The sequence below is a fragment of the Podarcis tiliguerta genome (assembly GCF_965153285.1).
Source record: "Podarcis tiliguerta genome assembly, chromosome: 9".
In the NCBI taxonomy this organism is placed as follows: domain Eukaryota; kingdom Metazoa; phylum Chordata; class Lepidosauria; order Squamata; family Lacertidae; genus Podarcis; species Podarcis tiliguerta.
This window is the reverse complement of record NC_139542.1, coordinates 39,964,604-40,021,778: the sequence shown is the minus strand read 5'-3', so window position 1 is coordinate 40,021,778 and position 57,175 is coordinate 39,964,604. Positions and strand designations below refer to the sequence as shown.

The 57,175-nt window shown below is 40.6% G+C and overlaps 1 protein-coding gene across 1 annotated transcript; it reads right to left on the bottom strand.

Moving 5' to 3' along the window:
- Positions 1–6,750: 6,750 nt before the first annotated feature.
- Positions 6,751–55,157, bottom strand: GUCY1B1 (guanylate cyclase 1 soluble subunit beta 1). Its single transcript, XM_083457339.1, has 14 exons — positions 55,003–55,157; positions 54,338–54,411; positions 34,126–34,226; positions 33,624–33,742; positions 30,249–30,446; positions 24,195–24,425; positions 23,457–23,573; positions 23,086–23,219; positions 21,268–21,465; positions 19,067–19,304; positions 17,678–17,818; positions 11,011–11,165; positions 10,199–10,325; positions 6,751–8,715 (listed from the first exon to the last, which is right to left on the bottom strand). The coding sequence occupies exons 1-14, from the start codon at positions 55,003–55,005 to the stop codon at positions 8,692–8,694; spliced, it is 1,860 nt and encodes a 619-aa protein (XP_083313465.1). The 5' UTR covers positions 55,006–55,157; the 3' UTR covers positions 6,751–8,691.
- Positions 55,158–57,175: the final 2,018 nt, after the last annotated feature.

Below are 57,175 nucleotides of genomic sequence, written 5' to 3'. Positions count from 1 at the left end.
GCGCCCTGCCCGCCGGGTGGCAGGCTGCTATCCGCAGCGTGGGGAGCCCTGCGGGGAACTCCCACAGGGCTGCCTAGGCTACGGATGTGTTCCCAAAGCGCCGGGCACTCTGCTTTCAGGGCGCTCCCGCAGGGCTGCCTAGGCTGCGATGTCTTCCTGAAGCCTGGAGAGCGAGAGGGGTCGGTGCGCACCGACCCCTCTCGCTCTCCAAGCTTCAGCGAAAGCCTGCATTCGCCCCATAGGACGCACCCAGATTTCCCCTTCATTTTTGGAGGGGAAAAAGTGCGTCCTGTAGGGCAAAAAATACGGTACATATCTACACCTTTCTTTGTGTATCCTCCCCATTTGATGTACATCTTGCTAATTCTGAACATCTTTCCTGCCGTGATATTTGTCTGAAATACTGAAGTTTCAAAATACTTCCATGATTCAGGTTTCACTGGAACTCTTTTTAAGAGTGTTAGGTAATACTCACAGGAACACATTTTCTTGAGAGCGGTTGACATTTTTAATTGCTTGGATTTGGTTCCTAATTTTTATTATCTGTTTAGAATACCAACTGTTATATCACATTCCTTGCTGGAAACCACATACACACAAAGGCTGGGTGGAGGGGGAAGAAAGAAACAGCTGTTTCCCCAAACTTACAGATATGTAAAACATGATGTCTTTTATTGATATCACAACCATCAGTCCTCTTCATTTTGATCTGTGTTGATGAGTATTTACCAAAATGCATGCAGCTGCTAAAGGGAGCTGTTTTAAAGCAACATTTCTTCAGTCTCAATAATACCATGACACATTAAATTTAAGAAGGCATTTCTTTAAAAAGTTAAAGCCTGGGTTATTAATGCTGTGTAAATATTGTTGCAGCTGTAGACATATTGGCTTCAGCAGTGGAAGCAACTACTGAAAACCTTATATTTGTTTGCACAATTTGTCCAGCCTAGTGGCCCTAACTACCTCTTTCCTTTAAGAAAACCATTTTTATACAGAATTCCAAAATCATTGGGCAACAAAAGAGGCCCAAGACACGAGACTATCTTGTGATTAATTTCAAGAAGCATAAGGACTTTGTTCAATACCACCGACCGTACAAGGGACTCTGGAGATGGCACCATTTCTCAAAGTGAACATGGTCCATTTGCTGTACCTAGGTACCATTTTTGCTGTGATCTTCCCAAATACAGTGGTACCTCGAGTTAGGTACTTAATTCGTTCCGGAAGTCCGTTCTTAACCTGAAGCAGACTTTAGCTAATGGGGCCTCCTGCTGCCGCCGCGCCGCCAGAGCACAATTTCTGTTCTCATCCTGAAGCAAAGTTCTTAACCTGAGGGACTATTTCTGGGTTAGCGGAGTCTGTAACCTGAAGCGTATGTAACCCGAGGTACCACTGTAGATATTTCCTTGTACCCTGCTGTTTCTCCATGGACCTCTGCGATGTTTCCAGGTGCATGCAAGCCTGTCAAACCCACATAGCTTCAAAGGCAGAATTTAATCAAGAACATACAAGTCTATCTTATTTTGGTCTAGCTAACTCTACACCGTGATAAGCCACCCCAATCTCTGAGTGGTGCAAGATTCCAGGAGTTGCAGATGCACTTCAACCCAGGGTCTGTGTTTCCTTTTGGACAATGAGGCACAGTGGAGACTGTGGTGTCTTTATGATTTATTTACACATATACACAACCTAAGTCTACCATGGAGGGATGTCCAGCATTACATTCCAAGAGACTTTGGCTTCTCCCACAGCCATAGCATTGGATCAGCATCCTACTTTTTGACTTTCTCTCCAGCCCCTGCTTAGTAACTCTGTCGCCATTCTGAACTCTAATGTTTCTCAAAACACTGGCATTGTCTTTTAAACTAAAACCTCAAGTTGAGGGAGGGACAAAACCCACTCATTTGCAAATGAGACTTGCTTTTGATCCTTTGAGTCGCCTAAACAGCTCATCCCCAGGATATCACCTCAAAATAAAATTATTTTACTTAATTAGCTTTTGCACTTGGCTCAGTTAAAGGATTAACAAGGTCTAGCACAGGCTTAGATACACCATGGCTCTGGCTTAAATACACACGAGTCTAGGTATCACCTCCAAGCAAATTAGCTTTCACACCCCAAACCTTAATTAAATTCTAGCACCCGTAAGGCTATAACTATGCTGACTGGAAGTAGCCTTCCAGGGTTTCATGAATGAGCCTTTCCCACTCCTGCCATAAATTACCAGACACGGAACTAAACCTGTATGCAAAGCAGCTACATCCCCTTCAAGAGGATTAGGTAAAGGTGAAGGACCCTGGTTGGTTAAGTCCAGTCAAAAGCAGCTATGGGGTGCGGCACTTGTCTCGCTTTTCAGGCCAAGGGAGCCGGCGTTTGTCCACAGACAGCTTTCCAGGTCATGTGGCTAGCATGACTAAACCATTACCGGTGCACGGAGAAGAAGAAGAAGAGAAGAAGAGTTTGGATTTGGTATCCCGCTTTATCGCTACCCGAAGGAGTCTCAAAGCGGCTAACATTCTCCTTTCCCTTCCTCCCCCACAACAAACACTCTGTGAGGCAAGTGAGACTGAGAGACTTCAGAGAAGTGTCATTAGCCAAAAGTCACCCAGCAGCTGCATGTGGAGGAGCAGAGACGCGAACCCGGTTCCCCAGATTACGAGACTACCGCTCTTAACCACTAACCACTACACCACACTGGAGGACAGTGACAAGTGCCAGAGCACACAGAAACACCATTTACCTTCCCGCCACAGCGGTACCTATCTACTCACACAGGTATGCTTTTGAACTGCTAGGTTGGCAGAAGCTGGGACAGAGCAACAGGAATTCACCCTGTCGTGAGGATTTGAACCACTGACCTTGCCATCGGCAAGCCTAAGAGACTCAGTGGTTTGGACCACAGTGCCACCCACTTATTTGAGGATTATTATTATTCCGTCCATATATTTTCCATTACTTTCTCCTTAAGGAGTACAACATAATGATGGCATGTAGGATGTGTGACTTATTTTAAACTAGTAAGTGGACTGGCTTTGCTATTTTTCAGCTGAACAATTAGTTCTTTGAAATCCTTAAGGACCAAAGGGAAACATCATGACAGCCTACACCACTTGTACAACAGTTGGCCTGTGGAGGACACTGCCACCTCTTGAAATGTAACAGCACGGTCTGTGACTTTCTGCCATAGTTTAGCTAACTCAAAAAGTCATACAAACATAACCAGTGATCAATGGAGCTTACTGTTTACTGATCAGTTAAAATAAACAGATTGGGATCCAAAGGCCAGGTTTCCCACAGAAGCTATTTACATACCCTGAAATGTTGCTCCTGAAAGTCAGGGTAACTCCAAGAGTGGCATCAAGTGCAAGTCAGAAACAAAGATCAAAAAAGTCACTGTATGCATGCAGATGCTATAGGTGCACACAGGGGCTGTTGGGAAATATGCACGAAGGCTTCAGTCTAGTAAAGGTGAAGGGACCCCTGACCATTAGGTCAAATTGTGACCGACTCTGGTGTTGCGGCGCTCATCTCGCTTTATTGGCCGAGGTTGCCAGTGTACAGCTTCCGAGTCATGTGGCCAGCATGACTAAGCCGCTTCTGGCGAACCAGAGCAGCGCCGTTTACCTTCCTGCCTGAGCGGTACCTATTTATCTACTTGCACTTTGACATGCTTTCGAACTGCTAGGTTGGCAGGAGCAGGGACCGAGCAATGGGAGCTCACCCCGTCGCGGGGACTCGAACTGCTGACCTTCTGATCGGCAAGTCCTAGGCTCTATGGTTTAACCCACAGCGGAAGGCTTCAGTCTAGTAGATCATCCATTTATTTAAATACTTTCAGGTTTTAAACAAGCCAGTGCACAGTTCTGATTATATGGAGAATTGTCTTTATGACAGTTTGTAATATCAGCACCAAAATCTGAATCACCAGTAAACACCTCACCACTTCAAAATAGTTTAAATTATGTCATGCCAATTTTGAGGTACAAACATTGTACAGCAGAATTGATTATGCAGCAAGAGCACACAGCAGAAGGACACATCAACTAATGGTTAAATACCATAATGACAACTCAAACAGGCCAGCTGAATAAGAGAGAACATGACTTTTACAATAGGTATTGATTCTAGCCGGTCCTCCATTCTAAAATGCCAATATGCTTTGAATAGATTGTCTGCTGGGTCTTTTACTGACTTTTTAAAATCCCGTTAATTATACAATATTATGGCTTCAGGACAATAATATATCCTTCCTTATTTAGAAATGAAACTGAGTTTTTTGTTTTTTTTGTTTTTGTTTTGGCTTAGCAACCATCTTCATTGCAACTGCCTGATCTCACCTCAGAGTGTGAACTCTGGAACATATGTCTGCATGTGGTTTTTCACAGAACTTCTCGAAAACAGTGAGGAAATGACCTTTCAAAAAATTCAAATATGTTGTGAATTGATATCAGCTATTCTCAGTATCAGGCTTCCCCATACCTCTAAACTTAACTTGCATTTTCATAGTAAGAACCTAATTACTACTGGAAAGTTAGATATGCTCAAATTTTTTAAAAAAGTGTTCACAAGTATGCACAAGCTCTCCCCATTTGCTATCATGCATATCCTTTTCTTCCATTCTGTGAAGTGTATTGTTTTAGCTCAGCACAAAGTCTGTGTAATCCCAGTATCTTGACATGACATCTATTTAAACCCTGTATGCTAGTTATTGTTTTATTTCTAACTTTACAACCCACTCACATTCAGCATTTTCACGTTGGCTATTAATTTATAGACAAGTGGCCACCTGTGAATTTTTACAGAAATGAGGGAAAGAGCCATTTCAGTTTTTATAGTGCAAACAACTCAGCCAACTGTACCATTAGGCAGAGTGAGGCAGATTTTTGGGGGTTGAAGGCAGTGGCAGCTTTCCCCTGGCTGGTCCTCCTGAGGTCATCCTCTAGCAACTCTTGTGCTTGTGGACTAGTGTCCTGGTAGCAGCAATTCTTACTTGTTGCTGGCCGGAACTGGCTGGCTATCTCACTCAATTGCCTGCTGAAGAACAAGTCATCAAGCAGTGATGAGTTAGTGGTGGTCTTAAGAGGACAGAACTGAGTGTGCAACATGGGCAGCAGCACTGCACAACCTAAGCTACTTGGCTGCCCTTGGATGTGGAGGAGGACGATGTCCCAGCACCACTGTTGAAGATTTAACTGCCACCCTGGGTAGCTTCTATTCCTGGAATGTGGGGGAGGGAGCACAATCTTTTCTTTCTTCAGGAAATGTTCTTGGGGTGCCCCTGCATAAGGCACATACCTTAAACATATCAGTGGTTGTTTTCTTTATGTGGCAAGGGCAGCATGATTGGTATAAATTGAACTGAGCAGCTCTTATGGGACACCTGACAGTACTGCCATTTATGCCATGCTACAATGAATCTGATTAACAGTGCATTTCTATATACACGTAGTTCAGAGTTGGCCCCATTGCACTCAAAATGATTTATTTTTAAGCGACTATTCATAGGATTGTACTGTTAGCTCTATCGATGGCATGGTTCAGACTCTTGCAAACAGGAATTTAAAATGAGAGCGCCGAGCATCTTTTTTTCAAAAGCAATTTAGTGCCCCCAGAAGCATGGTTATAATTAAGAAGTGTGTAATAGATTTGCACCAATGTTAAAGGAACGATGGTGCTGGAAACCTTAAGGCTCTTCGTATCTTGTACCCACCATGATTTGTCTCATGATTTGTCTTCCTGTCATTTTAAAGGCTTTGAACTGTTGTTGATAGCAGCTGTTTCTGGCATTAATCAGCTCTGCAGTTCTGATGCAGTATTATAGATTGCAATGCTGGAAGAAAATAAAATATACTGAGCTGGTTTAACTTTTATGGAAACTAACCTTATGTGAGTTTCTTTTTTGTTTGCTTGTTTTGCAGGTGTGGAAAATTCTAGTATTTGGTTCTAATAAGGTTTTCCTTTGGAACATAAAGTACAATGAAAATATGGACCTCAGCCAACATAGCACACAAATGTGAACACTCAGGCGTCAGTCCCCTAAGTAAGTGTGTTTGGGGCTGGAACCTAAATGAATAATGCAAAATGAAAAGATGTGTGCTATTACAGTACAAGTTTAAGCTCTATTATAAACAGGCTGGCTTTGAAGATTCTACTAAAGTAGCGAGGAGGGAAACCTCCCCTTCCTAGGAGATGCAAAAGTGGTGACAGAGAAAGCAGGGCTCACATACACTTTCTTCTCGCTTAGCAGAGCATCCAAATAGACCCTAAAGCAAATGCAGCATGACATACACTAGCAGGCCCAATCTGGCCTATAAAAGTCTTGAGATTTTTTGGGTGCGTGGTTCATAGATTTCTGGAAATCAACCATCAAAATCTCAGCTCTATGGTTTGCAATGGAATGCAGCCTACGGATTCAGTGAGTCTGCGATCAAGCCATGGGCTACAACAAGGGTGAATATAACCTTCTTCAGCCTGAGGGCCACATTCACTTCTGTCCAATCTTCTATGCATCATGTGCCAATGGTTGGTGGGGGCAGAGGCAAAAGTGGGAGGAGCAACACATGTAAACATTCACCTTTCTACAGCAGGCTAGCTTCTATGCAAACTCACAAACGCCATCCGAACAAGCAAGAGGCATCACTCAAGGACACATTCCGGCCAGGCAAAAACTCTTCATATGTGAGGCAGGGCCTAAGACTCCCCACCCTTGGATTATGATCTACTTAAATAAGGGAGACTTAATTCAGAAGATAGGGGATAAATTGTATTTATTATACCATTTCCAATATTAACATATGGTTTTCCACAGGGAGAAACCCTTTCAGTGAGAAAAAGCCCATAATTTAAAGACCTTCCTTATACACCTTAACATAAAACATTTATACATATATTTTATGTTGGTTAGATATATATATGTATATAAACTAGAGACTGACAAATTTTATACATTACATTCATATTTATGTATATATACATATATGTACATGTTCATATCTTATAAAGGCATCATCAAAAAATATGAAATGAATTAGGAGTCATTGTATTATTCCTACAATATATCTAAACTGAGCTCATTAGTTCTGACAGGTTTGGAATACAAGATAATCAGAAGTTCATAAAAATACAAGTGCAGCTCACATTTACACGGGTCTATGTAGGCACACATATGATGAACCTGGATAATGAAGGTTCTTTATATAATAATGGACATACTTTTTTTTCAAGCAATAAAACAAGGCTTGGTAACTATATCCAAAACATATCTTTCACTTATTGGGAAATACTATAAAATAATACCGTTGCCTCAATTTCACCCAAGAGAGCATTCTAACCAGATCCTGGGGAAAGCAAATTTCAAAGGGAATCTTCAAGAATGCGCAGCGGGTTTTGCCACCATGCTAGTTGTGGAAATAGGCTTCTTGCATAGTGCACATCTGATCATTCCTGGTGCTCTGCCCAGAGGGACAGGGCAACAGAAAAGACTGTATGGTAGAAGCCTAATGTTTTAAAATTCCTAGTGCCTTTGGAGAGTGACTTCTTCCTTTAAAAAGTACAAAGCATGGCATTTTCTTCAATAACAATCTTACTTGTATTCTTGGATACTTTTGTGGGGAGGAACAGCTATTTGCCTAATCCATGCTTTGTAGCCTAACCATTCAGGGTCATTTTGCACATGCCTATACTGTATATGTCACATGGGACACTCTTTGCCAATGCCTCTGTATGGGCCTTGCAAGAAGCAGAATGACAGAGACCTGTGACTTATTATAGGTCTCCTAATTTCAGAATAAACTTCTGAATTTCAGAATAAAGCCCCCCAAATTCTTCATTATTATGGACCTCAAGGTTGGGTATCCATTTTTTTCTGTGAAATGTCCCCTGGTCTAAAAAGTAATAATATCATTATGCATTATATTAAAAGTTGTCCAACAACCTATTATGCAAGTATGCATGAATCATCTTTACCCCCAGAATTCAGTAGGAGAAACAGGAGAGAACACAATTAGATTTAGAACAGAAATTGACTCACATTTCCTACTATAACATAATATTAAACAACCTACCCTTCTCTTCCATGTACAAAATGCGTATGTTGCATCAGCAGACAGTTAATACATAGTAAAAGAGCAACCACCAGCGTACTGAAGCTACCTTCTAGAACAAACTGCAATATTTCACAATAGCAGATTGGAGGAAAGCAGATGGATTAGTATAAACTTTACAACAAAATGCCAAATCACGGCTATAAAAATATCCATTCTCTGAGCTCATGATGCTTGCTATCAATTGGAATTTTTTCCCTCCCAGAAACAGTTTGAGTTACAGCATCATAAAGATCGTGGTGATTAGTCACTAAAGATGTAGATGAGAAGCATATGTGTGAAGCACTATATCCCTTATGGCATGTGAAAAAGTTTGTGTTAGATAAAAGAATGGGAGACCAAAGACATTGAGATACACAGACCCACAGAAGACCTACTACAATATCAAAAGGGGAGTGACCAAAGAGCAGCACGGTGGGAGGGGGGCGGAGGAGCTTGGTGAAAATGTTATTGTTTGGCACAGTTCGGATGAACAAACAGAAGAGACACAAATGTAGCAACAGCAGTCACATCTAATTACAAACAGGCTGTATTAGTGGCAGGACACAGTGTTCCACTCTGTTCTTTGTCCTCTTGCATTTCGCCTGGCTCAGTTAGCATCATGCGTTACATCCTTGAAGGCATGCGAGAAAAGTTTGAAAAGGAAACAGTTGAGCTTGTGGTAATAATGTGTGATAAGATATATTCTCACATGGGTGCAACAAATTAAAACGGTATTTGAGGAAGCACATACTTTATGTATCTTGGGAGTGACACTAACCCATATTTAACCATGGGAGTTACTCTCAAGTGCACTTGATAGTTTAAATTCCTCTAAAATAAGAAAATACCTCCTCACGGACGTCTCCAATTGCCTTGTGGAATCTGGAACATTCCACAATATTGATGTTTGAGAAAATTCCCATTTTAAAACAGGACTCTGCTGCTGTCATATGCCAGCAGTAGGGCAGCAATAGGCCCAATTCAGGCAGGTTCTCTGAGAGGGACATTTTATTCCTGCCACCCCCTTATTTTGCCTTGGATGGCATGAGCACTAGGGATGGAGCACTGGCTGTGCAGCTTCTTCAAGCCCCATCCCAGCAAGCCAGGGGTTAGGACTGCGCACTAAAGCAATTAGTTAGTTACTTCTGCTAGCAGTTCACAATCTGTTAGAATATAAATCTATTGCTCTATAGTAAAGCCTGCTCATTAGGATGCCATAATTACTATGCACTTCACCACTTTAAAGCAATTTATTTGGAGTGAAGAGTTTTCAACTTTAGAGCTTCAGCAAATAGTGGCTTTCAATTTTACGTAAGGCTAAATTGCAAATATGTTTTGGTAAAATCAATCCGTTTCTGAAAACAAATACAGTGGTGCCTCGCAAGACGAAAAGAATCCGTTCCGTGAGTCTCTTCGTCTAGCGGTTTTTTCGTCTTGCGAAGCAAGCCCATTAGCGGATTAGCACTATTAGCGGTTTAGCGGCTATTAAAGCCTTAAGGGATTAGCGGATTAGCTGCTAAAAGGCTATTAGCATCTTAGTGCCTTAGAAAAAGGGGGTGGGGAGCGGAAAAAAACCCCAGGAATCGCAAGACATTTTCGTCTTGCGAAGCAAGCCCATAGCAAATTCGTCCTGCGAAGCACCTCCAAAACGGAAAACCCTTTCGTCTAGCGGGTTTTCCGTCTTGCGAGGCATTCGTCTTGCGGGGCACCACTGTACTAAGGGGATGTTGTGTGCATATTACAGGTGACTGACAGCAATATAATTTTAAATGAAGAGAAGCAAGGTGAGAAATTTCTGCTACTCCTAGGCACAGACATTGCATAATACCAGTTGCAGCAAAGTAGGACATAGAAAGTGTGTGAGGTTAAAATTTAAAGACTTAGCACTCTCTCGTTGACTTTTTGAAGCAGAAAGCCTGATTTCTAACAAATCCATAAACACCAGGGACAAATTAATATATTGTCAAGAAATATATTAATGGGTTTAAAAAAGAAGGTTAATTTCTTCGAGGGAACATTGAATTTTGCAAGAAAAACAATGTCTGTCATGAGTCTGACTGTTCATACATATTCTGTGCATCTTCTTTTTAAAAGCACTTTTTGATTAGTCATACCTCTGTCTCTGTGCACTTTCTGGACAAAAACCAAACTTGCATTGGTTCTTTTTTACCCTTCATGGAAACGGGACCTCTGTGTTCCAGATGGAATTGTGGGTCTGAATTTTCAGGAGCCATTAGACACCTGCAAATAAAAAGAGATATAACTAAATGATTAATTGCAAAATACACTTTCATGAAGTGCTTTCAGGCCAAGACTTGCAATACACTAAAGATGTCAGAATACGTTTTAAAGAGACTATAACACCCAGAGTATCTGAAGGTGATTGTCTTTATCCATATGGAATAATTCTTCGCAACTGTAACCCCCTGATCTTTGCAGCTGGAGGGTTTTAGGATTTGGAAGAGTTGACCTTCTTATGATCTCTGATGACAGGGAAGAGCTCCATCACTACGGAGGGCCTCATTGTACCCAGTCAGACAGGAAGCCTCCAGCAGCATTTTTCCTGCTTGTGGTAGCCTTTGGGAAGGCCCAAATTGCCAGTAATTTTGTATCTGCCTGATCCAAAGTCTTATGGATCTCCCAAAGGTCACAATCTATGTACCTCTCAATCATGGCAGCCTAGAGTTGGTACTCCAAAAAAGAAAAATCTCCCAGCCTGTCAGATATACTCTCTCCACTCTGTCTGACTGTTCCCCAGCCAGGGGTTATAATTGCTCTGTGATGCAGGTAAGTATTGGCAGTGTGCCCCCCCCTAAAAAACCAGCTGATATAAGGTGGTTATGAAAAATGAAAAAGTAAGCCCATTGTTCTAAGAAAGCTGTTTTATGGATATTGCTATAAGCCATCTGTACACTCAATTTCTCACCTGTAAGTATATTCAGAGACATTGATTCTTCCTTTCTCTCCAGTGGTTTCTGTTCTGCTTGTTAGATTAACAGTGTTTCCAAAAAGACAGTAACGGGGCATCCTTTGGCCAATTACACCTGTGACTACTTCTCCTGTGTGGATGCCTATTGTTATCTTTTAAAATGAACAAAAATATAGATGAACAGAAACAATAATAAAAAGATGTTACCAAGTTGTTTGAAGTGAAATGCATACAGCATTGCAATTTTGCATTTGCACAATAAACAATTACATAAGTAGTGGGTAGACGGCTTAGCATTTGTGGGGAGATAAATGTAACCATTGCACAACTACTTCTAAATTGTTTTCCTGGTAATTTTAATATTTCTGTAAACAACTTAGAAGCTTCACTACAACAAAGGGATATATACAACTTTGTTAAAAAAAATAAAACAAGCGAAGCCACTACCTGAGTGCTTGTTAAGCAAAAGAGCTTCCAAAAGACAGAGTTATCCTACAAGAGGATGGAACAATGTTGCTGTATTATCTCAACCCACATTCTCCTAATGTCCCCTTCATCTGTCCCAAGCACCAGTCTTGAGGGAAGGAACAACCTAACAACCTCAACATGATCCAGACCACCAAACTCAATGCACACTATCTTACTTACTTATCAAACCTTTATTAGGCATTATACAAATAAAACCATAAAAGAGAAAATAAGATATAAAAGCCTTGAAATATATATAAAAAGGCAGCAGTTGGCTACATACATATATATATATATGCATATAGAGTCAGTGGTTTTCCTTGTTAACCTGCTCCTTGGAGAACTGCTACCAAAAACTCGGCTACCCCCGCCGTTACCCTTTGGTCAACGTCGGATAGGCAGAATCCCACACATTCACCTTGCTGGGGTTCCAGACCACCCAAAAGAGGGGACAGCACGCGTTGACGGAGCGTACGGTACAATGGGCAATGAAAGAGAATATGCTCTACGGTGTCCGGGACATTCATAGAACATCTGCAGAATCTCTTGTTTCTGGGAATGTTTTGATATCTTCCCCTGACAAATGCTGAGGGAAAAACATTCAAACGGGCCAGCATAAAAGCCCTACGTTGGGCTGGGATTATTAATTTAGTGACGTAATTGGCTCTGCCAGCTAAGATATTTAAACCATAGAATATGGGAGAGCAAATTTTGTTTACAGCTGCCATAATATTTTGCCTCTCGACATCCTTTAGTCTAGTTAGGATATTATGGAAAATGTATTGCTCATTAGAATTGTACAGGGGCTCCAGCTCGATGCCTAAAGATTCAATCTTTTTTTCGAGGTACTGATACCATCTTGATTTGTAGGAGTCTTTGAGCAAATCTGCGAGCAGACTTGATGGAGGGCAGCGAAAATGGCAGCGTAACCAGTACTTTATTGAGGTGGACCAGGCCCAGTATTCCATTGTGTGTATGCCTATTTCTGCACACATTGTTTCATATTTAATCGCAGCTGGGAGTCCTAGAATACGTCTCAAAAAGCTGGAGTGAATCTTTTTTAAATCACTATTATATGCTTGGACCCATAGCGGGATTCCATAGAATATCTGGGATTGCACTTTTGCTTGGAATATCTGATTGGCCGCAGGAATAAATTGATTGCCTTTCTGATAATAAAAACGGGCAACTGCTGATGAGGTGCACTTTGCCTGTTTTATGGCATTTGTGCGATGATTTGCCCACCCTAAATTGCTCTGGAATAAGATTCCCAGATACCTATAGATTTTCACTTGTTGGATTTCTTGCCCTCTTATTTTCCATTTCTCTAATTTCCAACCATTCGAGAAGACCAAAATTTTTGTCTTCTCGTAATTTATAGAGAGTTTGTTACATTCGCAGTAAAGGATCAGAGAAGATATAAGACGTTTCAGACCCAAGCTCGTTAATGATAGTAGAACAGCATCGTCTGCGTATAATAACAGAGGAACTGGTTTCTGATTAAGTTTAGGGGCATGTGATTCTATTTTTTGAAGGTGATCTGGCAAGTCTGATAAAAATAAATTAAATAGAGAGGGGGCAAGAATACACCCTTGTTTTACCCCTTTCGAGTTTGGGATGTCTGATGAAAGGTGACCTTTGGTGTTAAGTTTGACTTGACAGATATTGGAAGAGTATAAATTTTGTATTAGAATCAATAAGCGCTGGTCAATTTTTAATTCTGCGAGTTTCCTCCACAGCTTTGGGCGGTCAATTGAGTCGAATGCACCACGAAAATCTACAAAAGCAGCATATATCTTAGATTGCCTTTGAGATCTGTATTTTTCAACCAAATGCATAAGTATAAGGCAGTGGTCTAATGTAGAGCAACCTTTGGAGAAACCTATTTGTTCTTTCCCTGGTAAATTTAGATTTTTCATCCAGGTGAGGAGTTTAGATAAAAGGTGCTTAGCGTAGATTTTCCCTATCACTGATAATAGGCTTATCGGTCTATAATTCCCTGGTTCTTTTGGGTCGCCATTTTTAAAGATTGGGATAATTATTGATCTTAACCATATCTCAGGTATGATCCCATATTTATCTATGAGAGTAAACAAGTGAGCTAAGGGTTCTGCCCACCAATCTATATAGGTCTTAAATAATTCTATTGGTAGACCGTCTGGCCCAGGAGATTTCCCCGATTTGAAATTTTTAACTATCTCTCTAATTTCCTCTTCTTCTACCCTTGGCCACTCCTGGAGTTTATTGATTTTATTTTTAGTGGTTTCATTTCCTTTAAGTTCACTGTGTAGATTGTTAAATACAGATGTAAAATATTGGGACCATTTGGATTCTGCAATTGGTGGTAGAGTTAGTTGATTTTCGGCTTTCAATCCTCCGTACACTAGGTTCCAGAGCGCTTTGTTGTTTTTACTCTGAATTGAGTCGAGTAATTGTAGCCATTTTTGGGTTGCATATTTCTGTTTCTTTTCGGCCAGAATGTAATGATATTTTCTTTTTTCATCAAGATAAGAGGGCTCTAGTTTAGTGCGATTATTTTTAAATGTTTGGCGCAGTTTTCTTTTTAGCTGGAAACATTCATCATCAAACCAAGGGCTAGCGCTATATTTAAGTACCCAAGCTTTAGGTGGAGTACCGAGTTCTACGAACATTTGGAAGATTTCATTTTAAATTTTCGGAATATCGCTGTAGGAATTAGCGGTCTTTAAGTTGGATAATACTTGCTTTCTCAGGTTGGCTGTGAGTTTTTGCCCCACTGCTGCGCTCATTTCCTGGGACCATTTTAATTGGGTCATTTGTTTGTATTGAGAGGGTTCTATGATATTGTGCTTGGTTATTTTGGTTTCATCCTTTAAGTTAATAGACAACAATAATGGCTGATGGTCGCTTTCAGTACGCGTTCCAATTTTGAGGTCTATGATCGAATTTATAATATTATAAGGGACAAGAATATAGTCGGTGACACTGCATCCTCGGGGGGAGAAGTATGTAAACTCCCCGCTTCTATCGCCTTTTGTTGTACCGTTCACAATCTGCAAATTAAAGTTGTTACATAATTCTAGTAGGCGTAAGCCTTCGTTGTTTACAACCCTATCTCTGGAGAATCGTCCTATTTTCAGGGCATGTGCGATATCATTATCAGTGTTCCAGTTTAGTTTGCTACATAGTTGTTCATTGTTGGTTCCCACTCTGGCATTAAAGTCACCTGCTATTATCAATGAGGCATTTGGGTATTTGTCGGTCAAATTTTCTATATAAAAGGTTAGTTGTGACCAATTATCACTGTTGCTGTTGTTTTTGGATGGGGGGATATAGACATTTACAAGTAGCAAAGTATCGTCTTTTTGGGTTAAAAGTAGAGCTTGTGCAAGTGGTAAGCATTTTTCTAGCTGCTTGATTTCAAACCCTAAGTTATCTTTGATCATACAACAGAACCCTGCTTTCGGCCGGCCCTTCATGTTTGTTTTCAATGCGGGTTTCGTATAGGAGGAGAATCCATTGATTTTAATATCTCTAGTTGACCATGTTTCTTGTAGAAGTATTAATTCAAAATCTTTAAAGAAGTTCATTAGGTCTGGGTCTCCATCTTTGTTTCCCCACCCTGCAATATTCCAGGACAGCAAACGTAGGATCCGTTTTTGAGTTGGTGGCTGGTTGATGGCATTTAGTCATTCTAGTTCTGTTATTGAGTCCAGCGAGGGATTTTGTCTTGTGCCAATACAGCCATTTGTCGTTGCTTTCGGTGGGGGACATAATGGTGAATCTTTTAGATTCTTTTTTGGAGTGCGGGAAATTAAAATTTCCTCCCTTTCTTGATTTTCTTCCTTAGCTGTTCCTTGTTCCTGAGAAATTTCTGTGGCTGGTGGACTATTATGGACAGTGGGACTGTTTTCAGTCTCTACTTCCATTTCTTTAGTCTCATTTGATGTTGAGCTCAGTGTGTCAGGTCTGTTAGAGGTCATCTTTTGTTCGGCAATATTAGAATCCTTTGTAGTACTTAAATAAGGGGTACCTATTTCGTTTGGAGCTAGTATTTGATATCTCAGCCAGGAATTTGTAGTCTCATTGCTGGAGTTTTTCCTTGTCATTTCATATTTTAAAGGAGGCTGGATTTGAAGCTCTGCATCTATGCATCTGAAAGTTCCATTAGTAGCTCTCTTTTTGACTATGCATTTTGGGGAGAGGGCTGGTAAGTGTGGAGTTTGATTGTGTATTGTTTCTACTGCATTTTGTTGACCTTGTTGGTGAATTTCGGTCAATCTGGCCTGTAGTTTCGTCAGTTTACTGAGTATGTTTATTTGTTCTTTATCTGGCAGGTTGGTAAAATTACTCAGCAGATCTTCTTCTTCTGGGACTGTCCAGTCTGTTGTGTCAAGGGCGAGGCTGTTATTTGATGCTACAATCGCATGGTTTGGGAGCTTGGATTTTTCTTGCGTGATTTCCCGGGTAGCTGGCTGCGGTTTCTCCCATCTACTGGGTTCTTCCACGGGAGTAGGGCAGATATCGGCTTCTGGTGGAATGGCCTTGTTCATCTTGTTCTGTCTTTTGGATGCAATCAATGGTCTGAGTGATATATCTTCAAAGTGTCGACGTGGAATAATTCCTTTCTGGGCTAAATGAGCCTTTTCCCTTAAGATTTTGGTTGGAATTCTATGACTACCAAATCTTAGTAGTACTTTTTTGGAATATCCATCGTTAGTGAGCCTCTTGACTGCTTTTAAGTCAGTCCTTCCCCCCTCAAGGCCTAGGAGCAGATTTAGATGATGTCTGGCCCAAAAGGATGACTCCCAGTAAGGTAGGGGCCCTCTGTATGGAAAGATGTGGAGAACAATCTCACATGGCCTCAGTATCAGGTTGACTGAGTGAGGGGGGCTTCCTCTGATTTTTGGCTGGTTTAGAGGTATAAATTTGTGTTTATTCTGTTTATCTCCAGGGCTTATTAAGGATGGCAAAAGGGGAATGAGTTGCCTCCTTTCATCTGGGTTATCCAGTTTCTTGAAGATGTTTTGTAATTGTTCAAAGATTTTTTGAATTGTTTGAGCAGTCAGTAGGCAGCATTCCTCCAGCAGCTCCACCTTTCTATCAATTAGTACTTGTGCCTCGGTTATGGGAGTAGTAGCCTTATCCTCGTTTATTCCTAGGGATATCTCTTCAACTGTCTTTCCATGTAAAGAGTTGAGGAAGGTTTTGGGAGGAGATATGTGCTGTTTTTGAGGTAGCAGATAATTATCTAGATTACTCTGTTTGAAACCGGAGGGCTCTGCGTCAGTTTCTGTATCAAGACACCTGAGTCTTTTGGCTCTTCTCATTGCAGATTCTTCTTAAATCAATGAGATCAGGTTTCTAAATAGAGTGATGAAGTGTTAAAGTTCTCAGGTCGCAATCTCATTCAGTTTTCATTCAGTCCTAGGTGGGCTGCTGCGAGGAGTTTAAAACTGGGTCCAATTAGAGCACTCCTTTGCAGTACCCCCCCCCCTTCTTCTCAGTTTGTTAAAACAACTGAGATGTTTGGGGGTCCACGAAATTAAAGGTGGTGGGAGAAATTTGTGGTTTTATGAGTTTGTAGTTTTTAGGGTTAAAAGCCCATTAAAAGTCCTTTAAAATCCTTGGAAAATCCTTAAAAGTCCTTAAAAAATCCTTGGAATAAGTTTGTCACGCGGAGTCAATGAGAAACTGGGTGGGAGTGCCTTAAAGCCCGGGAGGGAATGTCTGAGAGCCTTCGTTAAAACTTCATTAAGTCCCGGCACCGAGGAGGATAAGATAAGATGTTCAAAAGCACAACAAAGTAGTGAAAGGAAATAAAATCCAAAAGAAGGAGAGGAGCCAGCAACAAAGGCATTTAGTTAAAAGATTTCTTTGAGCTCCGATAAGAGCGTCTTACCTCGGCGCCATCTTTTTCCTGCAATGTCCCAAGCACCAGTCTTGAGGGAAGGAACAACCTAACAACCTCAACATGATCCAGACCACCAAACTCAATGCACACTATCAAGGGGAAGGGGAAGCACTGATGAGAATGGTGGGAAGAAATATGGAGTAATTCTCACATGGAAGTATATTTAGTTTGGTGGTATTCCTCAACCATTCCCTGTTGCATTCTGCATCAGTGCCCAATACTGGTCTTGTACGATCTTGCCCCATGGTTTCTAGGCTACACATACTTGAAAGTTGGACCAGTAGCATGTTGTCAATTACTAACCTGTACAGACTCTCCATCAACTTGAACCTGTCCGGCGATTTCCATCATATCCAATGCTAAGTGGCAGATAGAACGTGCATGGTGAATGCATGGCTCTGGCAAGCCACTTACTGTCATATACTTGTCTCCAACTGTCTCAACCTAATAAAATGTGAAGTTGGAAGTTATTCCATTTTCTTGGTTACATGGAAACAGTGTTATTACAAACACTAGCCATACCTTTGAAACAGAAAGGGCCCTTGCACTAGCAGATGGTGCAGTTTAAAGGTTGCACAACAAAGGAATCCAACACAACAGTTGCACTAATAAAAGTTTGTTGTGCAATCTGTTGTGCAACCATCTTTAGTAATGTGCTTGTGTTTTCCCATGTGTATCAATGTTCCGGCAGCACAAGTGTACCGCCAAGTGACTTTAACTTAGCACTCCATTGGATGAAGCCCATTGATCTGTGCCCCATCACAGGATGCTTTCTAAAAGTAACGTATGGTATAAAATATAGAAGAATCAGAGAAAAGCACATTATTTTTTAGATAGGTAGCAAGTGTAGAGGCCTAGTGTAGAAAGCTTAATGAAGAAGGAAAGGAAGGGTGGCACCAAAAAACAAACAAAAAATGAAACCCAAGCAAAATTTCAGATTGGAAAATATAATTGATTATAGCATATGATATACCCAGCCAAATACATTTAGAAGACAACCTTCATCAGGGGCAAGAATCTTGATCTATCTAACTCGCTATCAGCTAAAACACTTGGAGACTGTTCTAGCTATTGTTGCATCAAACAAACAAAATAAATCAGGGGTGGGGAGAGGCCCAAACAAATTGTGAACAAGTCAACATGCAGGTTCCTGGAGCAAAGGCTGTAGTGGCTGCATTCCCCTCTCAGTCCTCCTACTACCACACTATCCAGAGGTAAGCCATGGTTTGGCTTAGCATCTGAACATGGGCTTATGGTTTGTTTCTCAAAACATGAGTAGTAAACAAAGAACAAACCTTGGCTACAGCTGATTTCTTGTCTCAAGTGAGAAAAATCATGACTTGGACATGACACTAAGACAAATCACAGCTTAGCCTCAGGTATTTGGATTCAGAAAGAAGCATCAGTAAAGTGTTTTGGAGTCAGGAACTCACTTTCCCCAATTTCTGTAATCAACATTGATGCAGCTATTTTGTCTTCAGAATAAATTTATTTCAGTGCGATGTTTTCTCTTGCAAAGAATTAAACCATTATTGCATCAATGGGAAATTCTAATACTCCACAGAACTGAGCTCAGGTAATACACCTCTTTCATAATTTCATCATTACAGGGCTGTTTCTACATTAATTTTCATTTAATGCAGCATTATCTCAAACAAACAAAAAAATCAGAAATGAAGCAGTGGTGCTTACCTTATAAACAAAGGGGTTCCTTCGTGAATCAGTCAGGATATCAAATCTTGTGTAAAGGTCATTTAAGAGATTGACAATCTTCATGGCTCCCTCTCCAGAGGCATGTTTACTACAGAAGGCATTAAACCCAACAATGCCACTAAAAAGTATGGTCACATTATCATAGCGCTTTGCTGGCACAGGGCGCTTGTGCCTCAGCTCATTGGCCACAGATGGAGGAAGGACAGAATACAGCAAGCTGCATAATGTTGGACAGTAATAGTAAAGGAAAAAAAAGGAAGAGAGAAACATGAGTCATTTTTTGGTGTAATAAGCTTTCATGTGAGAGCTGATTTTATACATTTTAGGTTTCCAACAATCACTTATTAAAAAATATATTAATGGCAGAAGTCATACTCTTTAAGCACCAGACATTGGTGTGCATTAAAAATGTTCCTAGAATACTAAAAGATAAAATGGGCAAAACTATATAGGTATGAGAAAGCACTGCTAAACTCTTAAGGACATGTGTTTAAATCTCTGTAGTTGAAATTGATGGTACATAAAAATACGTAATGTTCCATGGAATGTGCCCTTAATCTTTTGCAAAGAAGTCACATACTCTAGATTTATCTGGAGAATGGTTGGGGACAGGCAATAGCTTTAAGAAAAATGAAAATGACCCAACAGAGGTAGAGTTAACCATGTTATATGTATTCATTTCCCTTGTCACCAATGCCTATGGTCAAACAGACAACAGTGAGATGAATATACACACCCACAAGCACTTCCAGTCTGGATAAATTGATATTTCAGCAGAGATATCCATTATCAGCTAGAGGGTTATATGCTCACATTTTATTATTTACTGTCTTCCCCCACCCAAAAAAATTGCAAGGCACAATATTCACAAAAAGCGAAATGTTTCATTCTAAAGACTACACATAAAAGGTACTTAGATTGTATGGTTCGGAGTAGATGAGATGCCATTCACACAATTAGGAATTATGTGAATGGCTTTTTAAAAGCAAATTGGAAGTGTGTGGGCCCTGATACAGATCAGAATCCTGACATGCAGCGTTAACCTTTTACCCCTAATAATTGCTAATTGTGTGAATCTCGTTTAGCCCTTAAATTATGTGCATGCAAATTAAACAAAGATCTCCCGAGCCAGCTTTTTCCTAAGTTTTTATGGTGTCTAGAAATATTTTATTATTCTGAAAGCTCAACTGATTCAGGTAGTGATAGATAGATTATGTGCCAGTAAACAAACATTAGGATCCAAGACATAAAAGCTAATGAGACGTTGAGGGAAAACAGACAGAGGGAAGAAAACAGAGGGAAGAAAGATAATGAAGGGAGATAACAATAAAAGGGGATGCATTTCCTTCAAAGACTAGTACATGAAGTCTTCCAGAATGCTTTCAGTTTGAGCCCATTGAAATACAGTTTACACAGCTATTCAGTGACTTAATATAGTATTCTGAATGAGTTAATAGGTATTAATTTTCATTTAACTTGTTTGTGTCCTTATTTTCACATACCAGCTCCAATTTGTAATCATATTCAGATTGTCAGAAGGCATAAAACTATTAAAGAGGGTCAGTGACTATGTCAAATGCTCGCTATTGTAAACAGTGATTCCTGGCCCACCTATGACATTTAGAACAGCTTAGGATGTGGACGGCCGCCATTACAATAAGGACCTGCATGCACCTGCTGGAATCTTCTGGTGGTGCTATATCTACAATCAGTGTGATGTGTGAATCAGCCCCACATCACTGATACCAAGACTGAGAAGGCTATCCTGTCCAAGGTAGGAACTCCTTAGACCAAAATGTCAACATTTCCAAAACAAAACACCATAGTTTCATAGTAGTGATTCATAAAATATTAACTATTCCACTAAGTTAAACTGATAATCATTAGGTCAATGGCTGCCTCATAATACAGAAGATGGGAGGAATAATACAGGGATATGCATGATCTAAAACTGTTAACAGGTCAGAACCACATCTTAGACAGAGGTTGACATGGACATCCATTCAAGAAGTTCATCTTGCACTGATAAGAATTATGGCAATAATGCAGTAAAGAGTCATGGACTAACAGGACAATTCAAAATCAGATGTGTTTGTGAAGCCTCAAAATAGAGGTTAAGATGGAAAATAATTCCACTACTTCTACTGTTTATCATGTAAACTTGAGAGATAAACTCTTACGTGTCTGTCTTTTTCTTCTCATCTTCCAGTGCTCTTAATGTGTGCTGAAGCCTGTCTGTTAGTATCTCCAGCTCTTGAGTCAGCTTGTATTCCTCTCTGAACTGCTCTCCCAAAAGGACCAAATCACGGGTAGCATCATGCAGTGGAATGTCACTCAGATATAGCCCTCTTCTAGTTAAGTCATCCAAATTCATCACACTATAATACAAATAAACAATCAAAAGACCAGATGGGGAAATGGTGGGTTAAACCTGGCACTCAGATTTGCCTTGCACAGCCATTAAAAACACTGATCAAGTTAATGTGCAAATATATTTTGACACTCCCCCAAAGTAAGAGAGAACCTCTACCTCATTATTTAATATGCACTGAATATGCCTCCTTTTCTACCCTGTCAACACAGGGAGGAGAGATAAAGCTGAGAATGGAGAAGTGCGATCAAACAATTAAAGTCGCTACAGAAACATCCATGATGTGATAGTGCTGTGAGTTTGCCTGCTACTCAAAGACCTTCTTTCACATATCATAACAGAGGATTATAGGGAATAAGAAGACACAGAGCAGATGCAGATCAGTATATCTGAAACTAGCAAGTTCTGCCATCAATGGGCTTATGCTACTGTGCCAGAAGAATGTTGTCCTGGAAATGTCTAAGCCAAACAGCCAAAACAGAGGTAATTAAGGAGATCCATGTCCAGACCTCCCATCAGAGCAGTGGTGGTGAGAAAGAGGCTTTGACCATTTTCCCAATCTAAATCATTTCATGAAGCTCCTGGGGGGGGGGGAGTAGTGGGGTCAACAGCTTGAGAAACAAGCTTAGATTAGGCAGATGGTGCAGGGTGAAAAGGGTTAAATACCAAGTACAATTGGTCTGCCCGAATGGGCACTCCCAATGGCTTCTTTAAAATAAATTGTTGTCATTGTTGCTAATACACACACAACCATTTGCATCATGGATATTTTGGCACAAAGAATACAGGTAATTCACATTTGATGCTTATTTAACTTAAGTGATCACAGATTTGGGCAGGTTGGAGAGGGGGTTAAATAAACAAATAGAGAGCAGAGGAAGCCCACCCTACATTTATTCATTTTCCCCTGACCCACCTGCACAAAGCTGTGATTGTGGGTTTACTTGGCTTAGGGAAGGCAGTGTAAGACAATGCCCCCTTCCCAAATCTGGGCAAGAACTTACTGGGCATTGGAAAGTAGGTGGGGGAGGGACTCTAGGTCCCTACCAGAGCTCTCCTGCTTCCTTCCCGAAGCCGAGCAAGCAGCTCTCCACCTTGCAGGGGACCTGGTTCTGGGAGTTCCTGGCTTTATGCATATTTAGGGCCCCTGGACGGTTAAGTCCAGTGAAAGGCAACTATGGGGTTGTGGCGCTCATCTCGCTTTCAGGTCGAGGGAGCTGGTGTTTGTCCACAGATAGCTTTCTGGGTCATGTGGCCACCATGACTAAACCACTTCTGGCGCAACGGAACACAGTGACAGAAACCAGAGCGCATGGAAACACCGTTTACCTTCCGGCAACAGCAGTACCTATTTATCAACTTGCACTGGCATGGTTTCAAACTGCTAGGATGGCAGGAGCTGGGAAAGAGCAATGGGAGCTCACTCCATTACGGGGATTTGAGCTGCTGACCTTCCATTTGGCAAGCCCAAGAGGCTCAGTGGTTTAGACCACAGCGCCACCCACGTCCCTGTGCATTTTTAGATATACATGTGGACTCCTAGAACCGAACCCTCATGTAAGATGTGAGTTACTGTACAAGTTTTTGTAACAATGCACTGCAATATACACAAATTGTGTTTGCTTACCTTGGAGAACAAAGAAAGAGAATACTATCTGCTTCTGGTAGGTAGATCATTTGACCCTTAAGGCGTAAGCAGCTAATTTCTGTTCCAGTTAATTCATCTTCGCACTCTAACTTTTCCACATCCAACAGCCCTTCCTTGTAAAGAAAAAAACAAAACCCATAACTCCAGCTACAGGTGTCATAGTTAGATCTGTATGTTTTCATATCTTTCCACAAACTACTTTAATGCCATTCGCAGTCTAATGTTGTTTTTACTTCTGTTTCACCCAAGCAGAAACATGTCAAAATGTGGTAAAGAAATTTGTGGTTCTATTGTTCATCCAAGTAAAACATGATTATCATTGAAAAATGGCAGGTGAACAGTATGGTTACCTTGCTCCTCAGCACAAAGACTGTGTTGATATGTGAGAGGATTCCATGGAAACTAATATCAATATGAGGCCGAACCAACGAAAACACTGACAAAAGATTGCAATACCCTGGCTGGAGCTGAAATATAAATGAGACAGACAAATTTCATTTTGAAGACCTGAAATTATTTATACTCTATATCACATGTAGCATTTAAATTCTGTTTCCCAATGCTCTATCTATGCTAATGTATCAGTGCAATGTTGAGAAGTACCCCCCCCCACGCACGCATACACAAACACATATACACAACACTAGATTTTACCACGTTAGTAAACTGTCTGACTAATGATGGTCAGTTCCAATCAAAGAATGACTTGTTGCACCATCTTGAGATGCATATTCCACATGACTAGTCATATGACTCAAAATATGGAAGGATTTGGGACCTATGTGGACTTTTGATCAATTCCAACAGATGTAAAATAAATTAAAAATAAAAATGTTAAAATAATGGTTAAAAGGCTGTATAAATGAAGGACTGTGATACTTTATGAAGACAAAGATGGAATTAGTTAAAGTCATTAATGTGAAATGCCTTTTGGAGTTCTAGCAGTGCATACAAAATTTGTCCATGCATAATAAATACCACAACCAATATATACTAGTGAATAGCATTTACTAGTTTACCGGGTGTGGTGGTGGGAGCACAGAGGAATAAAAATGTATACAGTTTTCAGGAAAAATAAGAATTATCACCTGTGGAAGGACTCTGTATATTGCATTGCCACACTGGGTGACAACTAGATATCTATCAAATATAATATGGAAAGGGAAAGCTTTGCAAAAAGTATAAGGACTGATGCGAGACTCTTGAGTGCCATTCTCTTCAAATCTGTCCAGGTCTTCATAAAAATCTTCTTCCTTAGACTCCTTCTCTTCGATTAAAAACTGAATATGGTCACATTCTTCATTTCTCTGTTGAATAACCTGAATAACAACAACAACAAAAACCTGAATTGCAACAACAATTATGGGCAATATTACTTTTTAAAACTTTTTTTTAAGGTTATTCTTCTATAGCAACGAATAAGAGCTATTCTTGATTTTCATAATTCCAGATTTTGACCCTGGATTTGAGGGTCCATTGACCACAACTCTGTTTCATTGTTTTTTCGAGCAGGATATCTATATAGAAATATGTTCATTTTTATTTATTTTTTAATGCAAACATAGCAGAGAGAGAGAAAATATCACCAGCTGACATTGATACTAAAAAATGCTACATCAATCCTGACTTAAACATACAAATTAATATAGACAATCAATGTGTACAAATAGGTATCCAAGGAAGATTGACACTTATAAGATTGACGCTTATGTTCAAATGTAGAAAGGGCAGTAAGAGCATCAGACCACTGAGGAGCAAAAGAAATAATAAATACATTCCAGGCCATCTGAAGTCCAAGGCTGGTTCAAAATGAAATGGAACCCTAGGCAGTGCCACAACTTTAAGAAGTCTTGCATGGCATACCTGTCAAATACCCCAATTAAATCGGGCCAAGCCAGTTTTGGACATCGTGCTCTCAGCATGGCATCCTGAAACACATGAGATTGTGACCTCACAAGATATTTGTGATCTTGCGTGGGTCATGTGACTCAAGTGGGAGCAGGCCTGGGAAGATGCATGCGTCAATGTATTGAAGGGTATGGCATGTATTTCCAGCGTCAATGTATTGAAGGGTATGGCATGAGGGCCAGGTGGATTAAAAGTTACCCCAGTCTTCTGAGGTCTTGTCAGACTCTCAGTTCCTTTCTCAGGATGGAGAGGAGCCAAGGGTAGGGATCCAGTTTACAGCATAGAAGGCTACAGAAGCACAGGGCTTTAGAAATTAACGGGCAAGACCAGTTCCAAAATTAACTGAACCAGTTCCACCTGTGGCTCACTCCATTGTTGTTAAATCTCATAATTAGGATTGTGGAAAAGCAGACAATGCTCTTTTAAATGCCAAGATTTTGAAAATCAAACAATTCATCTTAGCAGGCAAGATATAACTGCCTTTTTTAAAAACCTCCTGATTATATTTTCATCCCTCTTTTAATAATCCATTAAAACATAGACTGCCATTTCATTAACAGAATCTTAGTTGACTAACTATATAAATTAGTGGGATTATTAACTGATCAATTTATTAAATCTGCATAGACTTGTATATTAAAACAAAGCTACTGAAACACACTTCTATAGTTTTTAGGCAATCATGCACATGTCACAGCTTCCACCATCTTATTATTCTGGGATATAAAAAGGGGGCGCTTTTTCTAAGATGGTGCCTGCCACCCACAGCTTTTAATAATATCAAAACAGGAAATGAATAAGGGTTTTAAAATATATAAATAATCTGCTGCCTAATTCACCAGTTGGACCTTTTTAGATAGCTGTAGGTTTATTGACTCTATTAATGCAACTAATTAATTTACTAAATACTGCAGCCCTAATTAAAATAAAATAAAAACAATACAAAGGTTTTTATAAAACAATATGGCTGAAGTGCTTAGCCTGCAATGTTAACAAATATTGCTTATTGGTGGTAGGTCTCTTTCAATTCAAGGGCCCTCCCTCCTGGGATAATGCTGAAAATATAACGAATGAAAACATGCAAGCCAAATGATTTGTACATTATAAAAGTCCCTGCAGAATACTAGCAGTATCCCCCCCCCCCGCCACTAAACTTATGAAACTGTCTAGTCTGTTTCAAAAAGTGCCACTATTAAACAGCAGCAAGTCGCCACAGTTTCAGAAAACCAATCTGCTGTTTCGTTCAAGTGCTCTGCAGTCTCCAATGACCTCTACCGAATGAGTATGTGTCAATAATAGCACAGTTGCAACTGTAATTCACAGTGCTGAATTGAAATGAATAAGAGCAATTGAGATAAAGGAGGAGAGGGAAGGACATGAAGGAGTCGGAACACTAAAAAATAAGTAAGTGCTTGAGCCAAAGCACCGCTGAAATCAATAGAAACATTTCCGTTGTATTCTGGAAGAAATGAAAGCAGTTGAGTGTCTGTTAAAAAAGATGATGTGATTGGCAGAATACATGCTGCTGGGGGTGGCGGCTCTTAAAAAAACCCCTGCACCTTAAGCAAATAATGTCTCTTAAAAAGAATACTCTAGAGTTGAATGCAAAAATGTGTTTGAAAACTCCCAGAAAAAAATTGTATTTTCCCTCAGGAGTACGACCAGTTTCACATCTACTTCATTCTCTTGCCCTTTCCATCAAGAATAATTATTGTTAATTTCATTTTAAAGACGTATGTGCCTGTGCTGCTTACATGTCTACTCAGAAGCAAGTTCCACTGAGTCCAATGAGGCTTGCTCCTGAAAATACAGAATTTCTGCCCCAAACCTCCTCATGTAGAACACCTGACACTATTATTTGTATTAAACTTGTTACTTGCTTGTTATTCAAAGATGTTCAAGTAACTTATAACATTTTCTTTTAAAAGAAACATAAAATCAAAACACCTGAGTTACACACACACACACACACACACAAAAAAATCTGAAGTTCATAGAAGCAGAATTAGATAACTCTTTGCCTCTCAAGTTTTATATGACTTCAAATAGGTCCGGGAATTTGCTAAACACCCGACTGTGCAATATTAAATAAATGAAAGAGCATCACCAGCAGCGACACAGCCAGGAGTAAAGTTTGATTTTTGTTTCCCTCTGTGGACCTAGCTACCAAGTTACGTCAACCAATCATGCGTACGTACTCTTTCACCATGGTAACAGCAATAAAAATGAAGACAAATCACTCTTTAAGTTTCAAAGAGATATCTAGCAGATTCTTTCTCCTGTGCTTCGCAATAAAATCTTCTGCAAGACTGATGTTCCCACTTGGCTGTGCGAAAAGTGGCATTTATAAGGGAGAGAGTTTTGAAAATGCCTTCAAACTGCTATACAAAAAGCCTTCAGAACAATTTTTAGATTTTGGGGAAACATAGATAGTTTTATATTGTTTCGTGCTTATGTCCATTGTGTTGCATTAAAGTTAGCTTTTGAAAATGCTATGCAATAGTACAGTATGTCCTATGTTTTCACTTTTTTTGAGAAAAACACATTAAGTAAGATAGGTATGTGATTGTTTACCATCATGGAACTGGAGATTTGTGGGAGAGGCAAGGATACATGGGAAGCAGCATTTTTACATGAATAAATTTGCTTTGAGTGTGTGTGTTGCAGTGGAGGGAATTCGCTTGCAAAGAAGGAGCCCTGTTTAGGTCAGACTTTTTTATGTATAAAAATTATAGCCCACCTTTCCTTAACATACTCCAAGGCAGCTCACTAACAAATGATGGTGGTGTGTGTGTGCTTTTATGGTTTAAAAGAACAGATATGCCAACTGGATTTTGAAAGAGACGTTAAGCTCCTGGCTTATACAACCAGAACAAAGCTCCTGAGCTAAATTTAACTCATTGCTCAATTGTAGTAGTTTAGATCAATGGCAGCTTCAAAAGAGACCCAGCACTAATGAAACACTTCACCAAAATGGGTGTCCTTTGATGAGACAAAAACATCTCATCAGATGTTTTTGTCTTATGGGACGTAAAGACTTATTGATTTATCATTGATTTAACACTACATAAGATAAAGTGGATTCTAGTCCACAAATGCTTGTATTAGAATAAATCCTTTTGATGTTATGGTCCCACAAGACTGTCGTTTCAGCTGCAACAGACTGACAGTGGTATTCCTCTGAAATGTCATGTGAGAGGGCATTCAAGCATACTGTAACAATAAACTACAGTTTATCATTATAGGAATGAACCTTCACAAACTCTCTTCCCCTTTTCCAGAGACACCCTGAAGAAAAGAAGCTTTCGCTTCAATTACATCTGAAAACATTATGTCTGTACTATGGTTTACTGTAGCAAACCAACTACAAACCTTGATTTATGAAGCTGATTTGTTTCAAAAAAAATGTTAGTTGTGATTGACCATAGTTTATGGCTCATATGTCAATAACATTGTTGTTTGCTTGTCTGCTTGCTTCAGGTCAAAGGTGGTCAGTGTCCCTACCATAGGAGCCAACTCCAGGGGGCCATGGGTGCCTGGGCACCCACAATAATATAATTGTGGGAGCCGGGCACCTACAAAGTCATTGAGAAAAGCCGGCAGGTGGCAGTGGTAGTGCCTTCAAGAGAGAAGTTCAGCTCTGTCCTCCAGAGTCAGCCAGCGAGGTACCCTTTTCTGGATGGGGAAACTCAGACATGGGGGCAGAGTCTGCCTGCAAGTCTGAGCACCTCCCTGGGGAAAAGGATGCTTCGCTGGCTGCAAAGAGGAGCCACTGCTGCCGCTGTCAGCCGCTGCAATGTGAATGTGTGATGTCACACACACACAACTGCACATAGTGTGTGTGATGTCACATGTCCATGTTGTGGTGGCAGGCACCCACATTCCCTACGTAAAACATAGCAAGCCCCCAAAATATGCAGAGAAAGTCAAATGAATAAAAAATCAACTATTTTGGCAATCTTCCTTATACCGTAATAGCCTATCCTTTTGCCCTTGCATGTCTCCCATCCTACAGCTGCCTCTGTTCATTTTTCCTGAAGCTAAATGTGACAATCAAGGTGAAATGAGTATCAAGCATTCTGATTTCTAGGTGTCCTGTCAGGCTAAATATTTTTTGTGCAATTTCCCCGAGTTTAGTGCTATTGGGATAATTTTCTTGACATTTAGCAAAAGAAATGAATAAATCCCAACCTTTTAAAAATAGAAATCTATGAAGGATGTAGACAAAACAAACTCTTTGCCAACTGCGTGAAGAAAAATAGGAAACCAACAAAGATAGGAGTATGTTCTAATCTTTGTACCGCTCCAATGTAGACTTTTTTTTTTTTTTGGTTCCTTTAATTTCTTATCCACTCAAAAGGCTGCGTGTGTTTACTTCCAGATCATACGGACTAGTAGTTTTGTATTTCCACAGTTATGTGTCACAATTATATAGACTGAGTTATTAGACATACTTTGACTTTCACATGGCCTCTGTGTTTGTGGCAGGCTGTAATTTGATTTTGTCATAGCTGTCTGGTGCACAGTTCATCTGGTGTGGAAAATTTGAGCCTTGCGATCATACAAGCTCCTCTGCCTTATATTCTCCATTTGATCTCTCTTCTTTGTGACACACTATGATTTTGACTATATATAAAATCCATTTATATGCACTGCCCTGCTGAAAAATCCACAAAAAAATCCGAACATGTGTCTCTTCCCTCCTTATTGGTATCACATTTTATGATACCAGGTGAGGATACACTGCAACAGTTTATTGCAGATCTCACTTTTTAACATTGCTGTTGCTATTCCTTTGACTTGGAGACTAGTTTAGGCTACGCTGAAACCATTCTGATGCACTCTTTCATAAAAAAAAAAGTATACAGTTCTACAATGGTGGGTTGTGGTGAGTTGCCAAGCTGCCATAAAGTGGATACTGGAGAAAATTTAACATTGTGAAAAGAGCGTGGAATGAATAAATATTCTGCATCATGACCTAGGACTACTGCTGCTTCTATAAATCAGCTCTTGAACTTTTGACTATAATAATTAGAGCAATGGAAACAGGCATGTAACACATAACACAGTGCATTTTTGTGTCTAACAATGGGAGAACAGCACATTGAGAATGTGGTGTTAATTCTTTTTTCCCCCTGGGAACAAAATATTTTAAGTTAAACAATATTAAAGCACCTGTGGAATATATATTTGTGGCATGTGGAAAGTTGGTGAAACTTTATGCTACAACTTACCTTCATATCTATTTCTGTGCCATGAATTTGTTGAGCGACTGTTTTGATGATTCCAATTACAATGTCTTGGAGCCCTTCTCTCTCGGAATAGTAATGCAGAATGAGTCCCTTCCCCTTTTCTGCATCAGTACATCTAAAGGATGGGGCCCGCATACCTGGGTATATTGTAGCAAGGTGGTCATGAAGAGCATCAAGGTTCTGCAAGGAGATTATTTAATAACAGAAAACGATTAGAACCTATTTTTCCAGCCCTTTCACTGTAAAAGTGAAGGGTGTGTGAAGGCAACATAACTGCCTGAAGCATATTTGTTCCAAATTCTGCTCCATACAGTAGCACAAGCACTGCTACCTGCTCTGTCTCGTCCTTCTGCATTTTCTAATGCCATTAATGTTCATATGGGCGCTGATGTTTTTAAAACATAATAGATGATGACAATGTTTTATAAGAGCAAGCTGTATTACAGAGCATCTGCAGATCCTCAAAACTTTAGAAATAGCTTGAACTTTATTTTCTGTGAGAAATGAAAAGCCTCAACAGCTGCTTCTTCTCTTGGGAGGTCTCCAAAGGAAATGAGCATCTTGTAAATTAATTCCTTGGGCTAAACTCAGCTTAGAGCTTCCTGGTTTACTTTATTTGCTTATTTGAAATTTACATTTTATTGAGATGGTTTTTATCAATAGCCAGCATACTAACCCATGCATTTGTCTGAATGGATTACTATGATGGCTGTAGGGAAAGATCAACCCATTCCAAAGGCCTGTTTCAAGACTCTTTTGTTACTGAGAAATTCAGCTCTCAAGACTATGCTTGTATTTTGGTTTTGTCTGACTAAGGAGCGTGGCACTCTTCCAAAGGAGTCAGAGAAAGTGACCGTATTTCAAGCTAAACCCTTCACAATAAAGAAAGCTCAAGCTTAGTATTATGGGATAGTCCAGTGGCTCCTCTCAAGAATCCTCCTCACAGTGGTGCCTGTACAGGAGAATTTGTGTATGTGGTTCTAACTGGTTCCTGAAACTTTTGTCAAATCTAATGTTAAGTAAGAAACCTTACTTAGCATTAAATTAATTCTGGGCAGTAATCAAGGAGCACCATTCAGTAAAACCCTTTCCTGGAAATTGGATTGCCTAAATTTACATTTCCTGTGAAAATGTCCCAATGCAGACAACAGCATAGTCTCATTGGCCAGAGTCTCATTGGCCCCCTTGTGACCTCCCTGCCACTTTCTAGCAGGAAGAATAATTTTTGGTAACTAATGATAGCTCATCACATGCCTTTTTGCCATTCAATTTCCCTTTTAGCCAGTTCTGCCCTTAATAAAATTACCCTGTGTATCAAGATTCCCCACTAACCAGGATAACAGCTTGTCCATCAAAAACGGAGGGAAAAAAGTAAGTGAGAGGTAGAAGTCTGGAAGGGGGATAATGTAAGAGACATTAGTAACAAACCAATGAAATATTCTGGATACAGTTCTTTGAGCAAATTGCAACCAGTGAAAGGTGAAAATGTGGGGAGGAGAAGGAAGTCAGTGCCCCATGCTCTTATTGAATGGAGCCAGTAGGGCAAACATGTGGCTATAACATCACCTGGGTGCTAAAACTCATCCCAAGCAGTAGCAGCCAGTGGGGTGAAGTCATGTTCCTTACCTGGCTTCCCAACATGGAGTTCGCTGCCAGTAAGCAAGAGTACAGTGGAACCTCGGGTGGTGGACGTAATCCATGACAGAGGCACGTCCGAAACCCGCAGCGTTCGCATCCTTAAGTGCCGTGTCTGTGCAGGCGCCGGTGCAATTCAGCACTTCTGCGCATGCGCAAAGCACAATTTAGCACTTCTGCGCATGTGCAAGCTGTGAACCCCAGAAGTAATCCATTCCGGTACTTCCGGGTTTCCTGCGGTCCGTAACCCAAAAACATGTAACCTGAAGCATCTGTAACATGAGGTATAACTGTACTTGCATGTTCACACTTAGCCATGGGTTCGTGTTACACGTAAACTGGCCAGTATGCTCCTTAAGTAGATAGGTTTGGGGTATATGCAGCGAAAGATGGAAAAATAAGCTCTGGGGCACATTGTTGGACATATTCTGCAAGCAATTCTTCTGAGTGTTGTAAAATGCCATAGAACATATACTGTGTTGCTAATTTTAAAATATGAGAAGGCAAATAAACTACTCCCTAAAGTATCTTAGGTTAAGCACCACTTGGTGCCTGATTGATTTTTTTGTGTGTGGTTATAACATAATAATGCCCTTGGGATTTCTCAAATTGCACTTAACTAAAAGCTGCCTCTCTTTTACATTCTGCTTTGTATTTCCATTAGTAATGCTTTCAGCCCTACATAATATAAAAAGGAAGAATTGTATATATATAAAAAAATACTAATGACTGCTCTCCACATCAAATGGGGGATGCCTTTTGCATGGTCACGTGCAGCCCCTCCCCCCACGGATCCCATGCGGCTCCTGGCAGTATGGGCTGGCTTCGCCCTCCCCAGGCTGGAAACCTGGAGGTATGCACCCACCTCAGCCAATTGCCCAATCCCACCTGGGGAGGCGGTGCCAGGGAATCGGCCAAGTAGGGGGAGGGACCGCCCTGCCCACACAACAGAGGATGGATCTTACCTGGGAATCATCAGTTGGCTCCAGAATTGTATATTTTAAAAAAATACTAATTATATTTATTTATTTATTTTTGCTTGCCTTTCAAATTAAGTTTCACATATTTGTATTCCTTTTAATTTAAAGAATGTGTTCATGCGTAATTTAGTGTGCAACTGGAGCCTTAACTTGATATGGTACAAATGCAAACTGGTAGGTAGGTTTTCCTGAATGAGTGTGTTAATTCAGTTCTTAAATGTCAATTGTAAAATCAGTTTATTTATGGAATAGGTAGTGCAGCAAAGCACTAATTATTGCCTAAGAGAATAGCCATAAATAGATTTCTCATTTGAAATTCTTTGAACAGATACTGCAAGAGTTAATTCCCATGGAACTTAACAGGCTTGGTTTTACTAAACATGCAGGCCCAGATGCAACAACCCTAAGGGATATAGGAAACAATAAATGACATGGTAACCTTTGGGGAATTGAAATGGCCACAGCTTTACTGATTACAGTTGCAGGAAGGCTTTGGCTTAGGCATTGGGTATGTATCCTGGATCAGCCAAGCATAACTTCCATGACCTGGGCATATGGACAGAATCCTTCCCCTTGGACCCCTTTACTGGCCGGGGCCGATGATGGTGACTAATCAGACACTTGGAAGGTTTTTGCCTCCCCACCTCAAGTTTGCCCAAGGCCACACTGGGCCACAACTGCTGCTGCCATTGAGAAATTACTCTGGAATTTGACCATTAATGGTTTGCCACAGATTTCTTACCTGCAAAAATTCTCTAACATTGGAGCCCAACACACGCAAGATGGTGTCATAACCAGATTCTTGACAAAACACAAAAAACATCTTCCCAAACATCTGAAGGATTTCTCCAGCGTTAAGGTCTAAAGAAAACATGAAGCATTATATACTACCTGAAGGCACTGAAGCCCCTGCAGAACCAAAAAAAAAATCACATTTAATACTTCCTAATCAGCACTGAGGAACATGAATGCATTGGGCTTTTAATATTTTATTGCAAGATTCCACTGTCATAGAATTCTATTTTTGTGTACTTCAATTTTGTTTTGATGCATTTGAAACGCAAGCACCTTCTCTTTCTTTTAACAATGAAAACTGACATTCCCAAGATGCTTGTGTGGCATGAAAAACTACAACGCAATAAATGCATTCATGCAAATCAAGAAACACTGTGAACTAACTACACGTAAACTTCAGTTTTTCCTTAAATGTTAATCAGTGCTGAAGGAAATAAAGATATACTTACTAAGGACTTTGCTTGCCGCAGCAACCAGATCGTATGTTTTTGAATCATCATAAATAATTCTAACTAGAAACTGCCCTTCTTCATCCAATTGTGCCTCCCGCCTAAAACAAAGCACAGCAAAAATATAAAATAAATATATGTATGTGGGAAACATAGCCAAATAATAAATATTGCCGTTGCTTATTAGCTGAGAAGGTTCAGAGTATGCTAGGTATACAGATACCATACAATCCAGAGACAGCAATCTTAAATTATTTGAGGGCAGTCTGGAATAAACAAACTACAGAGTTGGTTTTCATTTTATATCAGCAGCTAACATATTAATAGGGACGCGGGTGGCACTGTGGGTTAAACCACAGAGCCTAGGACTTGCCGATCAGAAGGTTGGCGGTTTGAATCCCCGTGACGGGGTGAGTTCCCATTGCTCGATCCCTAGCAGTTCGAAAGCACGCCAAAGTGCAAGTAGATAAATAGGTACCAATCCAATGGGAAGGTAAACAGTGTTTCCGTGCGCTGCTCTGGTTCGCCAGAAGCGGCTTAGTCATGCTGGCCACATGACCCAGAAGCTGTATGCCGGCTCTCTCGGCCAATAAAGCGAGATGAGCGCCGCAATCCCAGAGTCGGTCATGACTGAACCTAATGGTCAGGGGTCCCTTTACCTTTACCTTTAACATACTAATTGCTCAAAACTGGAAGATGCTCCCTTAATAATACCTTGAGAAATTATTTTAATTTTACCAATTTTTAAAAGTTTGGATAGTGAAAGAGATAGTGTACTGATACTATAACATTGTAGATAACTTTTTTCAATATAGAAATGAGAAATGGATAATAGTTGGATTGATTTTTTAATTTTGTAAGTATAATGAAGTCTGCAATGTACTGTTGTTCTGTCTGCTGATGAACAGATAAAAGGAAAGAAAAAAGTAGGCCAAGTCCTGGTTCTTTGGTACTATTAACATCATTATCCATCCCTATCCTGTGGACAAAAAGCAGGGTTTTTTTGCAGATGGAAGGCAAGTTTCTTAATTCTCTCACATGGAAGATGTCTGTTCAGAAAGATCCAGGTTTCAACCAACTGAAGAAGAAATGGAGCAAGAGAAACAAGTCTCGAAATGGCTGTATCCCATTTTAGCATGTGTGTGTGTGTGTGTGAATAGTTATATGAGCCACCCCGCTTTTCAGCATTCAGCCTCACCATTAAGGAAAATTACCAAAGTAACAGAATCTAAAACTTTCCCCAAACTACAGTATGAGGAGTTGTTTCCTTAATCACTTGGCAGTATTACAAATGTCAAGATGTGCTTAGGAGCTTCACTCATCCATAACCCAGACATTCCACATTTATCAGCTGTGCAGGGCAAGGAACTTGCATTTTTCCTAGCAACAAAATGCTGGGGAAATGCTATTTTCCTAGAGGAGTGTTATGATGGAAAAATACATGTTTACCTCATTGCATATCCCATTTAAGAAATATTTTCAGCCATATTATGTTCATTTTGGTCAGAAATGACCTTTTTTATACATATAAAAAAGAAAAATATACTTTTAAGAAAGCAAATATTAAAAACAATAGCCACCTTAAATGAAGTTAATTATTAACTTGCAGGCTCCTGCACCTGCTTCCATTGTTTTTTTTCAACCAATAAATCAGAACACACAAGTAGCATGGCATGAAAAGCCACAGCTTTATTTATGCAAACATTTGGGGCTGAAAGTGAGGCAAGGCAGCAATGAACCCAGAAAAACATGCCACTCCCAAAGAAAAGGAATCAGTTGTAATCATAGTAACTAACTTTTTTGTTTAAGACTGGAACATGTAGATGCATGCCCTCTCCTCCAAACATGTTGCCCTTGGGCTGGGAAACCTAATAAGCTCCATCAGTGATTTCATACAACTCACTTCTATGTAGTACTTGAGCATCAAAGAACTCTCATCTGACAAGCAAAAAGTTGTTATCGCTGGAAAGTGCTCATCAAAAAGGAAAGATTGCTTGAGAAAATTGTCAATGGAAAAAATTATTTCAGTTTCTTGGATAAAATGCTGGCCCAGAAACCATCTCAGTGAAGCCTGAGGAATTGCATGCAGAACTGCACAAATGAGCGATGCCCCAAGCAGAATAGAAATACATGTAGAAAATATAATACAATTCTATAGAATAGCTAGAATGCACAAATCAGTGCTGACATATGATCTCACAAAGAATGCAAGACATAAATAATTCACTGCCCTCCAAGTGTTGCCAGGAATGTGGAATGAGAGGAGCTTCCTTTCCTTTGTGATGGGAATGTCCAGAGAGATCGTGGTTTGCAGTTTATAGGAGTTTCTCAGATATGATTTAAACAAGTGCTCACCTCTGAATATTTGCTAGCATATCATGGGCCATTGAAAAAATATCTCTACATGAATCGGGTGTTATTAAGAGGTTGCGGGCATGCAAGTAGCATGTAACTGGGAAGTATAAGCAGGTTATGCTGCTACAGGCTGGCTTGCCAGGACATGGCAACTGACACTGTCAGAATGATTAACTCATCAGAATAGGCTGGACAGAACTTCTTAGAAATATAGAGTGGTACTCAGATATGTTTTACTGTGTGCATATTTCCACACTAAAGAATTATCTTTGTAAGAGTTGTGAACATTAGCTGTTTGTTGTTATGCCCAAAAAATATAATAAAATGCATTGGGGAAAACAAAAGAGAAGGAATGAACAGTTATCACAAGCAGGGTGGTTATGTCTATCCTCTCTCAGTGACTCCTGAACCTTAGCAGAATGTAGACAATCTAATCCTACGTCATCACAAAGAATATGGGACTAACATATCATTTGGCCAACCCTTCATATCATTGTGTCTGCTTTGGAACAAGCGTCACAATGCAACAAATCAAGGGCACTGTTTCTGAAGTAGATACACACTTTCTAAATATTTTTAAATTGTGGGAACATGTACAGGGACAAGAAGAATTAATTGTTTGCAGTAAGGGTTTGCATAGATAAAAAACAATGGGGGTGTACCAAGATCCTGCAGAATACTTAGGGCAGGCATTGTGGATTGCTGAAAGCAAACTTGTAAAGGATGACTGAACATCTCTGCTTTCCACACAAACATGCACACATATGTTTTCCATTCAACCATCCTATCTAGTCCATGGATTAGAGTGATCAAGGGGAAAACATTTGTGTGTGCGTGCAGACAGGAACAGGAGGAGGCTAGCATTTTTTGGCAAAGGGTTGCATCTCCTTCTGGAGGCCATGTGCCAAGGTGAGTGTGGCTCCCCCATGTTCTAACACACACACATCAGGACATCAATAACAGGACACACACACACACACAAACACACACACACACACACACATGTTCAACTTCCTTCCCACCCCACCACCATTTTCTCATTATACCATCTGGGATACAAAATAAGTCCAATGCAAGACCAGGTGGCTGTGAGACCTCTGTTGTGAGCAACATAAATGAAAAAAAACTTGGTCTTAAACAAATTAAAATGCATTTACATTAGTTAAGTATGGCTATAATAGTACTAACTTTCTGTTTATGAGTAAAATGGCCCACAACAGAAATCCAATGGCTAAACCCAGCAAAGCCTTTAATTTTTATTTCATGTACTGTCTGCTTTGGACCTTCCATGGGAAAAAGCATTCTTGTTTGTTTTGAAATACACTGCAGTGTTTCTGAAAAGCTACTCTTGGGAACATGGTGCAATTCCCACTGATTATAATAGGAATTGCAGACTAAAATGCCAATCTGGCCAGTTGGCTCATGTTGATATTAATACACTTGAGCAGTTATGGATATATATTCATAAGAAATTGAGAGGGATAAGTCAAGATATCGTGCACAACAGAGTGTTTGATTCAGGCCTCAAGAGAGTTTTCAAAACCTTGCTTGGCCACAACCACATTGCAACTCTCATATTTGGTTCACTCAGGATTAAAATCAGACTCGCTGGGGGCAGAACACCAGAGAGTCTACACTTCCAAGGGCAGAAGAGGAGAAGGTGATTCTTGTCGATCTCACCTTCTCCCTGAAGCCCCAGTAACTTTTGAAAATCTCCTCTGTATGATTGGGATACCCCTAGAACAGTCTGACAGGTGATGGAAGGAGCAGTAGGGAACAATCTATGAAAAGCATCTCCTCCCTGGGTCCTACTTCCATAGGGAAGCTCTGCTGGATCTTGATGCCATCTGCAATGAAAGGAGCCCTTGAACCTGCAGAAGGGGAAGTCTGGATCCAAACCTAAATACTGTATTACAAAGAGAGTATTAGGAATATTACCACATGGAAAGATACATGAAAAAAGCTTGCCATAGAAAGTAAGGCTGAAATCTCAAAATAGAAACTTTTGTGGGGATCATAGTCTTCTGAGATTTCATCCCTACTTTTCAATGCAAAATATCTTCAAAAGTTAGTGATAACTGTGGTGAAATATTGGAATCCTTATACACTGAGGTAATAAGATCAGTAACTGTGATTGTCTTAAGATACTGGTTCAAAACTAGCCTTGGGCAGTAATCTTTGGAAAACTCCCATCTGCAGCTGAGGTTGGTTTCTCATAAAGTTCATCCAGTATAGTAGCAAGCTTTTAATGTCTACGTGTGGGAGGTTTTCTTTTAAAATGGCTGCCAAGTCAAACAAATAGAAAAACAATGTGATTTATGATTGGTGTCATCTTTCTTTTCAAAACAGGGTGTGCTTCAGTGCTTAACTAGATTAAAGCACAAAAAACCCAGTAAATGTATATGGAAGGGGGAGGGAGCTTAACAACAGCTCTAGAAAGGCGAACAAAGGAGTTTAACTCCAGATCTCTGTACATAATCAACTTGTCTTTTGAAAACACATCTATTTTTGAGAATATACTATGTTATTATGATAACCGTGCTGTAACTAAATACAATGTATTGGCTCTCCACAATGTACAAAATACCTGCCAAGTATTAGACTATATATATAGTGGAGGTATTAATTTACAACCATGAATAAATAGTTCACAACTGTTTTCAAACCCTGTAATGCTTTTTTATGTCACAAGAACATGAGAATGAAAAAAGTAACAGGAACGGATTGTATTCATAATTGCCTTCTAGTTTGCAGAATGTATCTGCTAAAACGCTAACATGAATTAGCCATTAAAAGGACACTGGATTAGCAAGGCCAAGAGTAATTAGGCATCTTGCAGACCACATCTAACTCATCAAGGCATTTTCTCTTGGCCCCCACTCTCCACAGCGGGAGGGGGGGGGAATTGTTCATTTAGCTTTGAGGATTTGGAGACAACAGAGTTCAGTTGCAAGTTTGGATATGCAGCATAATTTCACTATGTGCAAAAAGGATGACTTCAGGTTTCAATCCTAAGTACATACCCTGGGAAATAACCTAATGAGACATACTCCTTCTCCACATCATTTGTTCAGCATCCAACCACTTTTTCTCTCAGTGCCCAGGTGATTTTGCTGCTTGAAGCAGAGCTCCAAATGGCAACCCCCACAGCCAAGATAAACTTTCAGAAGTTGAAACATCACTTTCTACCTTCACCTGTTCCCTAAAATTTATCACACATAGCAGACTGTTTCTTCTTACTGTATGATAGGGCTGTCCTCATTTTCTTCCAATTTATCTGATTTCTCCCCTACTTCTAGATGTTTTGAAGCTTACTCTGGAAAATGCAGAGAAAGCATGAGGGTGTTTTATCAGCTGGACGTTACATGTTCACATAGTGGTCATGACCTCCTCTCCAGAAACCATCACACTTGTGCATTGGTACTAAGCCAAGGTCTGGATTAGCATTACATATAAATCAATTTGCAGAACTCACTTCAATGGACACAATTCAGACAAAGCTAAGCTCATTTAAGTCAGTGGGAGAGCTTTAAAATATGTGATCAACTCTCACACTGTAAATATGGGACTGAAACGTTCTTAACTTTGGTCGGATGAAATCATGCAAGTGGGGGTGAAAATACCATTTTCAGCTGAGGTCAAGCCACTCTGGTTGTTTTACTGTAAAGTAAAACTTTACTGCAAGTATCCAAATACACAAACAAGATCGCAATATAATTTTTTTGCCATACAGTTGTCAAACTTCAGAGCTTGCAGTGCTTCTCCTTACTGTGATTTATGGTTATGTTAGAAGCTTTTCAGTCTTGTGACATATAACCTTGACATTTTATCTATAATACATTTCCTATTCACTATGAAACTCCCTACAATAAATGTTTAATATAAAGAGGAAGAGCTCGTTTGTAGCAATGCTCCCAAGAGGGCAATTGCAAAACAGAATGGCTACAATGTAAGAAGGTAAAACAAAGTGCTACAAACTTCATAGATGTGAATATATTCAAGCTTCCCTGGAAAAACTTACGTACTATGCTGCCATGAACAATTAAATATAGCACAGAACTGTATTCCCTTGCAATTAAACTTTTCCTGCATATGTGTATGGCACTTAAAACACATTCATTTTTTAAAAAAACAAACAAATAAATCCAAGGTTGCTTTTATATGTCAGGCATTGTTTCTGTTGGGCTTTTTGCCACTATTGTGTGTAAGTAGACCTTGTTGTTCAACAGATACTATCATGTAGCCATTTCAAATCAGGTTTCTAAAAGTCACCTCAATTCAGATTAATGTTCACCTCTGAATAAACCCCAAACAGACCCAGATGCATGCATGTAACATGACCTCATGTGTTACAGCCTGGCTGCCAGAAGAATCCAAACTCACCACATTGGCTGAATATCTTCCTCCTTTGTACAGAAGCACAAAGCTTAGCATCTCACTGTATGTGCATGGCACTATATTTGGATCTCACTGACTTACCAACAGCATGGTAATCCAGAAGGTCAAACGATGGAGGCACAGCACTTAGAGGTCATCAACCATGGGAAGATAGGGAATTTGAAAAACTTTAACATTGGTCACTTAAGGTCTCTCTCTGGGTTCACATATTTGGTGATCTCTCTATATAGTGTGCTGGAGTACGATACCAGTGCTAACATCATAACAATAACACACGCCTAAAGCTTAATCATTCTGTTACAAAGAAAGCTTCTTTTCCTGCCACTCCAACACAACTGTTCCAGACCTTCCTCAGCATGTTGCTGCAGCCAAGGCATTGAGTTTCCACATGGACAGCTTCGGCACAATTCCCCACTTGAAGAAGCTCACACTGGGCAAATAGGTCTGTCAGCCTAACTGATCCCAAAGTGCTGTTGCAAAGATAAAAGGCATATCTCTGCTCTGAGCTCCTTATATGAAGAATGGAATGCAATTTTAATCTATAATTTATTTTTATTTTATTTTTAAACACCAGTTTAGCATCATCAAAAAAGAAAGCAGAAATAGGGCTATGCACTGATTAGCATCACCAAGGTGCAGAATAGAGTGAGCTGCCCACGGCATGTCACCATCCTTTTCCCACTTACTAAAGGAACAAACTGCATTCATTCATTTCTGTGAGAAAGTAAAGTGCTGCATGTCTGGATGCTTTTGCGATGAGAACAAAACTTGACCTCTTCTCAACACTGGGCTCCCCAACTTCAATGAAAAGGACACCTCAATGGGCAGGGAGCGCAGAAGCCCAATGGTTTGCAAGCCTGCATTCCTCATCTGTCAAAATGGCAGGCATTTTGCTTGCAACTAAAATATGAGAGTAAAGCCTGAATTCTAGATGGCAGACAAATACTGGAGGTCACAGTGTGGCCCTGAATCGATGCCATAGGTGACTCTCCATAAATACCACTTGGGGAATTATGCTGGCAAAAGCAAAGGGTGGCAGAGTTTCAGTACCTGCCATATTGCGTAGGAGAGGGAAATTCAACTTCTATCAGTTTGATATGACAAACTGCACCAGCCAAAGCTCCCTTTACACAATTGTTAGAGCTACAGAAGCCCTGTTCTCTTTCACCTCCAGTTTCCCCACTGGTAGGTCAAACACAAGGTCATATATGTTTCATAAGCTGGGTGTATTGCCGGCCTCATTCCTAAAGGTTCTGTAAATATTGTAAACATTCAGTTAGTGGAAAAAATTATGAGTAACAAAATTAAATAAAAATGGGAATCTGTCCAAGGAACTGACTTTCTGCATAAAGTAAATAGTTCTATTTATAACACTCAGAAGGCATGGCTATTTTTGCTGGTTCTCTGGACTGTGCATGAGTGTGCTTAATGTCGGCTTTCAAAATCATATAATCTATTGATTATTTTTAAAAAAATCAGATGTAACATATAAAATAAACTGTGTGTTAATATTCCAAACACACATTAGCTTCCTTTATAAAACAAATTAATTTAAAAGAATGCTTCATTAAACAAAAAATATTTATGACTCTTCTGTAATAATAGTAATCAGTCTGCAAACATGGTGAATATAGGAAGAGCCTGGTGATGAAGCCAATGGCCCATCTGGCCCAGCCCCCTGTTCCTGCTGTGGTCAACCAGAAGCCAATGAGAAGTGCAAAACCAGGGCCTGAGGGCAACTGCACTTTCTCCACCAGTGGTTCCTAGCAACTGGTTTTCAGAAGCACACTCCCTCTAACATTTGAGGTAGAAGCTCACCGTTGTGGATAATAGGCATTGGTAGCCTTAATTATCCATGAATTTGTCTAACCTTTTAGAGCCATTAAGCTGGTGTCCATCACTACCTCTTGTAGGAGTAAATTCTATAGTTTTGTACACACTGCATGAAGAAGCACTTTCTTTCATCTGTCCTGACTCTTCTAACATTCAGCTTTATTGGATGTCCCCAGGTTCTAGAGTTATGAGAGATAAAAAACTTCTCTGTCCACTTGCTCCACCATGCATACACACTCTTTCATGACTCATCTTACACTCCTTTTCTCTAAATTAACGCGCCCCCCCCCCAATGATGCTGCCTTTTCTCACAGGGAAGGTGCTCTGTTCCCTTGCTCATTTTTGTTGCTATTTCCCAACACTGCCAAGATCCTTTCTGAGGTGAAGCAACCAGAACTGTACACAGTATTCCAAGTGCAATCACACAACAGATTTGTATAATGGCATCATGATGCGGGCATTTTATTTTCAACCCCTTTCTTCATTATTCTGAGCATGCAATTTGCCTTTTTCACACCTGTGGCACACTAGGTTGACATTTTTATTGAGCTCTTCACTATGACCCAAAGTCTCATTCTTGGTCCAACACCACCAAATTTTAATGAGCATTGAAAATTTAGCTCTCTCTCTCTCTTTTTTTGTCCAAGTGTGCAGCACTTTAAACTTGCTTACTTTCAGTCAGAAGAATCTTTTTGAAGCTCTTCACAGCCCCTTTTGGTTTAATCCACCCTAAGCAAATTTTCTACCTCACTGCTCACCCCTAACTCTAAATCATTTATGAACAAGTCCCAGTATCCACCCTTGGGTGACTCCACTTTCTACAATAATCTTTCCAACTAGGAAAACTGCCCATTTATTTTTACTCTCTGCTTCCTATTTCTTAACCAGTTACTGAGCTAAAGGATAGCCTCTCCTCTTATTCCACAACTGCTAAGCTAACTCAGGAAATCTTTGGTAAGGTACTGTGTGTGTGTGTGTGTGTGTGTGTGTATTTGAAAGTCTAAGCAGATGATGTGAAGTGGATCACCTCTATCTATATGCTGGTTGACAGTATCAAAGAACTCTAATAGGTTACCAAGAAAGGACTTCAGCAAGATATGTTTGAGAGTTTTGTCTTTGTTAATACAATACTTTTCAGCAGTTTTCCTGAAAGGGGCATTTAGAATCATAGAATCATAGAACATTTAATTGGCCTGTAATTTCTGAGGTCCCTTCTAGTTTTCAGGTATAGAAGCTGATCTTATGAACAAGCTACAATTTTTTGTTAGAAGATCAGCAATTTCACATTTGACTTCTTTAAGAACTCCTGGGTAGATACCATCTGGCCCCAGCAGTTTGTCTGTTTTGTCTTTTAAGGCCTATAATTTCCATCTATTGTAACCATCATTTGCCTCAGCCCCTTAGACTCTCTTCCTCTGAAAGTCATCTTCCAGTGTGAAGACAGAGGCATGCAAGAATCCATTCAACTTCTTGCAATCTACTTACATTTCTTCAGCTAACTTTCAATTCCATATCAACCCAAGATGGAACTGTTTTCCTAGTCAGTCTACTGCTACTAATGCAAGTAAAGATTTCTTGTTTCTGTGGTCTTTGTTTTAGCAACGTGCTCCTCAATTTTTAGTTTATATTCCCTTATTGTCTACTTGCATTTCTTTTGCCAAACTTTGTGTTCCTTTTTGTTCTCCTCATTTGGACAAGATTTCCATTTTCTAAAGGATGCCTTCTTGCCACATGGTGTATTTTATCTTTTTCAATATCAGAAAAATGCAAAGTGACACTTGGAAAAAATTCATCCAACAAAACACACAGGTTCATAGCAAGGCTTTGTGTTGAATATTTATTTTAATTATTGGTGATTGAAAATATTCAACCAATGAAGCTGTTTCCCTACACCAATATCTTACGATAGTGTATAACATGTAGGGAATTGTGAATTTTTTTTTATTAAGGAGCGGGGGAAGGTGTTGAACAATGATATAAAACGTTCAGTTTACCATGATTAAAGAATGAATTACCATGCCTGAACCAAAACAAACATGTTTTTAAAAAGTTTCTTTTAATGTGCTAAAAGGAAGTTTTGAGAGGCTGCAGGTAGGTAAACCTTTCAATCTCATGCACCCCTTTCTGGGCAAGAGTGTTTTCATCCCAAATTTCATTGAACCACTGTCCTGATTCAGAGCTTCATAAATGCTGCTATGAACAAGAGACCAGCTGTGTATATATAGGTTATCTCAAACTGCTATTGCTGTATACTGTTTTGGGATTTCTAGTTAAAAGACATATATAAATTATATGAAATTAATAAATCAAGTGATAGGAATGGAAAAATATTCACCTTGTTAGCTACATGCTTTAAAATCTAGTAATGCTACCTAAGAATTTATTTGTACAGTTTCTATTCCTGTATAAATTCCCAAGTATTGAATGCAAACTCTTTAAATATATATATATCCAGTGGTGGGAAAATAGGGGGAGGGGATCCTGATCTGTGGGAGAGACAACTCCATGAATCCATCAATTCATTCTGTGCCCATGATAAACTGCAAGAACTGGATAGTTGGCAAAATATCCCCTATTAATATGCTAGTGGGTAAGACTGATTAGATAGATAAATGTAAAGTTTAACACCTTAACCTTAACAGATGCTCACTAGTAGCTAATTAAGCCAAGCAAGCACAGCTCTTTGCAGTCTGTACCAGTTAAAAGCTAGATAGCCATTGAGTACATGGCTTGTAGCCCATCGAGAGTTCTCTTATAGTGAAAATACAGGAGGTTGCCAAACTGTGGGTATTTATAGCAAGTTTCTTGTGCTACAGGATCAAGTCAGGTGCAGCAAGCAAATAAAGCTCAGCTGCTTAAAAGCACTCTTTGTTACAGACATCCAGAAGCAGAATGGGGTCAACAAGCACTTCTAAAATGTGAATGAATTTGATGCTTCTAGGGCAGTGTGACCCATCCAGAACGGGCAACCCAACCTCTTCAAAACTGCATGTTAATATAATGCTGAACACATTAATATTACATAATGGAAGCTATCAGCAACTGTATGTTCTCTGGTTCAGTTTTCATCTGATCATAGCCTTCAGGTACTGGCTTAGAACTACCAATAATGCTTCTGGATCAAGACAGCAACCAAAATACTTGGTGTCATCAGCATACTGATACCACATTCCAAATTTCTGAATGATCTCTCCCACCTGCTTCATATCAGTGTTAAAGAACAATAATAATAGTGATGCCGCATAGGATACATCACCTGTTGTGAAAAAGTATAGAACTTAAATGCAGTCCTCCCCAAGTCCAACTCAGCTATTTAAATTTCATGTACCAACATGGAGTGAAAGAGGACTTTCCCCCCTGCCCTTGCTGTTAGTTTTTACACATTGTGATTCTACAAAGAATTTTGAACCTCTGAACATGGTTCAGAAAGAACCCAATGACTGGTGGTATCAACTGAGCTCTTTAAGACTGCAATCCTATACACACTTACCTGTAAGTCTCACTGAAATCAATGGTGCTTAGCTCTGAATAGACATATATAGGGTTGCAGTGCACATCTTTAAATGTTTAAAGTTTAAATATTTAAAATATTAAAAGTTTAAAAATGGAATTAACCACATTAATTTAATCAATCTTTTATTGCTGAGGAATCAGAAAATGTGGCTCCTTTGTTACACCCTAGCAACTTTTCTAGTCATTATGAACATGACTGATTAGTTAATATACCTGTTTAGTAAAAATAATTACAAGTCAAGGAAGACCACAGGTAATATTCTTTTCCAAAGAGCAAAAATATGTATTATATTGAACCTAGATATACATTTTCATCTTTTATAGCTAACTGCTACAATGAAATGCAATTTAAATCTACTTTCTTTCTGCCATAGAGAAGAAATGAATTGTTCTATTGATGTATTCTGGATGGATTATTCATAGCCATTAAAACTCCATTTAAGTTGGGCACAAAGTAAAAGACTACAGGCAAAAATCCTACTCACTCTCCCAGTGCGTGCAGATAAATTATGCTGGGTAGTAGTAAATGGAGCAGTTCTTTAAAATTTCAGCTGAAACACAGTGACTTCTATAGTCCCACCAAAAATACCCCTTTGTAAATGAGAATTGTAACAATATTATAAACATCAGAAATTGGATAGTTTTTGTATCTTTTTAGTATCCTTTAGTATCTTTGAATTATCAAATATGCAAGATGCCAGTCACAAGAAAATGGACCTTCTTCCCATGCAAATAAATTGCAAATGCAGGGAGCCCAATCCAATTTGGACAACAATGGGGGCCTGAAGGCTAAACTTCCGACTCCCATGTGAGGGTTCTGATACAAATTCTTCCCCATGTGTTTGCAATTTACTATAAGAAAGCATTCACACAACTGAGTGGAAGAGCAAACTTTCACTTGTGTAATGGGACTTCTCCTACCTCTACAGCCAATCACTCCCCCAACCCTCTGGAGAAGATTGCAGGGGATACGCTGGCAGGAATCCATTCCACCAACAATGTCTGCTCCATTGGTTGATAAACACTGTTGTATTTCCTCCATAGTTTGGAGATTGCTGCAGCATACAGATGAGTATACTCTAGTAAATAGGAATTGGATATGCTGTCACACTTCTGCATAGCTGCCAACTTTTCCCTTTTCTTGTGAGAAATCCTGTTCGGAATAAGGGAATCTCCCTTTAAAAGAGGGGAAAGTTGACAGCTATGCTTCTGTCAATTTCTGTGTGCTTCTAAAACGTTTGAGACACGTTGTGTAAGAAAGTTCTCAAGCCTTCACACAAACCCCCAATTGCACATCTTACTGCAGAGCATCACCTTGTCATCTACATATTGCTGAGGTTTGTACAAAACACAGTTGTGTTAGCAAGACTTGGAAAATCTAAGCACAGAACTCTTTTGCATTTTCAGCAGAAGCAAAAAGTTTTCTATGTATAGAAGCCTAAACCTACAGACTATTATAGCTGGGCAAATTTCCCCAAGTTCCTAAAGGCTAAATACAACAACTGTACTTTAACAAGCTACAAAGATCCCATCATACATATCTCTGTTATTTTGGGAAGTGAGCAAGAGAGGATGCTAAATCACTTTTTATTACCATTACATTTTCACTGTGGTCAGATTTATTTTTTAATGAAGAGAATTGATTGCTTGCCCTTATCACTTAAAAAGGCATGAAAACAAAATTCAACATATAGTGGTACCTTAGTTTACGAACTTAATCCGTTCCGGAAGACCGTTCTTAAACCAAGGCGTCCTTTTCCATAGCAGCGGGGGACTCAATTTACAACTGGAACACACTCAACAGGAAGAGGAACATGTTCTGTTTCCACGGCAAAGTTCACAAACCGAAGACCTACTTCCGGGTTTTCAGTGTTCTTAATCCAAGTTGTTCATAAACTAAGCTGTTCTTAAACCAAGGTACCACTGTATTACGCTAAGTGGTAAATTAAGCTAGTCTCAACTGGTGCCAAGTAAGCAGCGTGCACTATTCTGCAACTTTAGGCTAAAAATAACAGATACGGGTACCAAATATGCAACAGCCCTAGAATCTACATGGAATCAGGGCCATTCCTGAGTATGATGAGTTTAGCACTACCAAAGTATTAGGTCTACTCATGTTCAAATAACACATGCAAGGGACGCATGCTCTGCCCCCCCCCCCAAAAAAAATTCCATCTGCTTCACTCCCAACATTCACGTGATGATTTTGAACATGGTTAGAATCCTCCTTCACATCTTTGTGCATTCAGAAGTGGAACTACCAACAGGATTAAATGTATTTGACAGGGCTGGTGCATGCAGCCCTGCTCTCCTTTAATGTGTTCTTTGAATACATGCAAACTAATTATCTGAATAGGACTTTCAGATAGTTATATCCAACTAAGTTCTACATAGAGTAGACACACTGAAATTAATGGATCTAAGTTAGTCAGTTCCTGGTTTAACTATATTTTAAGTTGTCTGACATATAGACATAGCAGGGGAAGGAACATGTGAAGATAGCTTACTAAAAAAAAGCTAGTTAGGACAAGATGGGATCTCTTTGCTGGCCATGTTTCATGGTCAAAAAGAGAAGTACCAAATCAAACGAAATCTTCAGGGATTCTGTTATGAAACTCAACCCTGGATGCTACTGCTCTAGCCAAACTTGATTGCTATGTCTCCACTATTTCCAGCCTTCCTTTCTGAGAACGTTTCTTGGCAGAAGGGTTGTTCTGTGGTTTCACACATCTGGATTTAATCTGTTTTCTGGACCTTTGCTTGCATGCCTTTGATCTTGATGTGGCACTTCTTGACTATGGCTATGTCCAGCTAGAAAATTCTAGGAGAAATTCTAGCCTTTGATCCAGCTACATCCTGATGCAGTGAGATCAGGTGGACTATAAATATGAAGATATAAATAAATGCAGTTTTGTCATGAACGTCCATATGCAACACTTCAAAGACAGAGATACACTGATATTCCTTCTTTTAAAAATATGATTTTACATCATGGAAAAGGTTTGAGGGGGGCTGGCAATCAAGTGGTGTATAATTTTTTATGAATAAGAGAAATAAAAATATATTTGCAGCAAGATCAAGTCTAGAAGAAGCCATCAGAGTTCTTAATTACAGAATGTGTTCAGGCAGAAGAAAAAGAACAAAGAATGAATCTGGAGAATACTGAAGTTATTCCTGGCCTGGAATTCCATACAGAGACAGCCATCTTGGAAATGGGATCCTATTGCTAGTAAATCAGATGTGCTTTTGGACTCCATATGCACAAGTAATGGCACTATCAAGACCAAATGACTTTCCAGCTCTTGAGGACAATGGGCCAGGGAACCTTTAGACCAGGAGTTGTCAACCTGGTCCCTACTACCCACTAGTGGGTGTTTCAGGATTCTAGGTGGGCGGTAGGGGGTACTACAGCACAAGCTGAATCCTCCTTCCATCAAGCATTGGTGGGCGGTAAGGAAATTTTACCATCAAGAAAGATGCATTAGTGGGTGGTAGGTATAAAAAGGTTGACTACCCCTGCTCTAGACTGTGACTTGACTTTTGAGTCCTGAATATTTAATAGTTGCATGAAGAATCATTTCTACTTTGTGGGGTTTCTCCCATCACTAAATGGAAATTTGAGAGAGACCATTAAGGCTAAGAGACAGAGTGAGAGTACAAATTAAATTTCCTAATTGATAAAAACTAACTAAGCTGCAGGGACGCGGGTGGCGCTGTGGGTAAAAGCCTCAGCGCCTAGGGCTTGCTGATCGAAAGGTCAGCGGTTCGAATCCCCGCAGCGGTGTGCGCTCCCGTTGCTCGGTCCCAGCGCCTGCCAACCTAGCAGTTCGAAAGCACTACCGGGTGCAAGTAGATAAATAGGGACCGCTTACTAGCGGGAAGGTAAACGGCGTTTCCGTGTGCAGCTCTGGCTCGCCAGAGCAGCAATGTCACGCTGGCCACTGACCTGGAAGTGTCTCCGGACAGCGCTGGCCCCCAGCCTCTTGAGTGAGATGGGCGCACAACCCTAGAGTCTGTCAAGACTGGCCCGTACGGGCAGGGGTACCTTTACCTTAACTAAGCTGCAACTTGGCTACAGACATTCAATATGAAATAAAATTTGGTATCATCATCTGTTGTGTGTGTCTGTGTTTGTGTGTATGTGTATCCCTCTATCTGTGTGCACAGAGAGCTAAAATTCTTGATTTATTGTAATTTCTAGGTAAGTAACTCTGGTACCATGATGTAAGCCCTAACTGAGGGTAAAGCAGACAGTCATGTTGGACTTCTGGAGGGGAAACCCTGAAACAAACATCTTAGTCAGTTTGAACATGATGTATAAGGAGTGGCTATTATAGGGGGTTTTTTTAAGTACAATGTTTTATTTCTGCCTTGGGGGGGAACTCTTTGTTAGTGTCAATATTGTGTATGTTCTTGTGGTTGGTCATGTCTGAAGCCTGAAAACTGCATTATTTTGTGAATTTTAATGAAATCTAGGCTACACATCTACCTGGAAGAAAGCCCCACTGAATTAATGTTACTTCAGAGAAAACATACATAGGATTGTATTGTTATTTCTTATGCTAATGACAGACTTAACCAGTTGAAAATATTATCATATTATCAACTGTAATGACTACATTCAGCTATAGCCAAATGGACATCTCTATGCATTCCCTCCAAGAATTAAGGTAGCATAATTAAATCTAATTTATACCAGGCTTAGCTCAAATTTAGTTAAGAAAAATGAAGTATATATCAGAAACATGTCAGTTCTTGGCAGGAATTAAAGCCATACACACTACTTCATTACCATTACAATTCACGTCAGGAAAATGAGAGTACAAGAGTTAGAGACAGTATAGTTCACTTACTGTAGGGGGGGAAATAATCTCTCAAAGGTGCTTATTCAGCACACTGCTCACAGCTACAAGAATACATAGGTGCTATGATATCACAAGAGAAATAATTTGCCTTGTCTGCCAAAGGGACATGTGGGAAAGAGGGGCACAGTAAATAGTATATAAATGCTATTAAATATAATAAATAATAAAGACAGTGTGTTTCTTTTGCTCTTGTCCAGCCTCCTGCACAATCTGGCAAAATCCTTCCATCTTCTCTCCATAATTCCTTCTCTTTCATCTCACCTTTAGTGCCAGGGGCCTGACAATTTTTGATAGATTGCAACTGTGCTTTATGAAGGAGCATGTGAGCAGTCTGACTTTAGGAAGCAAGGATCCCAACTTGATCACCATGCAAATCATGGGCAAGCTTGGTAGAATCAGGGAAGCATGTGATGGAGCAGCATCCACCTATTCTTTCCCCTCTTCTGAAGAACCTCTGCAAGTAGAAGCAGTCATTTGATGGAACTGAAACAGGAGGACATGAGGCTGCATACATATGGTTTTTTCTAGACTCAATGGAGACTGGGTGCTTGTTTTTTTCTACATAGTCCACACACAATCTTGCATAGTTTGCCCCTGAAATGCACATACTGAGAAATGAGTTTCATTCTGAAAATAAAAGCTCACTGCAGATTGCCCCACAGTAGGTCCATTTGAAAACAAATTAAGGCAATGGGTCTCAGCATTGGGAGATGGGCCAAAGGCATTTTTGGTGGGCATAAACCAAGATATTGTGGGTGGACCTATACCAAGACTGCAATCACCAGTTCCTTCTTCGTTTACCGGCGGTATGTGTAACAAGGAAAAGGCATGGATAATCTAATCAAGGGAAGCGCTATAAAATGTATATCAAGTAACCACATCACCCTTGTTGCCAGCAGGCTCTAGCTCAATTTTGATTGAAAGCAGCACATTCTGAGGATCAGAATGATTTCAGATTGAGAAGAACTACAGTCGTACCTCCGCTTACGTATCCCTATGGATACGTAAACTTCGGGATGCGAATGTGGCAAACCCAGAAGTATTTTACTGGGTTTTGCAGCGCACATGCGCAGAAGCACTAAACCACACTGCACGCATGCGTAGAAGTGGTCCTCTGGTTGCGAATTCCTCGGGATGCAACCAAACCTCTGGAATGGATCCCATTCGCAACCAGAGGTACCACTGTACATTTTTCTGCTACAAACGTTAGTATGTATGGAACTGTATGGGAATAGGAATAGCACTTTCTATTGGCTTTTTTTTAAAAAAGCTTTCTCTCTTCACCCCTTGCTACTCTCTTGCAGGATCATGATTGATAAATGGAGTCTGCTGAGATTCTGGGAAGGCAATAAAAGCACTGGGATGGCGTAATTGCTCTTCCATTCGTCTTTTCCATCCCTTTGGATGAAAAAAAAAGTGAATGTGAGCAGAGTAGATTTGGGAGAGGATGTATCACTTAAGTTCTTCTCTTTGACACACTTTCCCTGCATGATATTTAAAGTAAGCTGATATATTTGTAAAGCAAGGTTGGCCCCCTGGACTGACTGTGGTCTAGTGGCTGACTGGTATTAGACATGCATTCTGCACATGGCCAAAGGCACTTATTAATGGTGATTCTGAGAAGCTAGATGCATGTGTGTGTGAAATAAAGATTACGTGTTTATTTATAAAACTATTTCTGTATCACTATTCATAAAAAAATTCAGAGCAGTTTATAACAACTTTACATAAAACCATACAATAAATATCATGTGAAAAATTAAATTCAGAAATCAACTAACCATGGTGGGGAAAATGTATTCTTAATTGTCTGCATGAGGCTGATGGAATAAAAAAGTAGTCAGTATCTGGAACAGGTAACTTGCTGGACATGGGAACCACCCATTGAAAGAGCCTCCATGTTCGCAAAATTCAAGCAGTTTATTGGCCCTCATCCATTCCACCATTGCGTTTAGACACCAACCCAGAGCTTTCACAGCCTCTGAGTCAGATGTTATGGAGATGTAGAGCTGTATGCCATCAGCATACTGATGACAGTGTGCTCCAAAATTCCATATTTGTTCACTGTTTCAGTATATGCTTCTGAATGATGTCAAAGAGGTGTTTTTGTTTTAAATTCAGTAATGGGGAAATAGAGATAATTCTTGGGAATTAATACAGAGAACAAATCTGCAAGGCTGTGCAGATAGCATAATGCATATAGCACAAGAATACCTCTTCACCCTTATACTGTATATGCATAGCAAACTCATGCTTTCAATTACTCATCTCACATTTAAAAGCCCTTTTCAATTTCTGTGAACTGTGCAATCTACATTGAAGGGAATCTGGATTTGATTGAAAAGCATCCTCTTATATGCTTATATTGTCTTGGTGCTAATCTTCCAACACTCACAAAACATGCGTGAAATCAGAGAGGTTGCTGAAGAATAATTTACAGGCCAGTTCTATGAAGAGCCCACAGTAAGATAATAATCACGATCGGAACCAACTCAAAAAACATTAAGCTTTCAGATTCTCCCAAACTCTTTTTTGTGTGCATATTAAACAACGGAAGCCCCTCCTTTTTAAACACATGCAAATACGGCTCCCCGTTTTGCTTTGAAAAACTTCAAGAAGAGTTCCAGAGACCCTGCAATCCTTGTGTTTATGCCCTTTCCTGTGTTTTTGACAAGTAAGGTATGAGTTTACTGTGACTTTTCAAGGCATATTTTCCTTCTCAGGTGTAAATGAGATGGATACTGTCATGGATACTTTAGCTGAGATTCCTGCATTGCACGGCGTTGGACTAGACGACTCTGGGGGTCCCTTCCAACCGAGCACAGCGTGGGGCCTGCCCTGCGGTCTGGTGGCCAAGGCGAGGCGTCTCATCTCCTGGAAGGCAGCCGCCGTGGGAAATCCACAGGCCTCCTGCTCCTCCTCCTCCTCGCGGCCCACTTCGTTTTCTCACCAGCTGCGGAGCCGGGCCTCGTGGAGTCGGCTGGCTTCGCCTCTTCCCACGGGCCCGCTGCCGGCTGCGAGGACCCGGGAGACCAGGGCCGCCCTGCTGGCCCTTCGTCTCGTTCTCTCTCTCCCCCGGGAGAGGCTTCCCTCCCTCGGCCTCCTGCCGGGGCCCCTTCGGAGCGTGGGAACCCGGCGAGGAAGAAGGCGGCGGGAAAGGTCGCGCCGTTCCCTCACAGGGCGCGGGAAGAAGGAGAGGGGACCCGGCGCGCGCGCCCTTCGGGCAGGTGAAGGAGGCGCCCACTTACTTGATATCCTCCCAGACCTCGGGGCCGTAATTCCGAATCACCAGAAGCTCCAGAGCGTGATTGACGAATCCGTACTGCCAAAGAGGGGGGAAAGCGGGAAAGCCGCGTTGGTGGAAGGCTCTCAAATGCGCAAAGGGGGCGAAGCTTATGATGTGCTTGTGCGTGGAAACACGGGGACGAATCCGGGTTGGGTTCGGGAAACGGGGAAGAAAGGTAGGGATGGCAGCGATTATTCCCTCCCCCGCCTCCCCCCCCCCCCGTTTCACCTGCTCCAGGTGGATGGTGCCTACAGGAGCGCCTAGCTTCAGGCAAAACCACAAAGCCAAGGGGGGGGGGTTGGAGATGGGTACCAACCCGGGTACTTCCTCTGCAAGGGAAAGGAGCGGAGTGGCAATATGCCCCCTTCACACCCCCGTCCCTCTTCCAGGTGGACTGCGCGCAGGAAAGAAAAGCGCGCGGCTGTGGGGGAGCCCCAACTGCGGCCGCATCTCCCCGCTCGCGACCCGCTTCGCACTCCGAAGCTATTCCCGTCCCCTGCGCCGCGCTCCTTATCGCGCATCCTTCCCTTCCCATCCCTGTCAGAATAGCCGCTTCCCGGCCCCCCACTCCCCGAATAAAGGCGACCCGGCAGCCTATGGTGCATCTGCCTCTCGCCTCGCACTCACCATCGCGCCTGCCGGAGCGGTGACGCCGCCTCAGCAGCAGCAGCAGCTCCGCGCGGGGATATAGGCAGGCGAGGAGGAAGACGAGGACGGCGGCGAGCAGGCGAGCAGCGGCTTCTCGCGCCGGCCTCCCTCGATGCGCCCTCTTGAGTGTCACCCGAACGCAGCCAATCGCGACGGCGGCCCGGAGGGTGGCTTCCAATCGGAAGCAGAGGAGGGAATTCGGATGCTGCCGGGGTGGGAGGGGGGAAGGGGAGGGGGTGGCGAATGATGGGGTAGGCAGGGTGATGCGGGCGGGTGGCGACAGTGCTGGGAGAGGCGACACCGGAGGCAGAGACGTGATTGCCTTGACAATGGGGGGGGGGGGGACGAAGGAGACGCTTCAGCTGATGCAAACCAGGCTGCCCTGAAGTTATCCTGAGAGATGTGCGTGTGCGCCCAGGGCCAGATTCCTCTCCCTCTCTCCATCTCTCTTTTGGCTGCTTCCCAGGGACTTGCTCACCTGTTTGCTTTACTTTGATTAATACATCGACTCACCTTTCTAGTCAGTGGCTTTTCTGAGACTTGCATGGTAAATATTTAACAGGCACGATTGCTCTTCGCGTTCCCACAGGCTTCAGCATTTTGGCTCATCATTCGCGCGCTGTTATTAAGCCTTTTCTAGAGCCCCCTTTGTATTTCGGAAGAGTGGTAACTATCCTCTCTATCTGAAGAAGCGTGCATGCACGCGAAAGCTCATACCAATAACTAACTTAGATGGTCTCTAAGGTGCTACTGGAAGGAATTTTTATTTTGTTTATTTTGTTTTGTTTCAACTGTCCTCTCTGTCTGCATTTTCACAGCTTGTAACTCCATTTAGGATTTTCGCTGTTCCTATGATGAAGATGATAATAATGATTCCAAAATAATTACCCAAAGGTCACCTTGGCTGCGCTGAGAACTGTCACTCCTCTAAACCCACTAGTCAAGTGTTATTTTCCAGATTTCCTTAGAACAATTGAGGTGTGGATTCTGGCAAAGTTGTCCAGCAGCGGCCCAAGCTATTTTTCTGCCTGATGTGAAGGGCAAGATGGTGCATTCCCCATTCTCTGCACAGAATCTAACTAGAAACTAGACTGGTAGTTAATGGTGATGGAACTGAGGCCTCCACCACACCCTTAGGGCAGCAAGCTGGCTTAGAGGCTGCAGGGCAGACCACATGGCACACATTTCTAGCCACTTTCCACCCCTCAGAATTTTCTGCGTGAGGCAGCTGCCTCACTCTGCCACATGGACAGGCTGGCCCTGCTATTGCCCATACTCCAGTCCTTTCAATAAACTGTGTATCTGTATCTTTCCAATTCCACATCTTCATCAGTGGTGCTGATGTGGTACCCCCATCTCCAAACAAACATTATGAAAGTACAGTTTATAAGCTTTCTGCCCAAATCCTTCCTCAGGCTCTGAAGATACTGACTTAAAAAAAACAACCCAAAAACAATTCCAGAAGAAAAGCTGTATTGGAACTAATATTAATAATAAACCAGTGGCAGTATTGCAGCTGGATAGTTGGAGCTTAAAGAGCAAAACTGGCCAAGATTCTTCCTATGTGAAAAGGAATGATTACAGTGTAATCATTAAATTGGCCATCAAAAACTGGAGGTAATAGCTAGCAATTCTAAAACTAGGCTTCTATAAGTGGGGAGAGGGCCAAAAACTGCCATGGTTATTAAAAATACTTTCTTAAACTCCCCCTTATAAGAAGATTTAAAATAAAAATGAAAATTGAGACAATGAAAAACAGGATGCTCATTACCCAAGACAGACTCTTAAGGAAAGGAATTAATTACTGTTTTCTTGCAATACATACCCGCAAGAGGCCATCATGATTACTGGGAAATGAAGGTTAAATAAACTCTTCTCTTGGCAGGAAACGTACCAATAGGGAAGTGATCCAAACTGGTGCCTTCTGGTGTTCAAATGTAGTGGATAAAGGTCAGAATGGTCAAGTGCAGTAGCAGGAATTCAAAGACATGTGAGCGTGTGCTTTGAATATTGGACTTGCATGCAGATTGTAGTGATTAACACTGCTGACCCACCCAGAGCTATGCAGGCAGAATGAGAAAAGATGGATTGTGAAATATATTAGATTCAGTCAGAGGCAATTACTATGTGCTGTTTTCAGAAGATCAGCAGA

Bases quoted from the DNA above. Each gene is read 5' to 3' on its own strand.
- GUCY1B1 (XM_083457339.1), bottom strand. The intron at 23,574-24,194 runs GTGATAATTCTT...TTTATATTTCAG, and splicing joins TATACAGAGTCCTTCCACAG to CTCCAGCCAGGGTATTGCAA. The intron at 17,819-19,066 runs GTAAGCACCACT...ACATTTTATTAG, and splicing joins GGAACCCCTTTGTTTATAAG to GTTGAGACAGTTGGAGACAA.